Source organism: Gallinula chloropus (assembly GCF_964237585.1).
Source record: "Gallinula chloropus genome assembly, chromosome: 6".
Classification (NCBI taxonomy): domain Eukaryota; kingdom Metazoa; phylum Chordata; class Aves; order Gruiformes; family Rallidae; genus Gallinula; species Gallinula chloropus.
In genome coordinates, this window is record NC_140091.1 from 28974832 (window position 1) to 29046920 (window position 72089).

Sequence of the window (72089 nt, forward strand, 5' to 3'; positions counted from 1 at the left end):
CAAATGACTTGTGGATAAATTTCTACCTTGTCCTCAGTCCTAAAGAACAGGTGTTGTCAGTGGAGAGCAGTTTCCTTCGTGCTGAGTAAGAACAACCCATACTGTGCTTAAATTCAGCAAATATGAAATTCTCTAAAACATGCTCATTTCAACTGTAGTGTGCATTTTAACCAGTGTTGGGTGAAATAACTGAAGCTGGTTGATGAGTCCTTGTGAGACACACGAACAGGACTGCCAGCTTTTTACTTCTACTGTCTGCAGATGAGATGAGGTGTGCTACACAGACCATAGCTGCAAAAGTCTTCATGTTACAAAGCATCCTCCACATATTGGGGTAAATACAATACTGTGCCTGTCTAGTTAATTAGGTGTTTTAAGAGTCTCAGTTGTAGCTTTTATATATGTAAACCAACTGTTCTAGAGAAATGCAGGCCAAGTTGAATCTGTCAGCATATGACTTAAAATCATATCCCCGCATAATGGAAGGAAAGATGACCAATGTTGCTACTGCAGCAGTTTAGTTAATCTTCTTGAGGTAACCCTCTGATGTCTAAAACAAGTCCAGAATCACATATATGTACACATTAGAGAACTCTTTTGGTTTTAATGAGTTATGGGTAGAGTACCTGGAGGATTTATTTATTCCTATCACTTTTTCTTGAGAATTTAAATTACAATGAAACATATATTTTAAAAATTATGTGCAAATTTCTTTACTTGGTCCCTGATGGCAGGGAGTGGTTATTGCCCTCGGTTTCTTGTAAGCTATATACTAGTTCCCTCATCCTCAAATAATGTGTGTGAATGTGCATACTTATGCCATGTATCTCTGTGTGTGTGAGTGGAAGTATATATTTATGATACTTGAGGCTGCCCAGTAAGTAAACGAAAATACTTGGCTTTATTTGTAGTTTCATTATTTCTTCTGCGTTCAACTGTGCTGTCTCAACAGAACTGGCTTTTCCACATCCTCCACACACCTGCAGTCTAGCGTGTCAGTCTGAAGTACAAAATGTGTTTGAGGTAAAGATGTGAACAGCAGTTAGAAATACACATTAGTGTCGCATTTCTGATTTTACTGTCCTACTCTCCTCATCAAATGATTTGGAAATAAGTGTTTCTGCCAGCTGCCCGATATGCTCACTCTCACTCTTAGAAAATTTAGGAATAACAACAGTTTAAGAAGTGTCAACTTACAGTTTAGGTTTACAGTGGAATTCTGCTGAACATCAGGGAGAGAGTTAAAGGAAATGAATGTGAGATCTATAAAGAATTATTTATCCTTCATATTAATAAATCAAGGTTTTGTAATACTTAGAGGCTTTGTAATACTTGGTGTTGAAACACACATAAATTCCTGTGATGTTTGGCCTCCTGAATTTAGCACTTCATACAATCCACCAGTTTGACCATGAGGATTTTGAAGTGATAAAATGGGTAAGTTTTAATATGTAGTAAAATAGTATAGATTTATACCGTTTATAGCTTTTGAATCAGCACAGGATGTATTAAGTTAATGAGAAATCATAGAAGAGTTCAGAAGAAAAGGTCCCACAAAGATTCCAAGGTTTGAGGATCATATTATTCTAAAAGCTAATACAAGTGACAGGTGCATTTGTCTTCCTGCTGGGATTAATGCTGGACTCAAGGGCCTCCTAAGAAGCAGTTTTGCAGTTTTGCACCACCCTGAATAAACAGACAAGTGTTGGGTGTGATAGCTGGTTTAAGTTTCTGTGCTAATATTGGGAAGAGAGCTCTTTGCAATGTGGAAGTGATTCCACTCCAGACATGTCACCAAGTGTGTCGTCATTGCAGGAACATGCCTTAAATGGCTAGGGAAGGACTATTAGCAAACTACAGTTTCTAAAAACCACTCTTCACTGGGCAGTAAAGGCGGTTTAATAACAGAGCGTGTCAAATATGCCATTTTTGGCTGTTCTCTGCAATTCTTAATCTGTTTCTCTTCACAACATAATTGCTGCTCACTGATGTCTCACCTTGGTGATAATGTCAGTGGAAGGTCTGAAAAGGCTTTCAAGCGTCTTGCAGTTTTATATGATCTTTGTGGTTTTTACCGTATGTTGTTCAAGTTTATTTGATTTTATATTAGAATAGGAAAATAGGGTCTTTTTTTTCCTAACCCTACATGGGGTCTTTGAATTCAATGTTCTGCTTTCCCGTTGACCACCCTGAGAAAGCTGTTTGGAGGAGAGACACATCCCCACCCCCATACGCCCCCTAGTTTTGACTGTAAGCTCCAAAACACTTGAGAACTATTGTTTTTCATTTTCAGAAGGCCTCAATGTATTGGTCACTGAGGCAATGTGAAAAACTGGAGTCTGCAGATGCAATTTAAACTTTTCTAAAGCTTTTTCGGAAGCTGCGAATACTGAACACTTGCAGATTCAGGAAGGAGCTGCTCCTGCGTGTATGTGACTGACCTGATGTACACAGTAGAGCTAATGGTCACAGTCACAATCAGGCATTCTTTTTGGGCCAAGTGGTGTACTAATGTAGTATGAAATATGATCCTGCCCTCAAAGGGTTTACAATCTGATTCTGGACAGCATGGACGTTTCTTAAAAAGGAATGGCATAGAGGCACAAGAACAGACAGATAAGGGAGAAAGTAATGGCAGCATATGTACCCACCCAAAGAGCTTACATGATCCTCTGCAATATTTTTTTTTTCCTTTTCTAAGAAAGGCACATACAACACCTTATCAAAGCAGCATGCGATTGAATAAATTATTCTCTGGATCCAAAAACCCTCTCCTTAATAGGTTAATGTATTACAGGTTTCACATTGTGCTTTTATAACTTTATGTGACAACTGATGCACATGTTCTTGGAGGAGAACTCTGAGAAAAGTGCTGCAGGTAAAAATTTACCTCCAAAGTTCCTCTCTTGCTATATAGAAAAAATAAAAAATCATGTCACATAGAAAGGCACTATATTTATTTGCAATGATTATTTTCTCCAGCTGTTTAATCCTTTCATTAACATATTGCATTCTCTCACCAGTGAGTGAAATACAGTAAACAAACAACAGAATGTGTAGATGATGTGTTGCAAACACACACGCGCATTCACTCTCTGACACGAGGAAAGCATATCATTTCATTCCTCTGATTCTCAGTTCCTGTAGCAATACTCTGCCTACAGGAGATGAGCTAACATGAACAGCATCTGCATATAAAAGAGAGGGACCACATTCAGTTCAGAAAATTTTTGTGTTCAGCATTCTCCTAAGTGCTCATAAATAGTAATAACAATCATAAATTAATTTTGACCTGTAATTCACCTTACAGATTTATTTAGATTGAGAAAAAAATCACATTATAATTCTTTTTTCTTGAAAAAAGTAATAGAAAGAAATTCAGACCTTATCTTCAGAGTGGCAGAGGATGACATTGTGTTTCTTGAATATCAGGTGCTCTGGGAATTCCCTGCAATTAATTCAAGTGTGATAAGGATCCTTATTACAGTATAGAATATTTTCTGAAATATTTATTGAGCTCTACAGAGGTGGTTTTACTCTTTTAATTGGATCTGCTTTATTTGCTGAGTTAGAGTTCAGGGTCAGAAGGACTTTTGAGTTCTAGATGGCTGCAAATTTGAGTGGAAAGATTTTGTAGTGAGATGCTAAGGGTTTGGATGGCTGTATTTGCTGTTGCAGTAGTTGATCATACGATACAATTGTGAGTAGAGTCTTGAATGCAGTTGATGTATTAACTGTTTAATAATATCTTTCTGTAAAATCTGAGCTCTGTTTTGTCAGCTTGTCCTTGTGGCAATAAGCAACCATAGGTAGCAGGAAACAGGTATGTAATCCTACACACTTTTTAAAAATTGCTTAGAATCTCTATTGTAGTCTTTGAAAAGCACTGCAGTGATTGATAGAGTGATAAATTTTCACTTTTATGGCTGATATCAGATCTTTAGTTAGTGGATGCCATCAGCATCTGTTTAGTGAAATTTTCTGTAGTTATAAAATTTAACATTCAGAAAGAAATTCTGATCGGATATGAAGCCAAATGAGGGGAGGTAAATGTTGTGGGACAAGGAGTCAGGATGTCATGGTACAGCTGTTGCTACTCCAAAGCATCAGAAGGAGGATGATGAAACTGGTTAAAGAGACTGGCTGCTGGGATGGAGATGGCAGTGGGGAATCTGAAGAGGAGCTGGAGAGAGGGGGAGAGAGATAGGAAAAACTGATAGAAAGCCTCTGCATCATACTGCAAGGCCTGAGATAGCAGCCAAAGTCTCTGAGTTTCACCACTCCCGTGCTATCAGAAAACATCTGCAGAAGTTGTTGTAAGTCGTCTACACACAAGGTGAAAATGTCCTAATGCTATCAGCACTCCCTTAACCACAAGGGGTGGATCTGAGCAAGGAGAAACCCACATCCCAGTCCTGCAGATAAAGCCTGGGGAGAGCAGCGTTGTGCCTGTTCTGTTCACAGAGTTTCTGATTTCTTTTGAGGGTGGAGTATATTTTTAAAAACTAAGTAATCACATGTGCAGTGACATGAAGGTTGTGAAGCTAAGTTTGTAAGTGTCAGGAAAGGAGCTAGGGCTTTGCACTGCTGATACAAATTGAATACCTTTGCTCCCCAGATGATGTTGTTTGGAGCCAATGTATGTGTGTATGATTTTATTATAAAATGGTCATTGTATATTGTGAAAGTCACATGTATCTGTGACTTTCCAGGTGCAATTCTGTGCTGAAGTTCTTCAAACAGTGCTTCCAAATCAAGCTTTTTCATAGCTATTTTTCCAATATTTGGAACAGAATTGAAGAGCTAATACGCTTTATGTGTTTTTCTTTTTGATATTTGGTGGTGTGGTTCATTTGTGCAGTGTTTGTGTTGTGTTTTGGTTTGGTTGGGTATTTTGTTTGTGAAAACACCTAGTGAGGTCTAGTTAAACATTTAGTTTTTGCAATGGTGTAGTGCCAAACCTGCTGCATTCCTGCACCTCTTGACCAAGCACAACCTGGTGGTAGCTGTCTTTCCTATGTGTTTCCAAGTGTTACAATTGTTTCTATTGTATTTATGTTAGTAATGTTGTTATTTTTGTATTATTTTAAATTCCTGGTATCAAAATGGACATTACAGTTATTACTTATTTGACAAAAGACTTTAAATGTTGTTTTATCTTGCAGAAAGGAGTGAAACATTTTTAAGTATATCACATGAGTAATGATAACACATATAAAAAACCTCCCCTAGATCAGTGTGACATCAGGAAATGTGGAATTACTATTTTCAGAATGTGTTAAGTTTCAGTTTGGACAAAGGGCAGTATAATTACCATTTAATGTAGCACAGAATCGAGGAGGAAGTTGGGGGAAGATCCATCACATTACATCTGTTTTGAGCTGTAGCCTTTATTTTCATATTTTCTATTCTTAATCAGCACCAACATTTGTGAAGTGGATGTTGGTAGGAAATGTAAGTGCAAAATATTATATAGAAATATTTGGTATTTTTGCTCAGTTGTAAGAGAGATTTGAAGAGAAAAAAACCCCAACTCATTCGTTTGCTATTTCATCTTTCTAAGTTAAAATGCCAAGCAGACTTTGTGTTATTGCTGTAATGCCAAGATAAGAATTAAGTAATAAAATAAAATATTTTGTTGTCTTTGGGCACATTAGGATCCCTGCAGCACAAACTGATTTCAGTCAAGTTTCTCTGTATTTGGCTAGAGAAGTTGACAGATTACTTTTTCTTTTTTTCCTTTTTTTTTTTTTAATGGGTTTAGTGGTGGTCTTGAAGATTGTTTAGGCTCTTAAATCCCTTTTATGCTTTGGAAATTTTGACCTTAAAAATGGCTTACAAAGAAGGTGCTGACATATTGATAACTCATAATGGTAACTGCAGTCCTGATGCTATATAAGGAGTAAACAAGTACTGCAGGCATAATCACCATTTTAAGCCTGAAGGCTTATCTCCAGCATTTCTTCAGTGGTAGCATAAAGAAAGCCTTTTTCTGATAGGTTGTTTTGCCCTTTTTTCTTTTTTAGAACTAGCACTTGGTGTCCTGTACTCCCTAATTGACCTCATGCTTTCTGATTGCTGCCGGAACTAGTACAGACCTTAGCTCTGCTGACTAGTTTGCCACTACTAATTCATTTTATCCTTAGTCTCTTGTATCCCATCGCCAACTCCAAAGCCAGGGAAGAGCTGGATTGGGGGCCTACAGTTGGAAAAAGCTATGGAATCCAATAAGATTGAAATTTGAATCACATTGACAGTAATGGAAATAATGTCCTTCGTTTTCTTAGTGATTGTAACTGATTCATTTTGAGGGAGAAGCACTAACGCTCTTGAACTGATTCATCAAGATAGGTAGGGTAGCATCTTTGTCTCTAGATGAGAATGGAAAATTACCTGACCTTTGATGGATATTTTGATAAAAGCAGACACACAGCCCTAGGCTGAGTTTCCAGGAAGTGTAGGCAGAATACTATAATTCTTCCACTTATAAAAATGTTTATAGGCAATTCTTAAAGGGGAGGATGGAAGAATTCTGGCTCAGAGTAGTCACTGAGAATGCTTGTCTTCTCTAGAGAGAAAGCAGAATGAATGTAGAGGGGAAGAAGCAATGTCTATTTAACAAAAATATAGTCTTTTTCCAGTCAGGAAGGCATTTATTTCATATATTAATGGCTAGAACTGCAATACTGAAATGCTTATAATGTCCCTTCAGAAAACTATCTGGAGAAGCTTTTAGACTATGTTTGTGAGAGTTTTGCCAGAGTACAAAATAGCTTGTATTTAAAATAAATGTTGCTAAGATTTTACTAATTTTACCTGTTTAAATCATAGAATCAGGGACCTCAGTGATCATCTGGTCCAGCTTTTTTTTGGCAAAAGCTCTGTCTAGACAGAAGCATCATCTAGAACACATGGCCCAGCACCCTGTCCAGCTGAATCGTAGAAATGTCTGATGTTGGGGAATCCACTGCTTCCCTGGGGAGATTATTCCAATGGCTCATTGTGAAAACTTTTCCCTTTATAAATCTGTGCCTTTGAGAAAGCAGAGTTATTCACTAGTGCAAGTTTGGGCCCTCAGTGTGATTATAGTGAAAGTAAAATGCATTTCTGTCAGGCTAGACACACAAGGCTTGATCGCTTAGCCAGCGTAAAGGCACCATTCAGGATTCCCATTAATGGGATGACAGTTCTTTATAGACTGTGGTTTTCTGTATGTAAGTAGAAATACAATAACTCTTCCTAAATGCCAAAGCATTTAGAAATGATTTCTGCATCATATGCCTTCTGGTGTTGTTATATCTGAAGTGCTTTTTGAACTTGATGATTCTTAGATGATTCACTCAGTGGTATCAAGCTCTCAGTATCCCTAACCAAAGGACTCCTTGCATTGTTTGAGGCCTTGGTAGATGTTTACCGTGAAGAGCTCCTGTCTTATAACCAAGTATTTGGAGTTAGACTTATAAAAATCCATGCACACTTGGCATTAGAAAGTGAGAGATATCAGGATGTTATATGTACGTATCGTCTTGCAAACAAATATGCTGTCTTCTAGGTATAATGTAAACAGAGTAAAATCTCTGCAATCCCCAGTGCTATTTCTACAGAACATGAACACTAGTGTTCTCTGAGACAAGCGTTGTTTGGAAATTAGCTCTAAAGACAAAACATTTTAAACTGAAATCCTAGAACCTCTATGGAAATTATAATAATACACTGTGCAAGTGTGTGCCTGAGCCAAAGTGGTGAGAGAGCAGTAAAGCATAACCCAAACAACTTTGGGTTATGAGTGTTCATTTAGGATACCGGAGGTGGTGTTCTGAAGCTTGAGATCCATCTGAAGTCATGCTGACTAAAGTTCATAGAAACTGCCACGGGTAAAATTTAATGTAATTATTACCAGAACAAAGAACCAGAAATATGAATATGAATTTACAATAAAAATAAACCCCAACTCCCTAAGCAAGAGTTGCTATGGAGGTTATCAGTAGACTACTGTAATCATCTTTAAAGGTAGCTCTGTCTACTTTAGATTAATGAACCTTCAATACTTAAAGAATGCTTGAAATAGGAAAAGCAGAACTATGATAGGAAAAAAAAATTAGTCTGAAAGTTTATACTGGGCAACTGAGATCATCCTAATCCAGTACAGTCACTGGATTTTCTATATACAGTGTAACATTCATGGAAGGCAAACTACAAACAATCTTATTTCTTAGATAATAACTGTCTCATACTGTGATGTACCACAGGGCTTGGGACATTGTAGAGGCTGCTCCTGTAGAGCACTGTAGCTACAGAAGCAAGCTAAATGTGAGTGATGCGTCATTACAGCGACGACACTTGCTGGTAGTTTAGTTTTGCAAAATTCTCTGTTTCAAACAGCGTAGGTCGAAGTGCTAATATTTCTGTGCATTGCTACTATCCACCTTACCTCAGTGAGGAAGTTTACTCATTTGTGGGTTGGCAGGCAGCCTTGCCATGGGAACGGGAAGGCACTTACAGAGTAAGCTGAGAGCTGGTTTGGTAAGCACAGACCAGTGCTCTGCAAAATGGAGATAAAATTAAGGCACCCACATCCTGTGACACCATGGTTCCTGCAGGCTGCCATTTACCAGGAAACTGAAAGAAGTCCATTGGTTTCAAACACTGCTAAAGCACCAAACTATTTGAAAAATTATGTCTGATTTCCCTTATACTGTGTACAGTTGAAAACCTGCCTTGTGAGCTACATCTTCTGCTGATGCAACTCAGCCTCATTCTGGTGGTGTCAGAGGAGGAGCAAAAACCAGCTCTGGCTACTTGTCTGTCATGTTTTGGAGTTGAATATGTGTACATTCCCATAGTTTGTAGCTAATGTGACTCTTTGTGCATCTATAATTGTTATTTACTCTTAGTTCCTCTGTCCATATCTTTGTTCAAAAAATGTTGAATATGGAGCCTTAAATTATGAAAAAAAAACCCAACTTGCATTCTGTTTCTGGAGTACATATGTATTTCAGATAAAGTTAGAGACTACTTGGAAATGGACATTTTATTCTTATATTTGGTGAGAATAATGGTAGGAGCTTTTTAATTTATCTTTAGCAATAAACTATTAAATAGGGCCAACTGGGTTTACTTTGGAAAATCCTCTGAAATGAGGTTATAATCTGAAAAGCAACACAAATTTTCATTAAGCTTGATAGTTTGCCTGAAGATAAACAGTATTCCCCCAGTGAAATCTGGTCATGACTTGGAAGATAAACACAATGCCATGGTCACTTGCTGGGCAAGCAGATCTAAATTACTATTTCTGTAGAAGGCTGAATTAATCTCTCTGATCTTGTCAACTCTGAATCTCAGAATTTCTGGTCAAGTTAGCAGAAAGATAGCAAACTGACAAGGGTTCCAGAAATAGGCAATCTAGATGGCAACTCTGAAGCAACTACAAGTTCATAGTAAACTCTGATGTAAGAATGGGTCAGTGTTCAGGCTACTGAGACTGGACACATCTCTTACATGGGGATGTTGGTGCTGCAGAGGCATCATTAGAGTCATGGACCAGTTTCCTGGGGTGTGACATAAGCAGATACGTGATAAGATAATGCACAGAGCCAGGCAGGAAGGGATCAGCCCCTTGAACACAGGAACATAGCAATGTAGAGGTAGGCTGCTGAAACTGCTTCAGAATAAGCAGAGAATCAGGAACTTCTAACCATTTGCGGGTGAGGGGTGTAAGGCTGCGTGTGGGGGAAGCAAGAAGCAGCCGATTACATGTGGCTTTTGCAATTTTAGGCTTCCTGGTAGAGAGTAGCATTGTGTGACATGCAGAACCAGCGGCGCTCTGCAGGACCTGAAGCTAGTCCTGTGTGCCTCTCAGACCATTCATGTATCAGCACTTGCTGTCCTGGGAAGAAACACATGAAGATGTGTTACCAAACATATTTAACAACAGTTTTGTTACTTTTAAGTTTAAAAAAAGTTCTGTTGCCCTTTCCTAGTGAGGTGTTGGATTGCAGCGGGGTTTGTTTGGTTGGTGTGATACCTCTATATCCCTGACAAACTGGCATATAAAGTATAAGCAAAACTTCAAGCTGACTAATGGGTAAACACAAACATTGACCTCTGAGATTTGTCCTGTGACATCCAAAGGCACAAACTTAAGACAATAGGAATCCTCCCATTGTTAAACCACTCAAATCTAAACAGAAGTTGATTTATACTGAAATGGGAGTTTGACCCTGTGGCTGATTAACTTGTATGACTCATAGCCAAAAAGGACATGACTGCAGGGTACTGCAAAGCAAGACAGAGAGGCCCCATGAAAAGCAGTAGCATAACTAGCTGCAGGAGCAGGATTTTTACAGCCACACTTGGTAGTGTAGTGCCAAAGCTCCTTAAGATTGATGAGGTAAAAGATTAGTTTCATTAGCAGCTGCCTGGAACTTTAAACTGAAAGAAAAAACATGCTTGGAGATCAAGCCATTTTAGCATTGTATACCTTTGCACAAGTGAAAGCACCTGCGCTTGTGGCTGGTGTTCAGATGCTCTGCCAAGAGGCACACGTTCCTCATGCAATGCTGACCTCTGCTCACAGGGAAAAAGCCATGGTCAAATAGATCATAATTGGTCTAATTTGAGAAGATACTCATGATACCAAGTACAGTGGGATGCCATGCAGCTATCAGCTGGCCACTCACCTCTGGAGATCCACCTCCTCTGCTATAGGCAGTTTTCCAATTGCCCACGATTGGGTGTTGAGCAGGGAGGATGTCAGCGCAGTAGGAGATGCTGGGGACCTCAGTGCTATTTCTTGCAGCTTTTGTGAAAGTTCTCCTTCCATTCATCAGAGAAACATATTCCTTTGGGACAGCTATCTGTGCTAGACATCTGCCAAACTGAATTGACAGCTTTTAATTCAATTGTGTTATACCATCTGCTGTGGCCCGAGAGGATTGGCTGCTCATCCCCAAACAGAAGCATATTATGTCCCAAGTAGGGAGTTCCATTCCCTGGTCACTGTGCTCCTTATTGTGAGTTTAATAATCTTCATAAAGGTTTTCTTTGACCCCGTCACCCTCAAGAAGGCTGATGGTTTCCTGCCTTATTTTTCAGTACACTATTTCAGTACTTTGTACTGTCATTGCTGCTGTTGGCCTGTCCTTAATTTCTTTTGGTCCTGGTTATATAAGTGTATGTAAAGAATAAAATTTATTTCCAAAATGAAAGACAGACATCACATTGTATTAACAGTGCATAATCAACTAATTTTGCAGCAGATGTTACAATGGGCAGAGCACCATGCTTTCTTGACCATGGAATTTTGTACAAAACAGTTTTGTGCAGCAAAGTGGGAATCCAGAAGCTAGAATTTTACCTTTTTTTATAGATTTTTTTCAAAGTTTGTGGATGTGAGGATAATCTTGAAAAGCCTAACTGAAATGCTGCAGTCTCCCTGGGTCTTTGGGTATGGTGGTCTCAGTTGCCTTGCTAATTTTGGGCACCATTATAAATTGTATTTCATAATCTCAGTATGGATGAAAGTGCCTTGTAATTTTCAGTTTGCAGTATGAAGCATTATAAAAACAGACAAATTGACACAGAGTTTGGTAGTGGGTCCTGTAGGTTATGCAGGTTATTCCACTCTGGAGCTGGTCTGCATGCATCAAGTGGCAGTCAGAGAACAGGCTCACATGCTTCTTAAGTCATCAGAGCTGAATGCTGAATTAAACGCTGTCAGTCCCCGCTTCCTATTTGTATTTGTTCCTGGGATGATATTAGGGATCTGTTCCATCCTTATACACTGGACCCTGTGGCAGTCCTGATTCAGAACATCATCTGAATTCAAACCATGGGCTTAATTCCTACTGAAGCTAATGATGAATTTATGTGCAGAAGTGCTTTCTTGAACACCTACCAGAACTTGTCTCTTTTTGGTTTGTTCATATAAGAAAATGTGTATGTTTTATGTATAAAATGCTGTATAGGGGCTAAATAATATATCCAAATGTCTCAATCTGCACAACTGAAAAAAATCGTGATATATTCCATAGTTTTTTAAATTTTACCAGTTCATGTGGTCATAAATTCATCAGCATTTCAACCAAATGCTGTTAAAGTATAGACCTTTGAAAGAACAAAATCTTACCCACATTCAGTCTTTCTGCTTCAGCTTTTCCATCTGTCCTCACAGAAGCCATTACACATGCTACTTCAAACTGCTCCATCTACATGTACATGTGTTTACAAACTCATACTTGTTTTACAGATCAAATCAGGTTTCTGACCTCCCACTTCCATGTGGGAGTTTTTCTTGCTGTTGCCATAAGATGTGTAATGCCACTATATACATCTTTCTTATTATTAGACATCAGAAATGTTTACAGGTCTGCTGAATTTCCTGGCTTTTGCAGTGCTGTGCCTATGTAAAGAGTGTAATATTATTTGGAGCATGAAATTGGATGTTCTTTTAGCTTTGGCCTGAGGACCTTCCGTGGGTCCCTATACTTTGAAAAGTCCATAAAATTATTTTCCCAAATAAATTCTTATCTAGCATCTTTATGTAGTGTCTTTCATTTTACTTTCCTTTCCCACACTGCTCACTTACTACTTTTAAAATTTTAAAATATTAAAACTGGAGAAAAAGGAAAATAATTATGAAATGCTAACAAAAATTCCATATCACACACAAAAGATGGAAGCACAGACTGCTTATGTTTCTTTTGCCTAAAGTTATATATAAAGGGATACTGAAATTAGTCTTCTGCAGATCCTGAGGAATGTGAGCTTTAGATTTCGCAGGTTCTTTGCTGGAATATGGGGTATCACAGTACCTGTGAGCAGAGTGGAGTCCCTCCGTTCTCAGCTTTACTTTCATCTCATCTCATCTCCTGAAATGTTCAGCATACATTGTCTTTTAGAAATGAATGACCAGCACAGGATTTAAAACAAAATCAGATGAACTGTTTTCCCTTCTTTTTTGCTTATGATTATCAGACAGATTATTAAAGTCGAGGCTTGTATCTCATCTTTGTTATAATTAAAATAGCAAATAGAGGAAAAAAAGGCACATTTAAAATAGAAGTGATTGCTGCACCGACTTGGGCAGCAAAACTGATGATCTGATTTTTAATAGAAAAATCAAGAAGGCAAGGAGATTGAGAAACTACTTTCACTCAAAGTTTTTATTGAATTCTGGAGGAGTTGTGCATGCTCAGCTCTCTTCTGAAATCTGTTCATTGCTGCTTCTGGCCTGACCAGAAGTACAGGTCCCTTCTCAGTAGCACTGGCTCAGCTTCCCTGAAGGGGCAGAGCCCAGGTTTCACAATCCAGATTAAGGCAGCGAGAGGCTTTTGTATGTGCATGCACAGCACTCTGGGCAGCTGAGTACATATAACTGGATGGATGTGAGTGTATGGTTTTTTTAAGGCACCTTCTGATCCCTTCTCTACAAACTTCATAAGTTTTAATGACTTTCCAATTGCAATATGCCAATATAATAGCATAGTGCCATCTCCTCTTTGCACAGGAAGTTACAGAGGCAGGGAGATGAGGAGTTGTCTGACCCCTAAAGTGTGGAATCCCTGGGTAGGACTTGGTCACAGTCCCAGCTTTCCTCATGCTGGCTCAATACAAGATGGATTTAAGGTTATATATCCAACATAAGAATTTGATTAATTTAAATACTGGTAATTTCAATAAAAATGAATAATTCTGTATTAGTTTATGTAGGAAATACATGTAAATAATTTTTAACTGACAGCTTTTCCAAAGTATATTGATATGCTTCACTGAATGATTTACTTTTCAAATTATTTTTGCATGAATTATGGGAATAGAATTTGACCTTTATGTGGTGCTTCCTATCAGCATTTTCTCTGTATATTTTACTGTGTTTTAAAGCACACTCTAAGAAGTATACAGTTGATTTAGCCGTTGATCAGTGAATACTGTTTGTTGCAGTATTTTATGAACAACAAACGTTATTCAGTAGCATATTTAATGAATGATATTCAATTCTGATCATTTCTGGCATGAATGTCTGGAGGAAAAAAAGAAAAAGACAGGATAGCAACCAAGTAATATCACTCTGCCTTGAAACAAAGAGAGTTTGCTGGCTGCAGCTGGCAGCCCCAGGAGGGCGAGGAAGCTGCCCAGCAGGCAGAGTTGGTATAGGAACGGTTCTCCACTGAACTGGCTGATTTCTTTTCCCCTCTGTACTCTGTATCCTTTTAAGAAACAGAAGCTAGATGTCTATCAGCCAGTGCTGGTTAGGATCTTCTCTTAATGCTGGAAGAAATCTAGGTCATAGGAGATGACTGAGACTAGCAGGATAGTTTAGAGCGTTGCTACTTGGAGATGTGAGGCTGGGACTTTGGCTCACAGAGCACCGGGACTGCTGAGGGAACTGTGAAGCCTGGAGCAAGAAGCTGTGGAAATACAAATGACAGATTGCTGGAAAATGAAAATTTTATGCCACATCTTTATTCTGATTTGAGCCTTTCTTCTGCAGTTAAGAATCTTTCAAAGGCTGGGGATGTGCAGAGTAACTGAGAATGGTAAAACCCAGTGCTGTGCACTGGAGATACATTACTCTGCAGTGGAATGAAGCAGCTAGTTTTCTTTAAGCCTGAACTGCAAAATCATCAATGAATTCAATTAAGAAGTCATGTCTTTCTTGTGAGCAGATAAAGTCAGATCCTCACTCTGACACTGATGTGCTCACAGGACCTGTTCTCATTAAAGAGAGCAGCTGACTGCACCCAGCCTCAGCCTTGAACACTGTAACAGGGATACTTCAGCAGCAGCAAGCACCCCTGCAGTCCTCAGATCACCATTCCTGTGAATCACTTGGCATCTCCTGCAAGTGTGAGGAATTCTGTATTCTGGGCACTATGTGAAATGTGTGATTTTTGCAGCAATACTGAATTACTGGGAGCTTCACCAGCTGAGGGGAAGAACTACCCTGTGGGAACAGTGCATTTACCAGTGCCACTAAACCAGAAGGATTCTGTGACTGCACCTTTGGAAAGACTTGTGGGGTTTGTACCACCCTCTCAGTAAAGAACCTTTTCCTAATATCCAAGTGAAACCTCTGCTGTTGCAACTTCATGCCATTCTATCACTGGTCACCAAAGAGAGGAGATCAGTGCCTGTCCCTTCGCTGCCCCTATCAGGAAGCCGCAGACTGCGATGAGATCTCCCCTCAGCCTCCTTGTCTCCAGGCTGAACAAACCAAGGGACTTCAGCCTCTCCTCATAAGACTTCCCCTCCAGACCCTTCACTGTCCTTGTTACCCTTCTCTGGATGCTCTTCATATAGTTTTGTGTCTCTCTTGTACTGTGGTGCTGGCAAAATTACATAAACAATAATTGCAGTCAGGAAGAGATCTACAGACCCAGATTATGCTTCTATCTTGAAGGAACTCAGAGGTAGATAGAGAAGCATGTCAGATATTTAAATAAACCCTGGTCCAATGAGATAGTCTGAGATGGGGAAGTTTGCCTGTACCTCATGCTCTCAACAGTAGCCTGTCAGCTCTAGGCTGCAGCCTCCTTTTCTGCTCAGAACTCTTGAGAACTGAGCTGCAATTGCAAAAACGTGGCAGTAGGTGTTGAGAGGACACTGTAATAGTTGCCTGTTCTTTCCTCCTCCTTCTTGCCATAAACGACATGCATGCGGCAAATCCAGACCCAGCATGTTGGTGCCATTAAGCAGAGCAAAACAGAGCAAGTGCTTTTTTTGTCTCCTTGTGGTAGGTGTAGGGAAGGAAGATAGAGCAGGGTGAGAAAAGTCATAAGTAAAGTTGGGGACAGGCTGTTTAGCATGCTATCAACTTGAGCCTGGCTCTTGATTTTATTTGTGCACAGATAATGAAAATATTAAAAAAAGCAAAACAAATATTAACAGTTTTCCCAGTTTTCCTTTTGTGAGTAACACAGAATTGCCAAGCAAATATCACAGCCAGTCTTCCATGTGCTGTGTGTGTGTTACTCAGTGACTGTGGATCGCAGGCGCCGTGTCACGGGTGAAGTAACTGCAGGATCAGGTTTGATATTCTCCCTTCTTTCAGACAATTCACACAGTGACTGGTACTACCTGCAAAGCAGCCTGGACTGTACAACAAAGATTGCCAACCCCTGCTGTATCACATTAATGAACCTGTACAACTAAAAATAATTACAAATGCAAATTGGGTAAAAGGAGTTTAATAGGGAAATTTCATGACTGCAGTAGAGAAGTTGTGGTTTAGCACTAAGACAGGTCTGATTGCTTGAGCATGTGGGTGCTATGGTAACTCAGTTTCACCATTTGGAAGCACTTAAGCTCTAAACCACAGTATGCTGCACCCTCTTCCTTTTGAGCAGGGTTCTGTAGAAGAAAAACAGAAGTAAACAGCATGAGAGAAACCACAGAGCAGCACAGGCATCGTTAGCTGTAGTCCTACAAGTGGGTTACTGTAGTTAAAGTCCTGAGGATGACTTTAAACTGTAGACTGAGGATGTCATTTAAAGTGTAGTGCAGTTGATAGAAATGCCTTCCTTCTGCCTGCTGAATACACAGTATTCCTGGATATTTATTTTAAGTTTGCAAGAACTGTGTACAGGGCAAAAAGTGTTTCAGTTGCTGCTTTCAGTTTTTATTCCACTTCAGGTATATGGTTTTGAGAAATTCTAGATGTCATTGGTAACAAATGTTGTTTCTATGAAATGAATATCTCTTGAGGGAAATTTATGTTTTGCTTTGAGTTTTTATTTCTCTCTGAAAAATTTATTTTACATAACCAGCATCAGAAAATTCCTTTGTATTTTTTTTACATTTATCAGGAATATTTAATTTGATTACAGGTTAGCTGAGAAATAACTTGTGCTTCTCTTCTTATCCTTTCCTTAGGCCGAGCTCTGTATGTTAGCAGAATTCATGCTTGGTATTAATTTGTTTTAGCTAAGGAATGTTGACAAACTGATGTTTGTACTTCCTCTTCTGAGCATACAACATTGGGTTTGTCTTTGTTTCTGACAGTTAGGAATTCTTCTTAATTGCATTTCTTTCTTCTGGCTGCTGCCCATGTATGTGATTTCTGGTTAATTTGATTTTTGGGTTTTTTTTTTTTTTTCCTTCTCCAATGCTATAAATGCTGCTCAACACTTAAAGCTCACTCTGAAGTTGAGAAGGAGAGACACACAACTCCTGTTCTGGAAGCAGGAGAGCAAAGAGAGGGTTCTAGATGTTGGAGACAAAAAAAATTCATTAATTTCAAAGTTTGATTTTCATTAAAAATTAATAACACACCCTACATATATAGCTGTAAAGCAGGCCTGCACTTACTCCTGTGGTGTGGTTTGCAGGAAGACTATGCCTTCCACAATGCATTTCAGGTGTAAGCACTGGTAAGTGTCTCAGGAACTAGAAGCCTTTGGCTCCCCAGATGTATACTTTAACCAAAGATTAAAGGAGCTATCAAAGAGTGACAGGATCAGGCTTTTAGGAAAGGATTGCCATGTGTTAAGGAGCCACTATGGGGACAATTATTAATTGATTTCTATAAAAGAAATTATTTTTAGAAATTAAATGGAAATTATTTTAACTGTAATTTTGGAGAGTCAGAATGGAAGTCACATTTTGATGCTAAAAGGAACAATTGGCATTTTAAAATCAAAACATTTTAGAATTTCCATTAAATTAAAATTTACTGTTTCAACTTTTTATCCCTATTTTCTGGTGAAAACCAATTGTAAATATTGCCTGTGGGAATAGAAATTCTAATACTTATGTTGTTTTAATTGTTGTCTACAGTAATTATGTAGCATTTATATGATTGCTGTAGGGCTATAAGAGTTTACCAATTAGTTTATGGTTTACTTGGAAGCGATATCGTGGCTGCATCTTCAGTGACCAAAAGTGTAGGCACTTTTTTAGGACCTTTCAAAATGTCCCAGTTACCTGAGAATTTTCTACGTGTTAAGCTCAAATGAGTACTTTTGTATGCTCTGATTAAAGACCAAATTTCATAGGTTTTTAATGTGAACTTTACCCAGCATTCTTTTAATCAATTTCTGAAAAGCAGCAGTTCATCCAGAAACAGTTTTGTTAAGCTTTTTTGCTCCCAGAGTTACTGATAAAGAATAAAGGGTAATTCTGCAGTCTGTGATTATGAAAGCACTTCAGCACACATGATCCTATCTATAAAATTTGAGGGGTCCTCTGTTGTGTAGTATTACTCAGATGTTTCACTGCTTGCTAGCCTATTCATAGCTCTGCCTAGATTTATTTATAAAGTATATTTATAAAGCCATAGATCCCTTTATTTCATGTTTGCACCAAAAAGAAGCAGTAACATCTCTGGCCCTGATGCTCATTTACTTTAAGGTCCCTTTAGCTGATTCTGGCAGCACAAGGGAGCCTTCAAGTAGGTGTGAATTACATCCTATCCCACTTGAAGTTTAAAAATAAATCAAAGAAGGGCGTCTGGCAGCATTTTGTAAGGCTCCTTGCCTTACTCACCCTTCACCTCCCACCAGGAACTGTTCTTTTTTTGCAATTTAGTATCGGCTTGCAGTGGAGCTGACTAATGTCTGTGCTGTTTGCTGGAAGACCCCCTCAAAGAGCTCTACTCCATCTGAAGAAGTAGACCACATCCTGTTGCTTTCTGTGCAGATGTGAAGAGCGCTGACCCTGCTGAAGCAGTGCCATTCCGCTATAAAAAGGGGGAAGGCAGAGACTGGACCTCTCTACACCAGCTGCTTTGTATTCGGTGCTGCTTGCTGCAGGTTGCTGCAGTCTCTCCAATGTGCCAAAGAGTGGAGACATCCTGGGAAAAGGGCAGCAGCTCTGCACAGTCACTGAGCATTTTTTGTGGCGGAAAAACCCAGCTGCCAATGGTTTTGCAGACACGAGGAGGGGAAGGATGACTTCCTCTGGTCCCTCCTCAGCTCTGGCAGAGACGTGCAGAGCGCAGCTGGGTGTGAAGATCAGGCTGGCACGGTATGCTTGGTGAAACACCAAATGAAGTTAAGGCATGTTACCTGTCATCAACTAATGTCCATATAAATATGATAATGTTTTTGGGCTCTTAATACAGATTCAACAGTTTCTCCATCTTATCAACTGGAGTTTTCTTTAGTTAACACATGAGTACAGGAAATACGTGCTGGTGCTTCCTTCTGCTCGAGAAGATCAGACCCTGGACTTACTTGGAACACAGTATCTTTTAACATATCTTAGCTCTGAGTTGTCTTCTGTTGTTTGGTCCTGCCAAATGGAAAGCATTTTCACTTTATTCTGACTTTCCTGAGAGGACAGCAGTGAGAGGTAACTTGTTACATGGATTTGACCACAGTTCACTGCAGCAAGTGCAGAGGGAACTGCAGAGACACTATAGCAGCTCTTGTACCTCCAGATGCGACCTGCTGTTGTTGGGGTCTGACGTGTTTGGCTTTTTTTGTGGCCTAGTTTCTCTCACAGTTTTTCCATTTAGTCTTGTTGAACATTGAAAGGTTTCTTCAGAATACAGAAGTCCCATGTTTCACTCCCAGGGCCTGTATGTCTTTGAGCTTTAAGGAGAAAGGGTGGTCAGATCATCCATTTTACGTGTGTTTTGTTAACAGCCTGTCATCCCATCTAAAACCTTTCTTGCAAGCAGCAGCTGCACCCTGTCTCCCAGCTGCTAGCCAGAGAGGACAGGCAACAGAAACGATTATCCAAGCTCCCATGTTCCCATGGGATGTGCTGGTGTATATTTTTGCAAGGTACCTGACTAAGGTCAGATCCTCTGAAACATTACTGGTGGGTTGCACATCTTTTGGGAAAGTCAGCAGGAGGGGCCATATCAAGAGAAGAGAATGGGAAGCTTAGAAAAGTTCCTTCAGTAGTAGAAGCTTTCTGTATATTTCAATTCTTCCACTTGGGTTATCTGAGCGTATTCCTCACAGACTATCATAAAAATGTCTTACAGCTGGATGCAGTTTAAGATTTGAGAAAAGTTTTAGGATGGTTCCTGTTTAAATCCAGACCAACTTGCTTAGTTTGGTAATCATCAGGCATTCATACTGTACAGCATGTTTTTTGGGTGTTGGACATCCTTATTAAGTTCTAAAGATATTCTTAGATTTCAGCCTTCAAGATTCCAGATGTTTTAGAATATAAACATGAGTACACAGTTTTGACTTTTAGGTTAACTTTGTTAACCTGAGGTTAGCTCAGACATATTTGTTAGCAAAGTATTGTTAGAATAAATTAATTGTAATGACATGCCTGTTACTATTGGAGTAACACAGTCTGGTGTGGTGGGATCCTGGTGTGATTTCCTTCAGTTTACCTGGCATCTCAGGAACATTAAGTGGGGGAATGTATCTGCTCTGATCCGTGAAAGGAGTTTTTTAGTGTTCTGGTGCCACCTATTGAATTCTTCTCAACTGCACCCTATTCTACTGCTATAATAAATCATATTATAGAATAGAATCATAGAAGAGCAGGAGACCTATAAAATACTTAGAAGGACATAAAACCCCATGAAATTCTGTTAAAATTCCAGTTCTTATTTGGGGAGTGGGGGGGAGGAAGGCAATCTAGGAATTTTCCAATGTGTTCTAAGAAGTAAACTGCTCTAGTTGACACTGGCCTGAGCAGGGAGTTGGATTATACAGTCTTTTGAGGTTACTTTTAATGTTTGTGTGTAACAGTTAGTCCTCTGTCACCATGAGTGTGCAATAAGCCATGTGCTACATTTAAGCTAGTAGCCAGTAGCTAGTAGCTAGCTGACTTTACAAGGGAGAGGATGGGGAAAATTACTGCCACAGAAATCTTAAGGACGTGAATGAGGCCACCAGAAATACAACACACTGACACCCTTATGAGCCCTCATTTACTCGTCTTACTTCACTTGGAAGAAGGAATCTTGAAGTATATGTTTTTGTCTCCATTATGTTTGCATTAGAGATTGATAAATACCTTGTAAAGTATTTCTAAATGTTTCACTAATCTCTGAGCAGAGTTTCATTTAGGACTTCTTCTGTTGACTCCTTCTATTCTTTTCTTTGAAACAGGTATTTAGTGAATGTTGGTCTGTGTAGGTGCTCACAGAAGGTTCATTTTGGGCTTGAGCTACATTTATTGTACTCCACCAAAAAAAAAAAAATATTTTGGAAGGAGGGGGAATAACTGACAAGCCAGTTGAAAAAAGAAAAATCATATTATGGAATTTAGAGTGACCAACTGTCTGTTTTCAGACACTGGATTTAAAAAACATGAATATACATTGAAAATTAATTGCTCATGGCTAATATGAATGAATATACATGTTAACTTTTACAAGGTTCCTTGGCAGTTTAAGGTCTACCTTTCCAGTTGATAAATGCTCCAGTCCTTACTAGAGATTTCAGATGCTAAAGATATGTTGAGACTTCAAAAGATGATGTATAGTTTTGTTTCTTATCTGTAATAATGTCTCAGGTTAGGAACCATCTGCTAACATTCTGTAGCTCTGAAAGTTATACCTGGTCCTGTGTTTTGGTGGAGATATATATATAACTATATAGCAGCTTCTAAACTTGTGTCATTCGGTGTGTTATCAGTGTAGTAGAATGTTTTCAGATTAGATTCTTACATTTAAGAACAATTTTATTTTTATAGTTTCATATGATTTCAGACATCTGCTTATAGGCAGGCCCATATCCGCATCTCATGGACCAGATTTTAGGTAACACACCTCTGTAAATCAAGAATAAAGTAGCTAGCTCGGCATTACTGTTTTTAGTTGAGCTTATGTTGACTTCTGCTGATATTTTTTCTTTAAAATACCAGGCTACTGTTTTTTTACAAATTTTAATTTGTAGGAAGAGACCTTGAATAATGTCCAGTCCACAGTGACTTCAGCTGCTCACTACAAAAGTACTTAGAAGGTTTAAGATTTGTTTACATCCACGTTTGTACCGTGGCTTCAACATATCTCCTGTCAGTTCTGAGCATAAAGAAATTGCTCACTCTCCACAGGTGACTTTGTTGTCACTGGCTGTGGGTTTTTAAATGGCTATTACCAGGCTTTCAAACTGTCCGTAAGAAGTGGAGCATCCATGGTGGCTATTGAGCACCCCAGACATGTGCTGCTGTTTGTTGGGTCAATAAGGAGAAAATCTTCTGTGTCAGAGGTGAGAGACATTGTTTTGACCCTGGCACTTGAGCAGGGCAACAGAGTATACCCTTTGTAAGTACTGCAGATTTTCACATAAGCCTGAGTTTTTGTTTTAAAGGTTGAAGAAGTTTCTTTTCAAAAGACTAGAGCCTACAGCAGTTGTGAAGTACCATGCAGGGAAGCTGAAGTAACACAGAGATTATAAACAGGGTGAAGTGCTACCTGAAAAACACACATGCCAGAAAAAAAAAAAATATCAGGAAAGAAACATAGTGGGAAAGAACTAAAAGGGCTAGTAGAAAAAGGGAGAGAAAGGAAGAGCTGAACAGGCTGATGACAGTTTGTGGACAGTCACAGTAAGGACTCTGTGAACAAGTGAAAGTTTGTTCCATGCTGAAAGCATAGCAGGCTGTTAGAGAGAGATGTCTTGAGGGAACACGCATGCTTTCGAGATGGTTTTCAGGATTCTTATGTCAAAGTGGAAGCTCCTAATCCTCAAAATGATTGAAAGAAAGGTTGTGATGAGAACAAACTCATGGTTCCAGCCATTGCTATTTGGTTTTACAGAAATGCAAAATGTTTTGGGTCAAGATTTCAAAGGAAGGAGTAAAAATAAGTCTTGTGTTTGTAGGTGTGAATAGATCATAGCTCCCAGATCAGGTCAGGTCGTAGTTTATAATTTGGAGTTAAGAATTATTTGGAGAGATTCTTAAATAACAGCAGGGTGGTCCAGGAAAGGCATTGCCACGTAGAAATTAATATTAGAGAAAGCAAACAGCTTTCAGGAATGCCAAGGCTTGGCTTTCCAGGTCTTGTATAGTGAGAATTATAGAGAGGTAGGATTGTTTCTTAACAGCACAGTCAGTGATGGTATCTCTTCTTATCTCTGCTTGGCGAAGTCACCCCTATTTGTTGATATTGCCAGTACTTGTATATGCTGCTGTGTGATGCTGTGAAAGATACTGAGGGCTTTAGCTTTTGGTATTGCAAAATACATTGTTAAACTTGAAAATGTTTAAGTATTCCTTAGTCAAATCTGTCCAGAGAACCGTGGGACAGAGAAAGCTGTACAAACCACTGGCCTTTTTCTACTATAGATAAATTTCTCACCTCCATGCATTGCTCACCTCATGGTATTTTTCCCAATGTACAGCAGGAGATGAAAATCCGGAAAATCTCAACTCTTCCTCCTCTGTGTCACCTTCACCTGCACTCTCCACCTCACTCTCACCCACAGGCACTGCAGAAGGTAACAGTGAATTTGGGACCATGGCACAGCTGCTGCTCTTCTGTTTTAGCTGAACTGGCAACGACTTCTATCACACATTGGTTAACTCCATTGCTGTTAAAGCAATCTGGTCATTTGTGCTGTCTGAAGTCAGTCACTTTACGTGATGAGGATATACTTAGTTTGTTAATTTTAATTAAATCAAAGGTGGGGATTTGAGGCATGCTTTTCAAAGAAAGTGATTAGAATTCGAGCTATAACATACTGTTATGAAAGTATGTTTTCCTTATGGACACCCCTTCCCCTTGAACTCTCAGATGAGTTTTGTGCTGAGCTGTCATAGTGGTACTTCCCTGCAGTTCATGTAGAGCTCCTTGGGCACCACAAAAGCATGTGATAACTGGGGAAAAAGGGTTGTTCCTGCATCAACAACACAAAACAAAACACCCCATCAGACTGGGCTTTTTGCAAACTGCACATTAATTCACCCTCTTCAGCTGGTGTTTACAAACACCTGAAGTCAGTGCATCCCCACACCTTGCTAAAGGATGATCAAATCTCTTTGCCACAAAGCCATCCCAGACAAATTAGTGGGAATTTGGAATTAGTGGTCTTGCAGACCTAAGTGGAAAGCCATCCTTGTGAAATAAATCTAAGCAGATGTGTTGCACAGACCTTGCAGGACCTGGAGTGCAATGCAAACTTTTTCTTTTTGCCAGTATTGGAGGGAGAAATGTAATTCAGAGAGCAGCTGGCAGCCTTTCTGCATGCAATGAGCTTCTTACTTTCATGCATTACTCACCTGATGATACCTTTTCCCAATGTACAGCAGGAGATGAAAATCCGGCAAATGCCAGCTCTCCCGCCCCTGTGTCACCCTCCCCTGTGTCACCTCCACCTACACGCTCCACCTCATTCTCACATCCAGGCGCCGCTGAAGGTAACAGTGAATTCAGGATGGCAGCATTGCTGCTATTCTCTGGTTTCAGCTGAACTGGCATCCACCACAACCTTCCTGATACTGTCTCTACCCCTCAAACTGCACAGTGCAGACTCCTGGCTCAAGGAAAATTGATTTTTAATGTGGGCAGTATCAGTCCGTGTGTCAGCGGCTCAGTATATTGGGGGTCTGGTTCTTGCTAAATGCCACTGGATATTAGAAAGAACGTGCAGTTCTCTGGGGAAAGCTGATAGCTGGGAGGAAGGAATGTTTCTTTTTATATTTTTGACATATGATTGTGTTTAATTCCTTGGAAGTTTAATTTGCACTTTCTCTTTCTCTTTTTAAGGAGTTGAGACAACAGTGGCTACAACTGGTAAGAAACTTCTAATCTAATGATAGGACTGCGTTGATATTTTTTTTTTTTTTTTGGTTGTTGTTGTGTGATCATTTCTTCTTTCCTTTTCCTGAGCACAGTTAGCTCACAGAATGTGTAATGCCTTTTCGTTCAGCCCAATGAAATGAAGTACACTGTCTTAAGAGGCAGGAATATCAGACAAATCTGGTTTTGAGTCATGTATTCGAGTATGTTTTAAAACACCACATTTATCGTGGAAGTGGTTCAGTAAGCACTTGAAGAGGCTTATACTCACTGGATGTTCAGCTGACATCTGTTGGACCCCTAACACCTTGAGCATTTGGTGTGTCTTTGCTTGCTAACAAATTTACAGTGCCACAGTATGGCACAGGAGTCCTGTGTTGTATGCAGCTTTGTGTCCCTCCTTGACTGGGCATTAATGAAACTGCTGTACTTCTCACCACAGGTGTCCCTCCTGCAGACAGCACACACCTCTCCACGCACACAGGCTCTGTCCCTACCACGGGACTGAGCAACCCACCAGGCAACAGCACTGCCGCCCTCACCACACGCACTCCCACTGCCTTCAAGAATGCTTCATCAGGTTTGCTGTCTTCCTTTAGATGCCACTCACCGCTCTCAGCTGCAGGGGAAAACTAAGTAATTCAGCCACAAGGGTACCCTTTTCTAGTTTGTGGTTTGTCACTTAGAAAGGTAATCTTCAGTTTGGTGAGTCAATACCAGTACTTTTTCAGGGATCTGGCATCTGATGGCCAAGTTCTGTAGTCATCATGGTAGTATCAAAATGCCAGCTGCTGTCAACAAGGCTGTTGCCAAAGCAGGAGCAATGCAAAGGACCTAAAACAGAATATAGAAACCTGTCACTGGTTTATAAGCAGTGAGATGACTGCTGAGATATGGTAAGTACTACAGCAAGCAAGGCATGGATCTGGCAAATGACCACTACTGGAGTGCTTATTTCTGAAGGGGCACCAGCACTATTCATAATAGTGTTTTACTGTATAGAACGTAGCAAAGTGTTTCAGGTTTTTTGTTTTTTTTTTTAATTAATGCCATTCTTATGCTGACTTCATTCTGGATTATACCTAAATAATGACAATTTTAAAATTTGTCCTTCTATATTGCAAGATTCATTAGTAAATGGTATATTCCTAAAAGCTTGCTTTCTATTTAAAAGCTCATATTCTGTTTTATTATATATACAAACATGATACTTTCTTTTCAGCATTCTTCTCTAAATTGCAAAAATCCCAGAAGAACAAAAAAAAGGCAGAGAAGGGCTGTAGAACGAGACGTTTCTGATGACATAGCCATATGAAATGTTTTACTTTTTAATGCTGATATGTTGTTTATTTCCTTACAGATGATTACAATTCAACATCCTTGCACAGCACCACCTCACCAGTCAGCATGCCAGCAAACACTGGGATCACCCCCACTCACATAATAGGTGACAAACTTGCACACAGTTAGCACAATTATGATACTGCAAGTACAGAAAATTTGTTGGAACAAGGGAATCAATTCTGAATTTCTTTACTCAAATTTAAGCATATATATTAGGCATACAACTGTATTAAATTCAAGGTTGTTTTTAGGAATCTTAATACTAGTTTATGAGTAATATTAAAGATACCAGATTTGCTACTTGTCAAGCAAGTGAAAAATAGAACTTATTTCCACACAGTGGCATTATAGAAGAGTAAATCTGTCAATCACTCCTCTTGATATTAACAGTAATTTGCTGAAGCAGCAAAAAAGTATGAATACATCCACGGATCTGTTTGCAGCTTGCCTTTTGTTTCACTCAGCATTACCATGTCCATGGGATCTAATATTGCAAGCACTTTCAGATATTGTTAATGCAATTGGGTTGGAAGGAGCTACTCAGGTCGGTAAAATGTATGTGTGCTTGAGCAAATACATCCTGGAGTCGGACTCTTACCATCTTTGTAACTGCCCTTCAAGTATCTGTAGGCTGCTGTCAGTTATTGGACAGACAGCTTAGCTTGTGGGTCTTCTGCCCCTAACCATCTTGGTAACTCTCCACTGCACCCTCTCAGTTTACTCTCTCATTAGGGGCACTACTCAGCGATTTGACTCCCAGCCTGGAGGGATCGAACTCTAGGCCCTGTCTTCTATGAAAAACATTAGATATGGGTCTCATTGAGTAATACTTATACTGTAGCATATTTTAAGTAATTGTATTCAGAATTAAGTTCTTTGCTTAGACTTCCACACAGGTTTTCTAAATACCAGCTTGTAATTTCTTTTGGGTCTTTTGGTATAAAAATATCTGTATAACAACCTGCACTGTTGCATAAATCTCTTTCCAACAGTAAGAGTAGCTGTGCAAACAGTAGGTACATTTTGTTTCTTTAGTGACACTGGATACCTTTCAGTTACCTGTACCACAGCACAGGTATCCTGGGAAACTGCTACAGCTTATCATACTGCTATGAGAATGTGATATTTTTGAATATTCTTGTGTAGCTTTGTATGTAGAAATAATATTAATAGTCATTTTGATTTGTAGTCATCGATGTCACTAGAAAATGATGACAGACTAGTGATCCCTAAAGTGACTATTTTGCAAATGAGTTTGCATGTAGCTGATGATGTTTTTCCCTTTTTTCAAATGTGAGTGGAGTGCTAAATACAGTTACTTGTGTTACATGTCTTGAGTTTTGGGCAGTACCAGTCATTCTTCCCCAATGCTCTGTGAAAAAAAGACTAACTTGCCAAGCTACACCGTTATTTTGTTTTTTTTTTTCTTACAGCAAGTTCCACAGTGACAACTGAAGAACCTTGTGGTAAGAACCAAACCCCTTATTTTAACTCGGTCCTGAAATCTGACCAAACCAGTAAACTCAAATACAAAAAACTGATCACTAAAATTGGTCAGTTAGCATCTCAGGTTATTTTATAAACTGTCTTCCAGTTCTGGGAGTCAGATTAAAGTTGTTAACATTTCTGGTCTTCTCCAGTTATGGTACTTTTAAATTGCCCTGCACTAGGCTGTTGATATCATGGCTGCAGAAAAGATCTGCCTTCATTCCATTGATGCTGTCGCTAATTTTTCCCTACCCTGCTGATAATCTGATTGTGTAAACTGCAATTCATAACAAAAGTAAAACTGAAGTTTGGACATTAGTTTATGTCTCTTCAGAATTAGAATGCTCTCCTCTCTAATTTTCAGGAACAGACAATAACCGTTATTTACTGGATGATTATGAATTTATTTTTAAAAGAAAATTTTAAAATTTTGTTCAAACAAATGATTAATTATATAATTATATAAACTAACATTTCCTAAGGATACTTTCGATTTTGACTAAGCTTTTTTTTTAAAGGTAAAAATATAAAAAAATAAAATAAATAATAAGGAGCAGATAATTTTGCTGTATTTCTGATTCTTAAAAGAAATATAGTGCTGGAAGAGCCATAAAGCATTTAATGGTTCTTAAAAACTGTCATAAAATCATTGTTTGACATTTTATGTTTCTCTTTTAGATGATATTAACTGCATCATAACTAATGTATACTATGAGAATGACACAGCTGAAGTTCAGCTGACAAATCTCAGAAAAAACAGAACGTATGAAATTTGGGACGGTAACATCACGAAATATTCAATTAACGATTCCGACAGTTATAAAATATTGCTTAACGGATGCAAAAGATATGAAGTTAAAGTTAAAAACTGCCCAGTCAAATACCTTACTATTCTGAATGGTAGGTATAAAAGGGTTTTAGTTGGGTTGGTTGGTTAGTTTGTTGGTGGGAGGGGAGGGGGGTTGTTTGTTGGTTTTTTTTGATATGCAGCCATGGATTTTTTAGTCTAGTCTTGTCTTGTGTTTGGCTTGCAAGATGCTTTGCATTTTGAATTTGCACCTTAAAACCTCTCAGTATTTTCTTGAAGTAGGATGTACAAATTGTAGTTTTCTTATTGTAAAGGGAACTTTAACTATATTGGCCATATGCTGCATGCTTAGCAATAGCATGAGCAGCCAGCATTTGAAAACTACTGTTTATGTGGCTGTTTTGTTTGCTAAAGAGAGTGATGGATTAAAAATTTCATTTATTATTTGAACGCCAGCATCATCTTTATCTCATGTAGGCTTTCTCAGTTTTTACTTTACATTTCTTGTTACATTCTTAGCATATTATTCTGTGCAAACTGTATCTTTGTATTGCAGAATGAGCCAACAAATATAAAAGAACAAATTGCTGTTTAAAGAATCAATATAGCCAATGTCACAGTAACATTTAATATTAATCCTTTTCAGCTAATAAGAATCCTTTCAAAGTTCAGGATCAAGCCAACACATCTGCAAGGGTATCTTGGAATGAGTCATTAGCCTGTGCTAATGTGACTATTAACTGTAGCGGTAAGACACATCTAAGATATTTTGAAGTTGATCATTTATGCATTTACTTTTAAAAGAAACTTTGATTATGTCTTTTGATGAGAGACTGGCAGGTTTAAATGATTTGTGCCAGTTCGAGATTCTGTTCAGAATTTCTGGGTTCACCAGGCTGGGGACTACCATCTCTATGTACTGCAGATCTGGGGAGAGTTCAAACCCAGAGAGCTCATTTCCTGAGTTTAACAGCTTCACAAATAACAGAACTATGAAGGTTTTGAGCTCCTGCTTGATAGTCTTGAAGGTGAGCTGAGAGTTTGAAAATCCTGCAATCTGTGGGTCTGCTGTGAGCAGATCCCTGTGTGAGATCCCTTGCAGACTACCCAGGCAGCTGGCTCTGCAGGCTCCTGCATGGTAAGTCTACTTGGAGCTGGCCAGCCTGAGGAGATGCTGGCTCAATGAAGCTAGTGTGCTAGCAAGGGTTTGAATTATGTCCTTACGTATCTCAGAAAATGCATGTGGAATGTCCAAGGCTGGGGATTTCATTTTTCAGGGAGCTGAAGAGCTGAGGAGCCACTCAAAGGTTCTGCCAAATTCCCATTAAATGTTATGATTTCTGTGGGAAAACTGTTTTCGTAGAAAAATCTAATAGTGAGTTTTACTGATGAAAAGTAAAGTTCTATGCAAACTAAGTTAGTATAAAAGAACATAAAACCCAGTCATTGGATGAGGTTGTATGCTTTTCTGTTTGGAATATTATGATAGTTTATTACAAATTATATTGAATAAATATGGTAGACAAATTCCCAGTGAGAAAGGTACCATGTACTTCGTGAGTTGTGAAAAATATCAATAAATATATTTTTTTGTGCCTACAGGTTCAAACGTCTATGAAGAATCGAATAAAACTTTTGTGGACCTGACTAATTTGTCACCCAACCAACAGTACAATTGCACTGGTACCATGCAGTTTTTTGAAAAGATTGTCAATGCAGGCTTTGTCATAGAAACAGATTATGGTGGTAAGTGTAATGCTCATTTTTGCTTTATTTTCCATGTATTTCTGGAAAACCCTGCTAAGAATCCCACTATCTGTGTTTCCTGGGGTTGAAGATATATTTTAAGCAGCATGTTCAGCCACTAGGAGGTTCTCCTCCAGCTCCACCCAACTGGTCTCCTGCCCTCGCAGTTCTTTGACTGCAGACATAGTCTTCCTTTTCCTTCCCAGCTCCAACCTATGTCTTTCACTCAGATGCCTTCCTCTCCTTCTCTCAGAGACTGTGACCTTATAATTATTTTTATTTTGAGGGTGAGAACATGGCCAGATGTAAGGAAGTTTAAAGGGGGGAAAATAAAGTGCAGACCTAGTCAAAACCAAGTGTTAAATTCTTGATTTGAAGAAAGATGTGATAGAATAATTGCAAAGAATGTCTCCATATAAAATAATGTGCCTTTCCAAAACATTGTCCTTGGAGACAGCTTAGGGGTTTTAGTTTTGGTTTGTTTTGGGGTTTTTTTTCCTATTTTTTTTCTGAATTAAAAAGGAAATTAACCTCAGTCAAATAACTGGCAAACAAAAATTCAGACCAAATGTTTTAAGTTTTTTAATGTTATAAGGAAATCAAACCAATATATAATACTTAGAAATGTTGGATAATTTTAGTACTATGTGATCTTGCTGTATTCACTTTGTCCTGAATGAAATAAATATATGAAATTGCCCAATATGATGCTTTTACATATACTCAGTTTATACTTATACATAATTTATTGGAATGAAACAGACTACAAAAAGCATTACATGTTGTTGGTATCTTGCTTTAGTATCCAGTGAAATTTTGTTTAATCAAAGTAGGCAAAAGAGAAATATTTTTTATGTTCATTAAAAAATTTCCTTCCCTCCCTGTTGCTTTTCTTTTACAACAGTACCAGATACACCAGAAAATCTTAGAGCTGTAGAAATTACTGCCAGAACTGTAAGAGTTACATGGGAGCAACCTAAGAGCATTTCAAAGAGTCCTATACATTACTATATAGTGAATTGCAATGACAAAAGTAAGTGTCTGCCCCTTCGGTATTGAATGAATCACTGTACGTTTCAATATTTACCGAAGCATGGTGCTTTGTCAAACCGTATTGGCATCTGTCGTGGTTTTGCCCCAGCCGAGTTGGGCACCACGCAGCCGCCTGCACTTCAAGGGCGGGAAGGGGAGGGGGGAGGGAGGGAAGAGGGAGGGTAGGAATTGAGGGAGGGGGAAAGGGAAGGGAAAGAAAACACGAGAAACCAAAACCTCGCGGGTTAAGGGTAGTTTGTTGGCATAGCAGAAAAAATAGGTATAATAATAATAGCAGGACTTTAGGGCACAAAATACATGAAACTGGTGATGCAGGATGCAGTTTCTCTCCGAACCCACAGCTCGGGCCGTGCAGCCCAGAGCTGTCCTGGAACCCGAGCAATCCCAACACCGCGTGTCCTGGAGCCGCCTGCTCCTCCCCACACCAGTCGTGTTCCCCCCACCCCCCGCCTTGTTATGCAGAGCATGACGTAATTCACACGTAATACCCTCTTTGGCCAGTTCGGGTCACCTGTCCTGGCTGTGTCCCCTCCCTTCTTATTAACAGGGAAATATGAACAACTGAAAAGTCCTTGACTGCTTGGCTACAACTAGAAACATCAGGGTGCTCTCAGCGCTGCTCCCATCCCGACTCCCAAACACAGCATTGCCTCCACTGCTAGGAAGAAATTAACTCCATCCTAACTAAAACCAGCACAGAATCTCTTCAAACTGTGCAGAAAAACAAAAAAAAATTAGTTTGGTTTATTTTATTTTTTAGATAGGTAAAGCCAGGTGGTTGTCTGCCACTAAATGGTCCTTCCTTTCAGATATGCTATTTATGTCACTTTACACATAGGTGGGTAAGTCTGTATCAGGTATACTGGGATCATGGTTTCCAGGTGTGAGCTTGTCTTCAAAGCAAGGACTGGAAAATGATGTTTTGGAAATGAAGAGCCTGGTACATGATTCTAGGAAATATATGCCAGTTCTAAACTAGCCTTGGGTTAATTCATTCTTGTTCTGTTCACATGCTGCATGCTTTGTAAACCTGGGCTGCGGGAATCAACTAATGTCTCCCATTCATGATGCCCCAAGTTTGGCCACTACCCAAAAAGATGGAAGGCCCATGTACCCACCCGTTTTTGTGTTTGTTCTGGCTTGGTCTGTGCAGGATGCCAAGACAGTATGCTGGGGGGGGTGGGGAGGTCACATGTGGAGCAGCCAGAAGGAACACACAGAAAGGCTACTGCCTCCAGTTCCTTCCACAAGCCACCAAAGCCCCAACTGCAGCGTGGGTAGTAGCTTTTTGCTCATGTTGCTTCACATGTAATTCCTTTCTGTCCTGCTTGTCACTATGACACTCTCATGTCATATCAAGGCAGGCTTGCCCAGCATGCAGAGTGATTTTTCCTATCTACGGTCTAATAAACCCTTCCCAAGCTGAACACAGAAGAAATTATCAGCCTCTCTTTATCAATGTGCTTTATGTTATTTTTTAATTACACCTATTTAAATGACATGTAAGTAAAATACTGAAGAGAACAAACCCTCACATTTCTACCTTTTTGTTTTGGAAATATATTTCTTCCTCTCACTGGGCCTTCACTTAGCATTAGTAAGCAAGAGAAATCAACCAAGTACACAGTATTAAAATAGAAGTACACATGACAGTGGCTTCAGGTAGCTCTGATGAAATGTAAAAGTTCCCATTCTCCTAACAAATTTGATTAATTTTGGTTATTGATTTCATTTTTCATTTTGTCCTAGGGGAACAAAACATCACAAAGACTGAGGCTGAATGCTCTGAATTAACACCGTTTACTAATGTCAGTATATTCGTGACTGCATATACACAGAGCAGAAGTAATAATAGTGTAAAATTACAAGGAACACCTGCAGGTGGTGTCTTTCAAACAAATTCAACAAGTAAGTCTCTTGTTTGCTAACTGCTATGAACAGGGCTGACACTATGACAGGGGATGTGTACGTTCTTCTTATATATATATATATGTAACATATATTTTGTATATATTAATGCTATTAACCAAGACACTAATTAACATTGAAAGAATGTTATTGACGTTCATATCATTAGGGTTTCTTTTTTAATTCCTTAGCATTATTAAATTTTTAACTATGCATTTATTATTAGTATTCTTATGTATACTAGATTAAAAAGTATTTCTGCATTCATTTGAAATTATTCATAAGATTTTTAGAAATCTTTCTGTCCCAATCAAAATATTAAAATGAAAAAGAAAGGGGTTTTTTATAAACTTTAAAGATTTAGGGTTTCTTTTTGTGGCATGAAAACTACGAAGATGTGCAGAATGTATCTCCTATTCTTGCCTGTTTGCTCAAAGCAGACCTGCATTGCCCAGGCTACACCAAGGCCGATGTTTTCACCAGGTTTCAGTTAGGTTGGATGTACACGTACACAGTTTGCTTCCCAGTCTCCATCTTAGGTTAAAGCAAAGTATGTGCTAACCTTTGTGCTGTCCAAAAGGTCTGTGGACCTTTTTGGGTGGTCCTGATTTTTCATTTGTCATACATGTTCAATTGATAGAACTACAAGAAAAGCTACACCCTGCCCCCTGCCAAGAAACCAACAGACTGCAGATAGTTTCCTGATGCAGACAAGGTGTAATAGAGATACAGTCCTTTCTAGTTGGTTGGTTGGTTGCATTTTTTTCCCCTTCTAATCTTCAGATGTAGAGCTGGTTTATTTCCTTCTTAAAGAAAAGATAACCAACCCAAACCAAAAACCAACTAAAACCAAACCCACCCCAAAAAACAGTTTACCTAATTTCTTCCAGTACTTTTTAAATTCTAGTTCCACCTTCAGACTCAGCTAATATAGAGATAAAGCTATAGGGTAACTATAATGTTTTATACCTGGTAAAATACTAAATTAATATTTCCATTAATTTAACTCAATAAGCGAAACTTTTTTTAGTGACAAAAATAAATGCTCTATTTGTGCTAATGATGTAATGATAAAGCGGTGACTTTCCTCCCCCAACAGCAGAAGTATTTAAAACTTCTGTTGCTTTTATCACTCATGGAAAGTACGTAGAAATAGATCTATACAAGAACACTAAATCTGTTTCTGAAGAGCTTTGGAAAGTACAGAGGCTCCTGGCAGACAGTGTTTTGAATTTGAATCATGTCCTTGCTGTGGAATATAGAGAACTTTTGTAACCAGTCCAAGAAAACATTCAAATCTCCCTATCACTCCAGGTCATTAAGCTAACAAATTTTAGTTTATAATGGAAGCATAGAGGGATCACAATTATCATCTGAAGCCTCGTGGAAATAAAAAGATATTAAATGGATTGATTAGTAATGTAAACGGTTTTGATCTCAGACATAATTGCAAGATGTCTTTAAGTTTTAGACAGCCCTAATTTAAGCATGACCATGATTTTTCTCTCTCTGGTAATCTAGTTTAAGTATATTATATTTTAGAGCTCCCACTTTCTGGAGCTCCACTTGTTAATAATGTGAAGAAGAAGATTATGGTCCACAACATAAGTTCATGCACCCGGAAAAAAAAATCAGTTCCCTTATTTTTTGAGAAAATATCAAGTCAAGTTGCTTGCCTTGAATTAATGGTATTCATTAAACCTTCACAACTGTTACAACAGTTGATAACTTTGATCAAGCATATAGTGGAAGAGGTTTATGGCTTCCTTAAACAAGAGGCTATATCAGTAGAGAACAATGTATTGGAAAAAAAATCACAGAATCTCCTGAGTTGGAAGGGACCCATAAGGTTCCATAATATCTCTGATATTTTATAAATTTTTTTTTATCAAACAAACACATTGCCTCTGGAAATACTCACTTTCTCTTTTCACAGCTAATTCAGTAGTATGCTGAATAGGAATGAAAAAATCTGCCCCATGGATAAAAATGAGCAGATACGTTGTAGCTGCACACTCAGCCAACTAAAATATCCTGCCACTCTCGACACAGGATATTTAATCTCCTCATAAAACCTCACACATCTTTGCTCTTCATATGAAGAAAGAAGGAACTGCTGAATTTATTTTTAAAAATATGCTAGTTTGCAAATTAAAGTTATTTTGAAGAAAATTTCTATGGTGGTGTCCGAGTGAAATGTACCTAATGGAGCTGCCTTATGCAAAAGGTTATTAACTTTCTGAGAGGTTTTATAAGCTCTCAGTGAAAGATCTCTCATATGGTGACCCAGTCTGAAACCCATTTGCTCCAAATAAAAATTTAGAATTAGAAAACACAGATTAGACTTAAAAGATTCTTGATCATTGAAAAGTAAAATGTTTTTGTGGTTTTAGGCCACCATTGAGACAATTTACTGCTTTAAGGAAAAGGAAGCTATTCCAAATATTAAGATAAACTAGTAACTCCTGGTAGGAAATTTCATTTACAGAAGTTTTGAAACAAACAATCACACAGAAAACTGTTTGTTCCCTTGTCTTCTCTTTTCCATGTTCCTCAGTTGAGAAAGTGATGTCAGGTGCAAGAGTGTGTTACCACCTTTGCAGTCTGACTGTCCGTGTAGCTCTGATCTCAGCCTTTTCAGTCCCACTTCACAGTGTTTCCAGCTCAGATAAGCCTACAGTTAACTAAAAATTTATTTCATTGTTCTTGTTAAATTTGGATTGAAATTTTAAAGGAAGACAATGTGTGAAATTATTGTGAGAAAATAAGAAACAGACATGAATGCATACAGCTGTTTAAATGTTTGGTTTGAAAAAATAAGACTAGAACCAGTAACAATTCTTTTGTGACCAGATCCAGACAAAGTGGAGGGACTTCATGCAAAATTGGAAGATGATAATGTTGTCCGCGTTATGTGTCAAAAAAGAAATGTGTATGGAGAAGACCCCAAAATTGAACTGACTTGCGAAAATGATGGAAAAAAAATCAAGAAGGAAGTTTGTGATTTTGAAATAAGAGATCTCTCATACTTGACAGAATACACATTTACAGTAAGTAAATTAAATATATAAATTAGTGAAATTAATGAAATTAAATATATAAATTAGTGCTGAATTTTCATTAAGCAAATTGGTTTTAGGAAAAAAGGCTAATGTGGTGGCAGAGGAGTTAATCTATGGATCATGTAGGCCACAGGTGTAAAGAAGTAGCTATTACTTGGAAAGAAAATACATATGTGCCTAGCCTATCAATCAATCCATTGCAGGCTATTCCACGTAGGTTCTGACAGCATGAAAAATACAAGCTAAATAGATTGCAATTGGGCAAGAGACAAATTTGGGGTTTCCATAAGTTTTAAAATAGTTTAAATAGTTTAACTGATATTTTAGTGTATCATACACATTTCTATTAATGAATGTGTGACTGTAATTTCAATCAGACGAGAAATACAGGATTGAAGTCTTGAGATAATTGCTCAAAAATTTTTCACTATGAAGGTTTATGAAGCTATATGAAGTAAGTGTTAAGCAGGTCAGATCCTGTTATATGTCCTTACATCAGTCTTTTGCAAGCCAGTTCTTATTTCCATAAAAAATACATCATCCTCTCCTTACAAGCTTCACTTTCCTGAAAGCCTCCTGCTATTTTATCTTCTTTAGGCATTTTACGCTTTTGGCATTAGTTGCTTGCAAATCCAACGGTCTTGTGTGATCCCCTTAATGTGGTTAGGGAGCATATAAATAGGAAAGGAATCAACTTTTTAAAAGGGCAGACGATGGCAGGACAAGGGGGAATGGATCAGAGCTAAAGGAGAGAAGGTTTGAATTAGATATTAGGGTGAAGTTTTTTTTACAGAGAGAGTGGTGAGGTGCTGGAACAGGCTGCCCAGAGTGGTGGTGGATGCCCCACCCTTGGGGGTGTTCAGGGCCAGGTTGGATGAGGCCCTGGGCATCCCAGGAGCCTGGAGGTTGGTGGTCCTTTCTGTGGCAGAGGGGTTGTAACTCTGTGATCCTTGGGGTCCCTTCCAACCCAGACCATTCTATGATTCTATGGCCAGTAGGAATATATCCTGATAGCTTCTCTCAGTTAAGTTGAGGTAAGAAAGTGACCGGTAGGAAAAACAGAGTTTTATTACTTTTAGGAACCAGTTTCACTCATTTTCTGCAATCTTGCTCTCTTTTCTCTGTGTCTTCCTGAGGAAATGGATAGAGAGCTTGAGTAGTCTAGGTCTTATTCCAAGACTTTGCAAGTGTTTTTCTGACAGTTTCTGCTCAGAAAACTTTGTATTCAGAAAATAAAGATAGGGTCCAGTAGTAGCAAAAGATGCTTGCACCCATTTGCTCTTGTAAGGTCTTTGTATGCCATTTGCAGGGAGCAGTTTACCTTGTAGAAGAAATGCGCTTCTGCTTCAGATTTATTTTGCCTGGTTCTTACTGTAAACACAGAGAAAGCCCTATGGCCTTAACTAGTAATGAAAGGATCCTGGATCAATTTGTGGAAGGCTCAAGTAAAGAAAGATAATCCAATGTGAGCATTGGTGATTGTTATGATTGCCTTCTATCTACATACTGACTTGTTCAGAGAATAAACAGGAGTCTAAACAGCACACTTTTTGTTTTAGGGATGTTTTCACCTGATTGTTGAACTAGGTTTCTGGGTTTTGATTTTTGAGAAACTTCTTGCTTACTAATCCCCTGAATACATCAGCCTTTTAGAGGAGAGGGTGGGAGCTGGGGCACAGTCCTCAGAGTCTTCAGGAGAGCTTTCTCTTAAGGGATCATGCAGGCTCAGTAAGAACTCAGCCTGCAGTCAGCAATGATGCTAAAAGCCCTTCTCCTCCACTTTTGGATAATTTGCAGCAGGATAATATTTCTATTCAAATCACTGTTATTCAATCCTGTTAGTGATCTCCACTATTTAGTATTAAATCTTTAATTGTAAGATTATTTTTTCTTCAGAAGAAGAGTGTGAATTGTTTGATATACAAACTTCAAGCTGCTTATTAGATCTGATAGGAATTTCTCTTGTGGGAATTTAAAAGATTGAATAAATGTAAAATATATATAAAACATATAAACAAATTTAGACAAAGTTAGTATTTTGACACCAGTTAAAGCACACAAAAGATAATGTTGTAAGAAAACAACTTACTTAAAACTTCATTTTGTCTTCTATAATTTAACCTTTAATGTATTACTTCCTATATAGGCACTTGTATTAAAAATACACAATTCAGTTGACTATTTGTGTATTTAATGTTAAAGCAAACAAAATAATGTTGTTTTATTACATATTGCTTAGTTATTTTTAAGATTTGAGGGATTTGATAAGAAATATTCTTTTTTCCTTGAGATGCATCTGATTTTGATTTTGCAAAATGTGCCTATTTCATTGTTATTTTCCCAGTCATCTGGATATTTTTGGACTTAGATCTTGTGTTACTTATGTGTAAACTTGAGCTGTACTAGAAATGGCTACACTAAGATTGACAGCAGATCTTACTGTCAATCAGGTTGATTCATTGAAAATAGATGTGTGTATTTTGAATAACCATTGTGCTTTGCTTTTAAAAGAAAAGTATGCAAAATTGTTACTTGCAGTCTCTTAACACCTCTGTTATTCTCACCCACTGCATGCAGGTCTTAGTGACTAATAAATACTATAGAGGGCCATCAGACAAAGTAACCATAAAAACCAGATGTAAGTAATAATATTCAACATTTTTACTTTTAGACCTAAACACAGTATAAAGTGTAAACTGTGAATTCTATTACTTTTTTCCTAATCAAAAATCCAAACTGCTTGTTTTTGTAGTTAATAATTGATCTGAGCTTCATAATATCCTCATTCACCATTAATTATAACTCAGAAATTTTGCATAGGTTTGGTATCTCCAGGAAACTTTCAAATGTGACTAGAAATTAATTTCTCTGCCTTATTCACTATTGTTTTCCTGTGTTCAGATCCTGAACATCTGTGTCTTGTCAGGGTTTCCGAGCTCCCAGATCAGGAGCAGCTGAGAGCTCCACTGCTCAGGTGTACAGGTCACACAGAGCAGGAGACCGTGGTTATGCCAAACAAGGGAGTGAGCTGTAGCATTTTGACAGATGGACATCGCGAGTTTAAGTGAAAGTTTTCTTAATGAAGAAAATAATTTAACGTTGAATAGCAAAGTTAAACTAAAGACTTAAAAAGAATTCTTTACTTCTTAAAAAAAAAAAAGAAAAACAAAGAGCTGCGGTTCTAGGTAGTTTAAGAAAAGAAAAAGGGAAAGAAATTGGAATTTTTAATATTATTAGCTATGTATTCAATAAATAATAATTGTATTCTTTTCTGTTGCTAGATAATTCTAGAGCCCTAGTTATATTCTTGGCATTCCTGATCGTTGTGACAACAATTGCTTTGCTACTGGTTCTGTACAAAATCTATGATCTTCACAAAAAAAAGCTTAGGTAAGCTTCATGTTCCACTACATCTCATAGAAATGGCGAGGAATGAGTTCTGTTTTTTCACAGGATTTCCCAACGGATAATGTAAAAATATTACAAGTTTGTTATTTCATTAATACTGGGAAAAATGTCCTTTAACCTTTAAATCCTTTCAAAAGAAACTAAATTTTGGTGGTTTGTCTGGCAATGTAAATACAATGAAATAGATTTAAAAATCTCTCAGCGCTTTCTCAGGACACAGAAAAACTGATCTGCTAGAACTAAATGTTTTGTCACTAGTTTTGTGAAAAAATATTCACAAATGTCTGGAAAAACCTTTCCCTCATGATTTAAGTTAAAAGTAATGAAAGTAACACACGCTTTCTTGGAACCCTTTCAAATGCTTATTCACCCAAAACAGTATCTTAAGGAGGCTTTGGTTATTGCAGTCATCTCTAGGTGACTTGGCAGTTCTGTAGGACAGTGGATGGCAATAGAAAAACAGTCATTGCCTTCCCTGACAGCTCTGCCAGAACCATGGAAAGCCAGGCTGACTGCTGCTATTGCTGCAAAGGGACGTGGTGCCATGTGTGAGGGGACATTTGCTGGTAGAGATGGAGGAGATAGAAACCTCTCCAGAAACCTCTCAGCACTGGCAATGCAGAACTTGGGGACTCATCTTTCCCAACCTCTTTCCCCTGCTGCCCTTCCCCATAGGGTGACAGGGAGTTGCCCTTGCTCAGGAGCAAACTTCAGCAGTAAAGCTAAAGCAAAACTAATTTCTGCTTGTACTGCTCCAGAGAGTCTGGCTTATTCTTGGCTACTTAGCATTTAAAATTAATTTCATTGTATTTGAAGTACATGTTAGTTTTTTGTCACGTAGCAAGAGAAACAAAGGTGGTGTGAGCAATGACTCCTGTGAAGAATTTAAAGACATTTGTTGCAGGTGATATGGACAAAATTATGAAAGCAATAAAGTAATTTGATGTTGTTCCCTTGTTTCTCCCCATCAATAGTACTCAGAGTAGGAAATGATTCTCAACCATGTCTGCATAGGGCCTCTAAGTCTCGCTGGTAGCACCCTTTTTTCACAGAGGGCTTGTGATGCAGTAGGCTGGTTATCAACAGTCCTGGTGTTTGCAGACAAAACTGCTTTTATTTAACTCATTACTGCATATATCAGCTTTTACAGATGCTTTTCCTTCTTGCAGCAATTCTTCTGAAGGCGTGAACCTTGTTGCAGGTGAGTATCTCATATATATATTAAGGAATGGGAAATGAGAAGTTACATCTTGTCACCACCTTTGGATTGTTTACATTCTAGATTGTATACATGGATTACAGATACCAACATGATAACCACTTATTTATTGTTTAAATACAAACCGAATTTAGTTATCCCAGACAATGGATGTGATATATTTAACCCCAAGAGTAAGTCCAGAATCAAATTCCGCTTCATTCAGAATTTCCTGTTTCCATGACCTTCTTCAAAGCAAGAATTTAAACATTAGCCAGTTGTTTTTTACTGCAAAATTTTGAAGGCTTTCAAATCCCAAAGGCCAAAATTGAATATTACATGTAACCTTTGCATAAGATTTCAAAGTCTGTGAAGAAATAATCAGTCAAAAAGCTTGAAATAAACACTAATTTAAAGCATTCAAGCCCACAGAAGTGAACTACGTAAAATGAACAGAAATAGTGTGGTGACGTTCATACCCGTTTTCTTAGATACATGGTTCTTAAAAAAAGTATAAAAATTTCAATGTAAGTGCAAAATTAATAAATGTCTAGTTAGAGATGTTAAAGCTTGTTCAACCATTGCTTTATAACTAAAATGATATTACAGATTATTGCTACTGAGAGAATAGTTGGAGAAAATTTGGGAAAGTAGCCCATACATGTTGTTTCATTTGTAAGTGGTTTGTGCAGTGATCCAGTTTACCACTGATGATAAATGATCAGAACTGTAGTAGAAGGACAAGGCCATGTAATAATTGCAGTGCTGGGGCTGTTGCCAATCACCCCTTTATACAAAAGCGTTGTTGGTGCGATGTCCCTGCATGTGGCCTCCTCCTGCAGCGTCTCCAGTCAGAGCTGAACAGGTTCTGTGATTCCCAGGGCCTGTTTGCTCACAGCTGGCTCAGGCACCACAGCTTTTAAAAAAAATATAAAGTTGTTCCTTCTGTTAATTTATCTCACAACTTGAGAATCACGTTTACTGCAATGTAATTTACATTTTCAAAGTCAGTAATGATAAATGTTTGACATATTCACACAGTTAAAGATGATGATAGGCAGCTTCTGAACATAGAGCCAATACCTTCTGAGCAATTGCTGGACACGTACAAGAGGAAGATTGCTGATGAAGGAAGACTTTTCTTGGATGAATTTCAGGTTTGTCATTGGCTCAAAATATATATATCACAGATTTGTAGACAGGTGGCTGGAATAATTCTGTTCAAGAGCATGTTTGATGTGTATGCACTGGTTAAAATAAAATTAAAAAAATCTAGAAAATTGAGTGAATTCTCATCTAAGGTCAAATGGGCTTCAGTTCATTTTGCTACCAAGCTCTCATTATATGACAATGGTACTTTTTTTGTTTTCTGAAGGTGTTTCTCAGCAAAAGTATAAAATACACCATCCAAATGCTTCTCATTCTAAAGTATCTGTTAATGTACATTTTTAACACTCTCTCTTCCTGCATAGCCATGGGTATATAAAAATGTGTATATAAATGTGGAGATAGGTATTATTTATATTAAGGGGAAATACATTTGTTTATTTTAGATATAAGAAAGATATGACAGTATTGTATGAAGCAAAATGTTATCTTCCAGACTCAGTAGTACCAAATTCCTTCCTTATGCCTTTGATTGTAAATAGAAGTTATTTTAAATGTATTCTTATCTAATAATCAAAACATTATATTTTACAGAGCATTCCTAGAGTTTTCTCAAAATTTTCAATAAAGGAGGCCAAAAAAAGCCATAATCAGAACAAAAACCGTTACATTGATATCCTTCCATGTGAGTATTTGTTACAATTTTCGCAGGATTTATAAATATTTGTTTTGTCAGTGCCTTGAGATAGCATAATTATTTTGTTTTAAATGATTTAAACAGATGATCATAACCGTGTTGAGCTCTTGGAGATCCAAGGAGACCCAGGATCAGATTATATCAATGCAAGTTATATTGATGTGAGTGACTTCTACTTAAAAAAGAACTATGGAAGAAATTCTGCAGTCTGTACATTTCCCATATCAAACACCTTTGAGGATTTTAATTTCTGTCCTCTCCATCTTTGTAATGTATTTGGTATTACTGGACTGTTGCATACTGAATCTCTTTTTAAAGTTGCAAATCTTTTAAATTGTTCATGCTTCCTTTCTAAAAGTTGATAACATTGTGCATTTTTGCAGGGCTTCAAAGAACCGAGAAAATACATCGCTGCACAAGGTAATCTTTAACCTCAAAAGAACAGACTTTCTTTTTTCACCCATTTTTCATTCGACAGTATTTAAAAATATTTGTAAATGTAAAGAAAAATTGAAAATCTGAAAAATTGAAATTTAACATGAAAAAGTTGCCAATGAATTTTAGCTTAGGGAATGATAAAAAAGTCAAGAAGGCATGTGGGTATGGGGTTTTTTTTTTTTTGTAGCTGCACCCTTTGAAAAACTCCCTTAAAATATCTCGTTAGGCCCCAAGGATGAAACCACAGATGATTTCTGGAGAATGATCTGGGAACAGAAGGCAACAATTATTGTCATGGTGACTCGCTGTGAGGAAGGAAAAAAGGTGAGAAGTATCAGTCTTTCCATCCATCCGTCCGTCCTTCCATCCTTTCAAACATCTTTCCATCCTTCTTTTCTCTGAAAACAGAATGGGCTGGTGTTGGTGAATTACATTATCATCTTAGTACTTTGGTTTTGTTCTTTGCTTGTGGCAGAACCTATGTTGGAAAGCATGCCAAATCAGTGTTGCCTTATGGAATACCAGCCTAATCAGAAAAAGTCACTTTAGTCACAGCTGTAAATAGCTGAGGGTGACCTTCCAAATTATAGCTGATAAATCCAGAAAAGGGCTCAAGGTAGAACTTTAGCTCCTCGCTCCTCATTAAAGGTCATAAAATGTATTTTCACTAGTTATCTTCTGATATCTTGTCAATGCCCTCAGTAAATCTGAGACAAAATAGGGTCTTTTCTAAGTTGTCTTTGTCATTCCTTTCACGGGGAGGTTGAGAGCTTCTGACTTGCTTTGTTCCTTATACTAGGTAGAGCAGGAAGAAAGGGAACTGCAGTTTTAACTGCTTTTAAAGATGGAAATGTTGGCAGAATGCTGATTCACAGTATCCCCAAGTTGGTGTTACAGGCAGGCAGGAGTAACATCCTCAGTGAGGACTGAGAAAAGAAGTCAGAGAAGTAGCTGCAAAGTTTTCTATGGCCTCCAGGCACCAGCAACAGTGGCTGTTCACTTTTTCAACTAGCGTACAGAATTTTTTCCCCCACTTTGTTCCAAGTTAAATTCCAAGGTTATAAACTTCAGTTCATAGACCTGAATTGTTAGATATTTGGAATTATTTAGCACTGACATCCTGAGTTGTGACAATACCCATGAGAAGTTGGAAAAACTGTACTGAGTTGCCATCTATTTTAAATCAGACTTTCTTCTAGCTCTCAGCTCTCTGCTGCTTTGCTGTCGTGCTGCTCACCTAACTTCATATCTTGACAGAACAAATGTGCCCAGTACTGGCCATCAATGGAGAATGGGTCTGCCACATACGGGGACATCACTGTGAAGATCAATGAAAGTAAAACATGTCCAGACTATGTCATTCAGAAACTGCACATCACCAATGTAAGTTCATTCAAAAGTACAAGTCTGGCTGGCATCGGAGTGTCTATCTACAATATGTTGATATTTTTTAAGGGATCCTTTGAAGAGAAGAGTTAGCTATCAGTGGAAGATGCTCTGCTGTTTTCCCCTAAGAGAAAACTTCTTAGATGTAGGTCTCATTCCTTACAAGAAATACAAGCTAGACATGTATTTCCCAACTTAAAGATATATTTTTTCCCTAGTACTCTGGAATCTACATTTAAGAGGAAACTTTTTATGCTGTTAAGTATGGAAAGCTTAATGTGCTGTGGTTTCCTTAGCTATTTAGATTGTTCTTTAACACAGAAATTTTAGCAGTTTACATGTATCTCAGCATAACTTTCTGCAAGTAAAATAAATGTGATTAATAGAGCATCATTATCTACCCTCATGATAATTGTACAGTAGGGAAGTTACAAATTTTGGTAATCTCAAGGGAATTTATAAATGTGTTTTAAAATGATCGTTGAGGCTGGTTAATTGCTCTCCTTAATACATCTGAAATCGGATTAGTTGCTCTGTGCATAACTGAGAATGAAATTTGCTATCTAAGGCTAAATGCTCCTCTCAGGCCTTTTGCAAAAATATTTCAGTGAGGGTAAATGGTGTGTTAAGTCATAGCTAAAAGCAATTCAGACTCAAAGAGTAAATATGCTGACAGATCTTAAAAAAATAGTCAAGCAACACTCTACACATCTTGATCCAGGTTTACAGCTGGAAATTCCTACTCTGCTATCTCATGTTGCATTAAAATTTACTCAAGAAGTGGTCTGACTAAAAGATAGCTGTAACAGTGTGAAGACAGTGAGACTATCAGGATGCTTAAGTATTAACAAGGACAATGCTGTGTGGCTAGGACAATCTGATATTAGAAATGAGACATTGCTGTGGTTGAGGACATAGAGTTTGAGAGCTGTCTGCTCTCTCTTCGTCTGACAGCATATTAATATAGATAAACATGAGATTGGTTGTGGAATTTAAGAGTGATCCTTGGCAAGAGACAGTTTTGCAGTTCTGGTGGGAAAGTGATGTATAATTACTGAAACAATGGCAAATACTTATGCATAACTCTGTCATAACTGGATAATTCAACTTCAGGCAAGTCTGTGGGGGTTAATTACTGGGGAAATAACCAGATAGCCGTACTAAATCTTGGCCAGTAAAAGACTGCCACTGAGATGTCTTTCTCATTTTGTTTTATGATCATGGTTATCAAAATGCATCTTCTCTTTTAATCTCACAGCATCATAGGAAAGTAGGACTGAAGACTTGACATGCTTTAGGCTTTAATCAAGTGATTTAAGAGAGTCTCATTGAAAATCATAAGTTTTCTTGTGTCTGCTTCTAAATGGTCAAAGTCTGAGTTACAGCTTAAATTTATTTAAAAACCTGTTGTATCCTCAGCAGGCTGCTCCTAGGGCACATAAGAGAATTACCAACCTCTACCCCTTGAAGCAGCCAGAGCTATACACCGGCCAAATTGTGCATAGAATGGGGAAACATAATAATCTGGATGATTGGCTAACCCGAGGAAAAACGTGTTCTCAGAAACACTGAATGTCCTGCTTGCCCTCTCTTGAAGTCATTGTGTATTCCTGATTCATGGATATTTTTAAATTAAAATTAAATATGAAAAATGTCATACCTTGACATTGGGATGACATTACAGCATGCTGTATGTTATAATCCCAATGGTCTAACATTCTGTGATTCTGTGTGGTTCTGTTTGAAACTCCTGTTTCAACATTTGATGATTGTTCCCTAATTTTCCTTCTGCTTTGTGCATCTGTACTTGATTTTGTCTTTATGTGTGCATATATATTAAAAAAAACCTCACACTTCACTTGTTCTAGGGAAGAGAAAGGACAGCTGGAAGAGATGTCACTCATATTCAGTTCACAAGCTGGCCAGACCATGGAGTTCCTGAGGATCCACATCTCCTTCTCAAACTCCGACGCAGAGTTAATGCTCTCAGCAACTTTTTTAGTGGCCCAATAGTGGTTCATTGCAGGTACATATATATTTTAAAAAAAAAGTTACTGTTAAATGAATATGAAGTGAAGGTATTCAGAAATGGGAGCTGGCAAAGGTATTTGGCTGATCACAGATTTTGTGATTGGAGAAGTACTTGGGGGTGTTGGTTGACAGCAAGTTAAACACGAGCCAGCAGTGTGCCCAGGCAGCCAGGAGAGCCAACCGTGTCCTGGGGTGCATCAAGCACGGCATTGCCAGCCAGTCCAGGGAGGGGATTGATTTACACTGCACTAGTGTGGCCTCAAATAGTGGGTGCAGATTTGGGCACAAGAGGGTCACAAAACTATTGGATAGTGTCCAGAGGAGGGCAACAAGGACAGTGAAGGGTCTGGAGGGGAAGTCTTATGAGGAGAGGCTGAAGTCCCTTGGTTTGTTCAGCCTGGAGAAAAGGAGGCTGGGGGGAGATCTCATTGTGGTCTGTGGCTTCCTGATGAGAGGGAGTGAAGGGACAGGCACCGATCTCTCTTTGGTGACCAGTGATAGAACCCGAGGGAACAGTATGAAGCTGTGACGGGAGATTTAGGCTGGATGTTAGGACAAGGTTCTTTGCTGAGAGGGTGGTCGGGCAATAGAACAGGCTCCCCAGGGAAGTGGTCACAGCAGCCAGCTCGACTGAGTTCAAGAGGCATCTGGGCACATGCTCTGAATTTACTGGCCCTGTGTGGAGCCAGGAGTTGGACTTGATGGTCCTTATGGGTATTCAAGGTATGACGGGTATTCAGGATATTCTGTGATTATTTGAGAGTAGGGCAGCCAAATATGCATAAAAAGGCCTGATTTCTGAAAGAAAGAGAGCTCTGTAAAAACTGAGGATACAGATTTTGATTTTTGGAGAGCAGCCAGGTAAATGTCACGCTGCTCTGGCTAGAAGTAACGTGGTTGTCAGTATTTGTTTTATTTTCATTAAAAGATATTTGAAATAGAGACTCATTATTGTTTGTATTGCAAATTAATTTACAAGAAGAACTGTTTGCAGTCGCTTCATGTCCTGCTGTTACACACTTTCACTTTTTCTTTCTCACTGATTGATCCCCTCTCACAATCTGATTGGGAGCTGTCATTTCCTCTCGATAACCAAATTCCTTTGTGCTTTGCAGTGCTGGTGTTGGGCGGACTGGGACCTATATAGGAATTGATGCTATGCTGGAGGGGCTGGATGCCGAAGGCAGAGTGGATGTTTATGGCTACATTGTGAAACTGCGTCGGCAGCGGTGCCTCATGGTTCAAGTAGAGGTATCTTGCTAATACCCCTGCCACTTAGAACTCTCCCTTGCCTGGCTTTCATCTGTGTTTCTCAGAAGGGTGCTGCTCAGTCTTGGGTACTGCTACAGTTCAGTTGAGGTTATTCATAGGAAATACAGCTCTGAAAAATATTGAGAAAAACATGCAATACAGATTTTTCAGTTTTAGAAACTTCAAATTTTTAAGTTTAGGCTTTAAGAAAAGAATCCAAGGGGAGCATTTTAGATTTGATAACCCAGCTGTTTGCATAAAATCCACAAATGCAAACCTGAGCTTGTATAATTTTAGATTCGAAAAGCTGTCTGCCTAGGTGGGATTTTCAGTTGAGTTGGGTGTACAACAAAAGTTACAGACTGATGCAATGTCTGTTTTTAGCTTCAGTGTTTGGTAAATCTTCCAGATCTCAATTGTGTATTTCTTGAATGATATCACACTTATTTGCAGAACACTAGATGTGCTCCAAAATGTCTAATTTGGAAGTCTCTCTGACTTTTAATACTTGTACTTAATGATTAATATTATTAACAGTAACAACATCATGGAAGCAATACTTTCTAATAATGGCTTTAAAAAGTGGTATGACTGATCCTGCATTTGTTTTTTTCTTTTTACTCTTTTATTAACCCTTCAAATGGGAAACACCAGTCACAGTACATCCTTATCCATCAAGCACTAGTGGAATACAATCAGTATGGAGAAACAGAGGTCAGTCTCTCCGAGCTGCATTCCTATCTTAACAGTCTGAAAAGAAAAGATACCCCGAGTGATTCTTCTCTGCTGGAGGCAGAGTTTCAGGTAAATAAGCATTACATTCTCTCTCTTACATGAGGAAGTACCTTGCTCAATAAGAATGAGATAGAGATACCACAAAGAATACATCACTTCTGTGCTATTTTATTTCCCTGGCACAGAAACAGTTTCTTTACCTTCGTGAAAGCAAGCAGTAAATAAATGAAATTGTATTCCTGCTTTTGATATTAACATTTTTAACAGAGATGGGGAGGTTATGCATCTCTGTGCACAATTTCCTCTGCTATTGTACAGGGTATAGCAGGCATTTAAAAACTATTATCTAGATGTGACCAAAGTTTTAAGAATTAGAGTAAGAAGCAAGGCACTAGGAGATGAAGACTGGGTGTGGGTGTCAAGAGGGGACAATGATTCCAGGATTTTAATAAAGCAAAATGCCAAACATCTTCTTTCTTCAGAGATTACCTTCCTATAAGGGGTGGCGGACACAGAACACTGGGAATCGTGAGGAAAACAAAAGCAAAAATAGGAATGCCAACATAATTCCATGTAAGTATTTTCCATGAACCTCCCCTTATTTTTTCTGTTATCTTCTGTAAGGAAATCTACTAAATTTGGAAGTAGCAAGGACAGTAAATTACCTTAGTGAGATGTATTTGATTGGTTAATTTTCTCAACACCGTAAAATTAGAAACTTCTCATAGTGCGTTAAAAAAGAAGAGATGAGTTCTTAAAAATGGCTTGTTGTTTAGGCTTGTTTCAAGTTAAGTGGCTTTTGTTCTGCAGTCTGTTGTGAAAGGACTTGCTGTTTTCTGTCTACTCTTCCCCCTGCACGTGCAGGGACAGCCCCCTCTAAAGCTGCACCTGAGCAGCAGTGTGGCAGGACGGTGACACTTTGTCTCATGCAGATGACTTTAACCGCGTGCCCATCAGGCACGACAGTGAATGCAGTAAGGAGGGTGAACATGATTCGGATGATTCCTCAGATGAGGACAGCGACTGTGAGGATTCAAGCAAATACATCAATGCTTCCTTCATAACTGTACGTATTTAAAGGATCCACTGTAAGCATTTCACAGTGTTTCAGTTTAAATATATTCTAGCTTGAGCTCTTATTCTCTTATATGCTAGTTTTGGCTGGGATACAGTTGGTTTTCTTCACAGTAGTTACTAAGGGGCTGTGGTTTGGATCTGTGCTGAAAATGCTGTTGATAACACAGGGATGTTTTTGTTACTGCTGAGCAGTGCTGAAACAGAGCCAAGGCCAAAACCCGCACAGCTTCACACACAGAATAGGATTTACCTCTGACAGTCGATTGGCAAATCCAGTTATAGTTTTAATCATCAATTTTTTCTACATTTTGCTGCAGTAGTAAGATGAATCTTTTTCCCTTAAGTGGTCTTAGATTGTGCAATCACAAGTAGTGAGACGCAACAGAGAAACACGTTTTCCTTGTGCGTGCATGTGTGTGTGTGTCTAAAACCACTTTCAGACTGGCCTCATGACAACACGGGTTTCTGTTTTGTGGGCATCTGCCTATGTATATATCTCCAAAAGGAAAAGAAGAGCAGTTGGTCACTGATGAAATAACTGATTCAATGGAATTATTGGCTAAATTTGATTTATCTGAATGCAGCATTTTAGAGTAAGTGTATTTTTACTTTTGGGTGGCTCTGAAGCAAGTGGTGCATCAACATTGTGTGGTATAAATTCAGTTTGTCAGTGGTCAAATTAAACAGCTGTGTAGAACAAAACATTTCAGCCTTTAAAAATGTGCTTTGCAGGAAATGGGAGGGTGAGGTCTCACCACTCAGTGTGAGCATACCTTATGGTCAATCTGGAAGTGATATTGTTTTTAGGAGGATTGAGTTTGATGTCATTTGACTCATAGAATTCCTCTGAGACCGTTGCACGTTTTCTCTATAAATGAAGGGGTTAATTAGTTCATTTCACTGTGTACTCTTTGAGTGGCAATGAATTCTGTTGCTTGACGATCACGTGTTCAATGAATTTATGAAAAAATATTAAAACTTTGTTTTTATAGGGTTACTGGGGTCCGAAAGCCATGATTGCAACACAGGGACCACTGCAGGAAACTGTCTCTGACTTCTGGCAAATGGTCTTCCAAAGAAAAGTCAAAGTCATTGTTATGCTGACAGAGCTGAAAGAAGGAGATCATGTGAGGGCATCATCTTCACACTGTTTTAATAAGGGTCCTTATTGCATTGCACTGCACTCTCTCCTTCTCTTCCTCCAGTTAAGCAAGTTTCATAGGATGAGGAATTTGGGGTTCCAGTATAATTTGTTCTATTATTTACCTTCTTCATTAATTTTCTAACAAATTTTATGAGGGGAAGAGTGTATGATGCTATGTTTTAAAATAATACAATGACACTCCTTCTACCTCAAAGTCAACACATTCTGTGAATACATGTGGAAGATAGAACAAAGGCAGTATGAATGGTAAGCACTGACTTGGACTTTTATCCATTTTAGGAACTCTGTGCACCATACTGGGAAGATGGAAAACAAACATATGATGGAATAGAAGTTCAAGTGACAGATGTCAACTTCTGCCCCAGCTATACCATACGTGCATTTGATGTTACGAGTCTGAAGGTAAAACTTCATTTGCAAATTCCAAAAGGAAGTTTTAAATTTGTTTCCCTGTTACAAATTTAGCCTAAAGAAAGACCAAGGACAGTTCCTGCTGCTCAAAGAAATGGAAATATTTTTCTCTTCCAGACCAGCAGCCAATCATGGTAAAATAGCTCAAATTAGTGAATCGCTGAGAAGGGGATAGTGGAGTCTTGGGAGGCCAACTGTTTTCTGTATTTTGAGCAAAGCTTGGATGTCCACCTACCTCATATTCATGAGGCAGAAATCCCATCACCATGCAGTTCCTCTTTTGTAAATCAGCTTTATTTAAAGCTGAACATTGACTATTTCACCACTGCTGTTTTTCAGACAAAAGAAACACAGAAGGTGTATCAGTACCAGTACCACAAGTGGAGTAGCTTGGATGTTCCAGAAAACCCCAGAGATTTAGTCAGCATGATTGTCAACCTTAAACAAAAAATCCCAGCCAGACCAATCACTGAGGACTACAGGAATGCCCGCAGTGTCCCACTTGTTGTCCACTGCTGGTGAGTCTGAATTCAGTACATATCTTAACCTAGCTCTAAGCTCTGGATATATGCAGTGACCACAGTTCTGGGGTGCTGGCCTTTTCCTGCAAACCTTTCCAGCTGTCTGGACTCAGCTGTGCTGAGAAGATTCCTTAAATTGCTCAAGCTTGAACTTTTTGACTGTAGCACTGAAAAGTGAGCACACTTGTCTTTGGCAAGCATGGGCATAGAGTAGCTGGTCAGAGCAAGGTGCTCTTGCCTGGTACACACATTCTGAGAAGAAATGATACATCAGAGTGTTCTTATAGCTCACTAGTAATGAGAATCCAGCAGAGCTTTTAGGTTCATGTCTTGTTCCAGTACCTAAGCCCACTATTTTGGGACCATTTCCAGGAATAGCTGCTCATACTCTCTAATAGGATAACCCTGCTAACAATTGTTTAGACTGGAAGTCTGAAGCTTCTCATTTCTCTCCTAACCCTTGAAGTGGCCACATGAGACCCAGGTAGTGTCTAGATAAACTGTGTCTTGTGTGTGTACTGCAGGTATTCTTACTAACAATGTCACTACCATAAATAATGTTTTAGAAATGTAATTTGCTACGTGGGTTTTGAAATAGATCTAACGTTTTGTCAGAGGACTTGCTGATTTTACATTTTAAATTTACATGTACATTTTACATTACTTTCTAGTGATGGATCCCAGCAGACTGGTGTATTTTGTGCTTTAATGATCCTTTTGGAAAGTGCAGAAATTGAAGAAGTAATAGATGTTTTCCAAGTAGTGAAAGCTCTTCGTCGCACCAGGCTGGGAGTGGTCTCCACCTTTGTAAGTAAATTTTATGAATTACCAGAAAAAGTCAGGTGTCATTGATATGGGGCAGGTTATTAGATGACTTTCCTAGACTCCTCACAATTCATGTTGTTTACAACTTAAGCACTCTAAAAACATGCTTTTGGGACTTTGCCAACCAAGAGGGTACCGAGTGACTCAACTTGGAACATCTGACACAGGCAGCTGTAGAGACATTACACACACATGAAATCAGAATAAACCACAGGAACAAGGCTGTATGCCAAAAACTGTGAACACTGCTTCACATGATGGGGCTCTGAGCAACCTGCTCTAGTGAAGAGGTCCCTGCTTACTGCAGGGGCTTGCACTAGATGAGCTTTAAAGGTGCCTTCCAACCTAATGCATTCTATGATTCTCTATGTTCAATAACATGTTAGATTTCTAAAATTTAAGAAAAATAGAGAAAGAATGGGTTTATTCTTGGGCTCTGAGGGTCCTAACTACTTCTCTTTGTGTTTAAGGAACAATACCAATTCCTGTATGACACCATTGCCACTGTCTACCCTGCACAGAATGGACAAATAAAGAAGAACAGCCAGCCGGAAGATAAAGTTGAATTTTGCAGTGAAGTAGAAAAAACAGATCAGGAAACTGATTTGATTAATATTGACCTTACTGCATCAACGCCAGTAGAAAAGGAGCTTCCTGAAGTATGTGATGAGGCTGCAGACAGCGCTAAGGGACCAGAAAGCTCTTCAAACGGCCCCACAACTCCAGCTGCAACTTAGAGGCTATACTATAAAGAGTGCTTTTTCATGTGCAAAGAACTCGTAAACCAAATAAGAACTATAAGATTTATTCCTTTATTGTTTTTCTTAAACCTTTATTGTTTTATAATTTTTCAGAGGTACAAATTTTAAGGAATACTTGAAACTTCTAGAGTGCCAAAGAACTGTGAAATCTTAATTTTTGTGTAGGTTTGCATTTAATGCTTCTTGAGAAACCTTTTCACTATCTTCATACTACTTCTTTAAAAAAATCTGTACAGTGTAAGACTATGCTGAGCAGTGGAAAGGAAATATTTTGACTTCTGCAACAAGGAGAAAAGCAACTCAGAACAACGAGGTAAACAGGTCTGTCTTCGAACCTGCTAGCAAGTAAATTAACTTAATGGATAAGTAAATATTCTATCATTGCAGGAATGCTGACCAGCACTGTTTTAATAATGCTCTGTGGAACTGGTGTAAGAGTTTATCAATTACATCATGTGGCGATTCCAAGGAATTCAAGTGCATCGAGAATCTGTAAATTATCTGCAATATTCCAATTTGCCTCAAGGTGTCCTTGTTGCTCCACATTTAGTAATCTGAGATTTCCGAGTTAGACTCAAAGAAGCGTTTGGAGATTGGCATGTGAATGAATGATTGCAACGATTCAGAGAGAAAACATGTTCCGTGTACTCTTAGAGGTTAAAATACCGTGTGCTTGCACAGCTATTCCTTATGCTTACTGTTATTTAAGGGGACATCTGACCTTGTAGATTTTAATTGGTACTGGATATATTTTCATTATGGGTTTTTTTGTATGTTACAGTTGTGATATTTTTACTACTCCTTGGATTTTAGCCTACTGATTTTAGACCAAATAAAAAAGGTAATTAATAGTTGACAAAGTGGAAATTATTTTCTTCTGTTGGACTCGGCAAACTGATGATTTTCTTCTAAATTCACAAAATCTTGTGCTATCCTGTTTCTCTCATTACAGAGGATGGAAACTTCATTTTCCTTTTGCTTGAAGTCATTAAAGGAACAGTTACTCAACAGATTCAGTCCTCCTGACTTATCACTGCATGTTCCTAATCTCCCTTTACAAAACCTAATTGAAGATACTCAGAGAGCCGTGTAAACAACATGTATGGTCACACTTGGTTAAAACATTAATTTAGTCTTGCTGTTGCTCTAGATCAAATCTTCCCTGCACAATTATCAGCTCAGACAAGTGTTTCCTGGCAGTCTGGCTAGAAGAAGCAGCACCAGCCAGCCACAGCGGCTGCGGGATTCCCCTTGACTGTCCACTGAGCTGCCTTTTCAGCGGGGCTCTGCTAGGTGGTAAGCCAACAAAGTGGAGGGGGTCACCTCTGGAGGAAAAGCTCTGGAGACTGAACGTGAAGATAACCTAAAAAAATTGTAAGCCCAAAGCTCCTTGGCACTTTTTAGAGGAGCACTTCAAGCCTGCAAATTTAGCATATCTCTGGAGATGGAAAAGATGAAGAGCTTTGGGTGCACATTGAGCACCGGTGCTCACAGGGTGACAGACAACAATTCATTTATTGTTCTTCTTCTAAGATTTGGCCTCTGTAAAGCCTCTCTAGGTAGTCCAGGCAGTAAAATAGAGGTCAGAGCAGTTACTTATATCATGAGACCGTGGGGACAGGGACTAATCATAATTTAGGAATAACTGAAAAATTTTCCCAAATCAAAAATTAGGCCCAAATTTTCATTGTGTGTAATCAGAGGGCACTCATACACTTGGAAAATGCTTGTGTAGCTTTTTAAGCTCCTATGACACCTGGGCTGTAAAAATTCTGGAGGATTGTGTTAAATTGTTGACTAGAATGATTTCAAAGTTCTTTTGGCTGCATGTTTTTTGAAAAAAATACATGCCAGGTTAACACTTCATTTATGGAATTATTTTGAAAGAAAGGTCCTAACCTAAGTTATCTGTGGCCTCGTGCATGTCTGTGTTAGCCTCATCAGAGAAACAGAGCCTTACATTAATACTGCCCTCATGTGCCTAGTGCAAATCACTTTTGGAGTCTAGCTCCTTGTAGTCACAAGGGGCTGAACTGAGCTTCTTGGCTTTTAATTATTTTCAAATTAAATAACACTTTGCACAATTAAATCTCATTAAATCCCAGCGTGACAATTGAGGGAGCCTGTCTTAACACAGCTTAGAGCTTCTCACTGCTTCTAGGAACATTATGTGTGTACCAGAGATGAGTTTTTTCCTTCACTAATGTTATTTGAATGTTGAAAATCCATCAGGTGGTGACACAGAGCTTGTAGAAGGTCGTTATGCCGGATGCTCCATAGTCACTGGGCTTATTCACTTGTAGGCTTCATTTTATGTCTCCCGGGAACACAGTCTATTCCAGGTGGGGCCCGAAGCCCAAGGCAGAAAGCTCTGCTAGGAAACTGCTCTGGCTTTCTTAGGGTGGGAACAACATCATAGCAGGCTGGAGGCTTGGCACAGCCTAAAAGCTGAGAAGAGTAAGAAATGTTAATGTTTATTTTCTCAAGTAGAGCTGAGCCACACAAAGACTCCTGGCCACTGCCTCGAATGAAGTGGGAGCTGTTGTCTGAAAGTTTTATAACTTGAAGTCTTGGATGGAAACACCTAAGTGGCGGGTTAGCAGAGAGAGGACTTGGAGCAATGAGTGAGAGTAGTCAGGGACTTACGTGGCCAAGGGACTGGATTTCTCCTGCAGTCTGCTGGGTAGACACTGGTATGAGAAGCTTTGGCACAAGGAAGGACCTGAGTCTAGACAAGATTCTGCACGGCCAGGTAACTGCAGTGGAGATGAACTGTGTGTTTGCTATTCTTTAGATTTTTATATGCTTGTTGTGCTCTGTAAGAAACAATTACAATAGTTACGTTAAAATCTTTTTCAGAGACTGTGCATTATGAGTGTCAGTCACATGATTCTTGAGATAAAGGTGTCTACAACACAAGAAAGGGCCAGCACACTGAGCCGTGGAGGTGAGGAATGCCATTCAAGGAGCTGACAGGAGCCCTACTGCTTCCCTGCACCCCAGCTTCTCCTGCTACATTTGGGCCCTGGTGGGCTGCACTTGTGGCCACTCATGCATTCAGCTGGCATCCACCCATGCATTCACCTGGCATCCACAGACTCACTGGCGGCTCTCTGCCTCTGAGTGAGTGGTACGATCAGGGCATGCAGCCCTGGCAGTGGTGAGCTGGTTCCCCACTGGGGAAGGGGGTACTTTGTTCCCACTGCTCCAAATTGATGTGCTGGGAAGCAGCTGGTGGACATACACAGGAGCCCAAGGGGCCGGACAGGACCAGGGAGGTCCCCACCTGCCCCTGCACAAGACAGGTGTCTCCGTAAACTGGAAACGATCTCTTGATTTAACAGTCCTCAGACAAGCTCTCCAGTAGCAGTGCTTATCTCTTGGACAGGCATCTTGCTTTTGTAAAGCCCGATTTTTTTGACGCTGTACATTCTCCAGATTGCCTCTAAAAGAGTATCAGAACTTCCCCGAGGGCTCCACACAGCTGTACCACAGCTATTTTCCATACGTAGAGCAACTGTTTGCCAAGAAACAGCGTGCTGTGTTTTAGACCAGGGAAAACCAAAATAGAAGAAAAGGAGAGTCTCAGTTACAGAGCACTTTGCTATGTGTCCTTCCTACTTCAGAAAAACGTGAGGCTTCTGAAGAGCAGAATCTGATAGTTTTAAAGGTACAGCAACACAGAAATAAAGTTTTCCATGAAAGCTTTGTAAGTCAATCTTTTCATTTGCACTGAAAAGAAGATGATGACTCTAAAGTACTAAGTATGAAAGATATGCTCTCTAGGGACAAAGCAATAATTATTTAGGAAAAATACTCAGTACAAAATATAGTAAAATATTAGTATCCTTGCTAAAACCTTAGTGAAAAATGGGGTTTTATTAAATAGTATTGTCCTCAGACTCAGGGTTGCCAGCATCACCAATGTTACTGAAGATTTGAAAGTCACATAACAGCCCTTTTTCAAAGGAGCAGGCACGTAACTATTTACAGCTGGGCTGTCTCTCAAACCCCACAGCTGCACACCACCGTGCCTCTCAGTACTAATGTTGTCATAAATATGCCGGTCTAATGTACAGAGGCGAAAATAAAAAGGACATTTACTTTGGATCAATCTCAGCACTCTGCATCCCGTTTTTGGTTTTGGAGCTGACACCTGGAGAGAGCCTGACCTTGGCTGGTCGTTAGCTGCCCACCCCAGTGTGCCCAGCATCCTTGGTGCAGGCTGGGGTGCGGCCAGTGCTCTCCCGCCAGGCCGCGTGGTGACTCCGCAGAACCTTTGCTCCGGCCCAAGGGCCTGCAAGGCCTCTGCACGCCATGCTGCAGTAACCTGTGGCCAGCCCGGGGAGCGAAGGTGGCATTTGCTTACAGGCACTGCAGGGATTGTGTCTAGCCAAGAGTAGTTCAGAGAGCGTGCGTGTGCCTTTTAGCCAAACTCTATGTATTTCGCCTCAATAGGTTGGGGGTGTGCGTCACTCGTAGCCCTACATGTGAGATCACATTCCTGACCAGACATTGATGAGTTGTTGACTCAGCAGCTGCTCAGCTTAAGAAAGGAAAACGGGAGAAACGGGGGTGGTACGGTGGGCCTGTGCTAACTTTTTTGTGGGGCAATGCAGCACTGAGCCAATGTTGGGCTGTGTGGCTGATGGGCGTCGGAAGAGTGGTTTTCAGAAATTAATTCACAAGAAATAAACTCCTCTGAGGTCCAGGGGACTGCAGAGCGCTCGGGATGTCACAGGATAAGTCAGTACTGGCATCGGGGGCTACTAAAAAATATTTCTCAGCTCTCCTGATGCTGTAATATGTGTCAATGTGTTTGTTCTCCGACTCCAGAGAGAAATGGTAAAGAAATGACAATAGAAAGTTCCCACTGGAAGATGGAGATCTTGCCAAATGCAGACATTTGGCAAGAAGTATACATTTTTTTTTAATTTAAAAGAAAAGGAAATAATTATTTTCATCCTATTTTACTAACGTTAATATGCCATTTTGAGCATAACAATTCTTGTTCTAAGTTTAGCACTGTACTTCCTTTTATTCCTGCTCTTTTCTGAGATATTTAAATATATCATTTTTCATATATCATTATGTCAGTGAAACCACTTCAAAACTAGAACAGTTCAGTATCATTAAGTGTTTCCTTTTCCTATGCTGCTTTCCTAATATAATTTCTATTCAGCAATAAAATGAAATTCTGACTTCATGTATTGATTTAGCATAAATAAAATTCTCACAGAACAGGAATTCAATTTCTTTAATAGCATTAATAAATTATACCAGGTCTGGTGACAGTAACCAGCAGCGGAGAGTCTGCAGCTCACCTGGCAAGTGCAAAGCGATGCAGCAGGTCTGAGACCAAGGAGTCATGGTGGTGAGTCAGGCTCAGCCTCGAGCATGGCCAGGTGCAGGTAGGCCTATGGCACAGCAAGTCTCGGCAGGGCTCCTTACCTTAATGCCTTCTGTCACACCCGCTTTTCTCACAGCCTTCACTGTGGTGTTGCTGGCTGTGTGAGTGCCCATCCTGCTTGGATAGATGCTGTGGAGTTACTTGTCGCCACTTGGCATTTGTTGGAGCCTGTGACATACTGACTCATGAAGACCTCGTACCAGGTTGGTAAGGTAGGAGGTGTCCACGTGGCACCTCAGCAGCTGAGCTGGTGTATCATGGTGCAGGGTTCCACGGGCTCTGCTTTATCGTTTCTGAAGACTGATGATATTACACGTTTAGATGTCTTATGTGTTTAGATGACAGGAAAACCATTGACCTTTGTAAAATCAATGTCACAGGCTGAGTGCCGACTGAATATTTGCACAAAAACTTGAAAATTTATCGCTAAAAATCTGTGCAGAATTTAGAGATTACTCAAATACATAGAGGCTAGAGAAAAGCAGGTTAGCTGAGTTCATTGACTTACAGATAGGATGCTTATGTATATTTTCATTTAAGGCCTGTTTCTAATCTGTGAGCTACATCTGCATCTTCTGCTTCCAAAGTGAATCCTCCTGTCAGATAGTCATCTGAATTTTTAATTTGAAAGTTCATCTCAGACAAGCTAGGAAAAAACCAGCCACAAAACAGATTTCTTGTTCTCAGCATTTCCATCTTGCAGGAACAGCTCTCTGACAGTATTTTGTGAGAGTCACAGTTTCAAGCTTGCTAATTTTGAATTCCTAATTCAGCACTCCCTGAAGTCAGGAGAGATGCACTGCTGCACAGAGTATGTTAACAAGCACCGCATCTCGTTTTCTGGTCTCTTGTTGAAGGTATATATCGTGCTGTATAATTGCCATTGCTTTCTGAGGGAGTTGTGTCTCTGTTTGTAACAAATGAGTGAGGTCACATACCAGTTACTCCTCCTTTTTTCTCACCTATGCCCAACCGAGGAGGAAAAGGTTCCTTGTCCCAATAGGTGTATGTATGCAGACATCACAGCCTGTGACAGGCTACAGTACAAACAAGTGGTTAACTCCTGGCTACAGTAATATTTGTCTTAGCCCTTCTGAGTTTTAAAGACCTCGAAGGCTAGGCCACTGTTCCGCTCTGATTTGTAGGTGACAGACAAGATTACAGGCAGACGTTGTGTGTGAAATGCTGGTCTCAGTCCCATTCACATGGGAAAGCTGTTTCACTGTTAGTGCGACAGCAGCGCTCTGCAAGTTAAACTGCTTCCCAGACGTACAGATGGACAAAATGAATGCAGCTTGTAGGTACCTACAAAATGGACAAGATGAATGTAGATATCGGGGCCCATTGACCAAGCTTTGTGTACTTGTAAATGTCGCCTTCAATGTGTACACTCCCTAGCCTCCCCGTAGGGTCCTCTTTGTCGTGAGGAGATCCATCAAGCCAAAACAGAGCTGGCATGAGGCCAGCAGTGGTAGTAACTGCTTCACAGGATTCTTCTAGGAGGAGGCACTGTTGGGGAAGGAGTGAGGCAGCTTGAACTGAGGTGTCCCTACACACACACACATGCTCTTTTTACAAAGACATGTTCAGGAGTCATCAGACAAATGCTGTCCAACAGCCCTTTCAGTGTCTTCTCCCTTTTCTCCTCCAGCGTGTTTGGATGGAGCAGGTGGGTATGTTTTCTTTCTATTTATGGAATTTTCTTTTGCTTTGATTCCTTTCTGCTTTGCATTTTTCAAAAATTGCATCTAGCACTCTATTACTTAACTTCAAGCTTTTGCATGTAGCTAAAAATATAAATAAATCAGGAGTTTGTTTAGTTTAATTCCTGGTGCTGCAGTTTTTTCATCCAACTGTCATTATGAATTAGTCATTTCTTTGCTCAAAACCATCAAGTACAACAGCATCCAAGGTAAATACTTCAATAAATCAAGTGTGATAAATTAAATAGCTATAACTTCAAAAATCTAAGATAAATAGGAAGGAGAGAATATATTTATAAGGTTTATTCAGGTTTCCTTGGCAAGAGCTTGATCTACAGTAGACATCCCAGCCAGTACTTTCCCCTGCAACCTGACACTCTTGGCTGAGAGACATCACAAACACAACCGAGTGACCGCGTGATGGTAACTGCTCTGAACAGCTACAGCTGTGTGCCGATGGCTCCTCTGAAGTGGTTCACAGGCAGAGATCACATACAAAGGGATGTTAGGAGGTAGCACGAGTAACCCAGCCCAGAAGCTAGAATGGAACATGTCCCCATGGCAGGGACATGGGCTGTTTGCAGGGAATAAATGCAGGTGTCTGGCTGTTCTGCTGGACTTCTAAACTGGAGAAGGGCACACTGGATTTAGTGATGAAGATTATTTTAGCCAATTGTATAATTTTCTAGCAGCATCTAATGGAAGAAATGCAGCATGCACTAATAGTTTCTATGGCAAATTAATGAAATCATGATAGGAAGGAAAATGTTCACCCCCTTTGCTCCCTCATACTGGTTCCCTTCTTCTTGTCCTCTAAAGCCAGGGCGTACATTTTCTGAAAGGTTGACCCTTGATCCTGCAGCTTCCTTGTAGACGACTGAGCAGGGCCAGCAGTGCATGTTATACCAAATACCTGAGCATCCTTTGTTCATTGAGGACTAGGAGAGCAGAGGGTATATTACAGAAGAAAAGAGCAATTTTTCCTGCTGTGGTTACTCTGAGGTAAAGGATGAGCCCAGTGTGCCAGTGTTCAGCACTGGAAAGGAGAGCTCTGGAAACTGAGGATGTCTTTTTCTGTCCAAAGAGGGGATGCAGTGACAGTAAGTGTGTCGTCTTAGTCATCTGTTAAAGAGCATTTTTGATGACGTTAACCAGACTTTGGAGGGCAGCTGCTATGAAGCGCAGCTCAAGAAACTGCCTCAAGGCCTCAGAGCAGCCTTTTTACTTTTATGTCTTGGCTAATGAATACACTGCCCTTTGGCATCTGTTATATAAACCAAGAGCTTTTTAAGCCCAGTGCATTTCACATTCTCTTGAAAAGCAAAGTTTTTGACCCAGTAGGATAATGCATAAGCAATTCCTTGAGTTATAGCCTTCCAGTGTGGGTTTTCACTCCACAAAGCATATTATGAGCATGGGAAAAGCAGTTCCATGGACAAAATGCTTTTGCAATGTTGCTTAAAAGTGTTCAGTGATGTCAGTATGATCACACCATCCTTCTGAGCTCTGTCCTGTATCAACTGAAATTAATGGGATCATTTCCAGTAGTTTGGCTGTGCAGTAAGTTCAGGCTTAAATAAGAGAAGCAAGTCTGAATAGATTACATTCAATATCTGCAGTTTGCCCTTCAGTACCAGAGATACTGACGTTCACAAATACTGCCCCTATGCAGAAAGTTTTCCTCCTGCAACAAACTCTTTCTTCACCCCAAAACATGGGGAAAGTACAGGTCTACATAAGAATGTGCATTTGGCACACTGCTGTGCCTTGAAGCACTTCAGTTCTTGCATTCTGCTGCTCTGTAAGTGGAGTACAGCACAGGGAACATTTGTGGTGGACTCAGTATTAACTTTCAGATTCTCCTCTTTAAGGCAAAAAAAGGTACAAATAATGATCTGTTTTAAGTTTTACCTGGAGCCCACTGTTAAATTGGTCCTCAGCCAATGGCAATCTAAGATATGCTTTCCTGTTAATTTGGTGCAGTGATAAGATCCCTGCCAGCAATATGTAGTGGGCTCACTGTCTGTGGTTGGCCTCGATTCCTTGGCAAGCAGGCACACAGTTTGAACAGCAAGTGGGAAATTCCTGTTGACCTGGTTATACTGTTTTTTGGAGTCTCACACCCGTTCCTTTTTCCTCACTCTCTTCCTCTGCAGCCACTCTTCCTTGGGGTTTGGGTTTGTGCATGTAAAAAATCAAAGCAAGAGGCAACACGAGTTTGCTCTTAGAAGCGGTTTCTGTTATATCAAGATTCGGTCCAGTAGATTAAAAATTGGCATGTAATAAAAAAAAAAATAATCTCCCAAACCATTACCACAGATATAACTCCTGCTACCTTGTGTTTTATTTTTGGATAGGGCCAATTACACGAGCAGAGTTGGAGGACACACAAGTAACCTGTTACAGTGTCAGAATTAAGCAACAGGGAGGTGTAATTAAATGTGCTGTTCTGGTGGGCTTGAAACCTATTTGCAATCAAGCAAACCATTGAGCTTTTCAGCAGATTTGGCACTCTCCCCTCAGAAGAGGTCCAATACTGGGACAGCAGCCATGTCTCACTGCCACTCCTGACTGAGGTGCATTGACAGAGACATGTGTGGGAGTTTACACAGGGTCTGCTCACACCAAATCTTGCTCTGGCCAGGATTAATCTCTCATTTTTATGAGCACTAAATTTCACCAACATTTACCCCCAAATTAAAAACCTAACAGGAACGTATTACTAAAGCAAATAGACTTTGCTTTTTCTGCATAAATAATGCAGACTCTTATTTAATCTTTGTTGTCTTGGGTGAGGAGAACATGGTATTATGTGCCAAACCTTCCATGGCCTCCTGGATGTACCTGAAATTAACCCTTTGAGAGGAACATGGAAGTGATGAGTCACATGTTGGTTTGCAGATACTTTTTAACCCCTGTATAACTGGGACAAAACTGTCCTAAGCTTGAATGCTACGGAGAGTATGTGTATAATGTATGGTCACTGAAATGCAGGTATCTAGAGGTGTCCCACAGCAAAGCACAACATAGGAGCTCCTCCAGTACGGCTGAACCAGTGAGCTTGGAGCCACGAATCAGACGGAGCGTAGCAATGTTATTCCAGCAGACTCATCAGAATTAATTAGCCTGGCTGAGAGGCAGGATGGATTTGCCTAGGCAGGCTGAGAAGACAGAGCAGCTATAGTGGTGAGTACCTGAGCGAGTGTATTTGGAGCAGTACAAAGTGCTGTCAGTGCTGAGAAAATTGGACTGACTTAGATGGGTGCCAGATCACACCGTTTGTAAGACAGTTGTCTCAAAGACACACACACAATGCTGTGTCTAAAGCAAACAGTTTTGCTCCTATGCTTTTCCTCTTTGGTGTAGCTTCAAGAGAAGCAAGATTCTGAGTTTGATTATCTATAAATTCAGCAAAAAAGAGTTAAATTGTAGTAAAGTAGTTCCCTTTCCCACCTCATACGCAAATACAAATGTTAAGAACAGGAACAGAAGTAGGAACATGTAGCTATGTATCAAAGTAGAGACCTCCTCTAAGATCGATCCATATACTCATTAATCTGTAATAATTAGATTTTACTTCAGTAGAATCCTTTAAATGGATTTTTGGCTAACAGTATGCCTGTATTTTATTTCTGAAGTCTAAATAGCTAAGTAGTAGTTCAGCATATAAACCCACATGCATTAGCTTCCAGGAGAAAGAAACTGGGAACATAATCTGCTGTTAAGGCCTTTCCGGGTAATATGAGCCTGTCAGCTAATGGGGTTCTCTTGGATCAGTCCCATTATTGCCAGGCACTGTAACACCAGCTTTGAGGAAAGAAGGCTTACCTGGAGAGGTGTATGCTCACCAGGGAACCCTGACAGAGGCTTACCTCCTGCCTGGGTGATTGTGGGAAGTCACGCTGGGAAAGGAGACACAAAGGCTCTTAGGAAAGTGAGGAATATCCTACTTTGAAACAGCATTATGCTACTGTGAGGTAAAAAAGCATTCTCAGACTGTGATGTTACCTTCAGGAATGGGGAACAAACATTTTAGGAAAAAACCCAACTGTTCTGTGGCTTGTTTTCATGGGACTCAAAGAGAAGCTGGACATAAATGTGCTTAAGAGAAAGTGCTTTGTATACACAGACCTAGAACTGGTGGGATCAGTGAAGAGGATTTGCTCCTGCAGGCTAATCCTTGCCCATATCCTTCATATTGTTAGGTTATGTCCTGATCCCACAACAAAGTCAGGTGAGACTTCTGTACAGCTGTACACGCCACGGAGGTGCTGCTGTATTACAGAGTACTCAGGGCTGGATGCTGCAGGAATCAGAACTTTCAGTGCTATCCATTAAATTTACATGTCTGTTTCAGTTCAGTTAATAGAGTAGAAATCCAAGTCTGAAGATCTCATCCAGGAACCTCTGGAGAAATACAAGGTGAGATGTAGCTAGATCAGAAAGCAGCAGAAAATACCGACACTCTTCTGTGCAAAAATGTGATGTACAAATCCCATGTGTAAAAAAAGTAAACAGGTAAAAAATACCCAGTGATTTTTATGAGAAAGCAGCACTAATGGGGAGGTATGTTAAGAGGAGTGCTCGTTCCTATCACGAATGTGGGCAGGCAGGAACTGTGGGGAGAGAGCGCTGTTGGAACATGCTTTTTTTGAGAGCACACCTAAATTAAGAGGCTGTCAGAGACATGAGCTTCACAGTGTTTGCAGCAAATTTTCAAGATGACTATTAGGGAGTACTAACATCTAAAAAAGCATTTCTGATTTCCTGCTGAATGTGGAGACTTAAGTGTCAAAAGAAACAGGGCACTGTAAGTAGAAGTGAAGGCAGTAGGGCTACACGTCCAAAGTAATGCCCATTAGCAGGGAGAACACCAGTGTCCTCCAGACATGATGGCGTTCTGATCAAGTGATGTGATCCAAGAAAAGGATCCAGGAATGGAGAGAGTGGAAAGATCATCTCATACTTTCCTAGTCCAGCATTTTTTTTCTTTCCATGTCAAGTTTTTTCTCTTGGACAGTGGATCTTGGATCTGGTTTGGTATGGCAATTCCTATCTTCCTGTATTTGCTTTTCTTTTGATAGGTTTTAGAATAATGTCTATTGCACTGCCAAAGACCACACACACTCACCTATTCTTTTTCTTTTCTGAGTGCTACACTGAGTGAATCAGTTTCTGACTGTAATAGAACCAAAGAGCTGATGGGAATTCATTTCCTGAATGTTATTGATCAATGCCTGAGAAAATGACGTGGAGTTTGGGGTTTTTTTTTTCCCCCTGTTTCACAGGGGCTGCTTTGCAGAGAGAACTGGGAATTAAGCATGACTTTCAAGAATTTTGTCAGCATCACTACTCTGTTCCTTTCAGTTGGCAGCCAGTGATCTGCAGCATTAGAGCATTTAGGCACATGCCATAAGGGAAACTAGAGCTTTGTGCATTTAAAAACTTTAGATATCTTGCTATTAAAACATTGATGTGTTTCACGTCTGACTCTTCCCCCTCTTTTTCTCATTTTTTTTTCACCTGGAACTTCTCTCTAAATTTTAATTAATGGTTGAAGGTAGAACTTCTGATGCCAAACATTGGCAGCTGTCAAGGATGTGTATTTTACATGTTGATTTACTATTGGCAATGTTTACTGCGAGAAGGTTGAAATGGCACTCAGTTTGGCCACTCCCCACTGCACCTGTAGCATCTAAAGATGTGAGCTTCGTGCTACTGATTTTTGAAACAGATTTTCATGCACTTTAAAGAATTATTTTTGCTGATAATTATAAAGTGCTGAGGCATTCACCAAGCAGGGAATCGAGGCCAATGAAAGTGGTGACACTCAGACCTTGGAAATGGAGGGTCCCCGGATCACATCTGAAATACCAGGAGTGTTGTTCTCAGAAGATGCTCTGTAACCCACTGTTGCTGGTACCAGAAGTCTGACCTGCCAGGCTGATCAGGTAATGTAGCTCTGTATTAATCAGGCTCGAATGCTGGTGGTTTCTTTGTGGTTATTATTTTCTTTTAAATGATCATTCTGTACTCCACACTTCTGCAAGTTTTATTTATTTCTGAAACTGATTTATGGGGTTAATTAAAATTGTATCTGGGAACAGTTTGGAAAAGCATGTTGTTTAGGACCTGTGTGAAAAATGTCTGAAGGACAAGGGAGTGTTCGTTCCCATGAGTTTGCCATCTGTCTTTCACACGATGGTTTGCTATGTGCAAGAAGTTTCAGTAGGTATTTGAGCAATGCTTGGAATCTGCATCTGTGATGTTTTCTGGGGAAGAGATGGCATCAGAAATGAAATTACAATCTACTATGTTTTATTGGGTTTGCATGGCAAGGGAGCAAGGAGCTACAGGGCTGGCTTCTGTGAGAAGCTACCAGAAGCTTCCCCCATGTTGGACAGACCCAATGCCAGCCAGCTCCAAGATAGACCTGCTGCTGGCCAAGGCTGAACCTGTCAGCAATGATGGTAGCACCTCTGGCATAACACAGTTAAGAAGGGGACAAAAACCTGTGCAACAGCAACAGAGCCAGAGAGATGAGTGAGAACGTGTGGGAGGAACAACTCTGCAGACACTCAGGTCAGTGAAGGAGGAGGGGGAGGAGGTGCTCCAGGTGCTGGAGGAGAGATTCCTCTGAAGACCACGGTGAGGCAGACTATCCCCCTTGCAGCCCATGGAGGTTGCTGGTGGAGCAGATATCCACCTGCAGCCTGTGAGGACCCCACAGTGGAGCAGGTGGATGCACCTGAAGAAGGCTGTGACCTGGTGGGAAGCCTATGCTAGAGCAAACTCCTGGTAGGACCTCTGGTCCTGTGGAGAGAGGAGCCTATGCTGGAGTAGGTTTGCTGCCAGGGCTTGTGACCCCATGGGGGCCCCATGTTAGAACAGTCTAGTCTTGAAGGTCTGCATCCGGTGGAAGGGATCCACACTGGAGAAGCTCGTGGAGGACTCTCCCATGGGAGGGATCCATTCTGGAGCAGGGGAGGAGGTGAGAAGATCTCCCCTGGAGGAAGAAGGAACAGCAGAGACAACGTGTAATGAACTGACCGCAACCTCCCCTCCCCATCCCCCTGTGCCACTCAGGGTGGGAGGTAGAGAAATCAGGATTGAAGTTGAGTCCAGAAGGGAGGGAGGGGTGGGGGGAAGGTTTTTTTTTTTAAGATTGGGTTTTATTTCTCATTACCCTACTCTGATTTGATTGGTAATAATTTACACTAATTTCCCCAAGTCGAGTCTGTTTTGCCCATCTCCCTGTCCTTATCTCAACCCAGGAGCCTTTCATTATATTCTCTCTCCCCTGCCCAGGGAGTGGGAGAGCACTGGCCTCCAGCCAGGGTCAACCCATCACCTGTGTCTCTGACCACTTAAGTAAAAATAATTTGCTAATGTTGTCTTAGCTAAATAGACAACAGCAAACTTCTGGGTACTAATCTTCCCTCTAATATACTTTCTAGATAACATTTGTCATGTTTGACTATTTCTGGTGTCTGTGTCAGGTTTCCAGAACCTCTTGAACCCCCTGGCTGCTCCTTTAGATGTACACACAAATCATGGTGTGACAGAGTAACCTTATTTTGTGCCCTAGGATACAGCTTTATGCTGTGTCTGTCCTGCCCATCTCACAGAAGCTTTCTCCAAATCAAATGCCTTTGCTATTCATGGTATTTTGAGCTTGAACTGTTGTTTGGCATAGCAAGAATACCCAGCTGGAAAAGGAGGCAAAAGCAGACAGAGGTTGTAGTGGCACTGAATGCCCCCTCAAGCAGCCTGGGCAGCCCCAAACATAGGAGAGCCCTCACCTTCCTGTGGGTAAGGACATGGCTCTAGACAAAAGTAAAAGCTTTTGGCTACTGCCAGGAAGTTTCTAGCAGTTGCTGATCAGTATTATGTCAGTTGACTGTTTGCCCTAGGACCTTAGCTGCAGGATTTATCCCTCACAAAGAGATGACAGATCCCGGGAAGGTAGTTCAGGAGAGGGCTGACAGGACACCCAGCTCTGGTTCCTGGGGAAACATGGGTCAGCAGGCAACATTTATGTCAGGCAGGGGTCAGGAGATGAGTCAGGATCATGTCAAAGACTACAAAAGCTTATGCAGGCTGACTGAGGAGCAAACACCATGCCTGACGTTCCCAATGCGGATGTGTTTAGGATGCCTTAAGGCTCTGGACTCAGAACTGTTTTAGAGGGATTGTGTGATATATCCCTTCCAGTATTATGGATCTATTTCTACTAGTTGAATGTCAGGAGTTTAGTATTTTTTAAAAAACAAAGCAATTATAGAAACAACCTTTCTTTTCTTCAGTCCTGTGCTTTTATGGCAGACAAAGAACATGGAGTAGTCATATTACAATTTCTAATTGGCATGTTCTATTAAAAACGAGACAGGAGCTACCCTGTAATGTCTCCTGAATCCAACAGAGCTAATGCAGATTTACACTAACATTACTGAGAGGAGAAAATGGCCATTTTTGGACATCAACATTTTCTAAGCAATGGGATATGTTATATCTCCAACAGAGCTTCATAACCACTCATTAATGGGATTTATGGAACTTGCAGAGAAAATGGACTGCTGGGGAACAACTTTATTCTTTGCAATCTGTGCAAGCTAGTGATAATACCTTTTATATTTAATAACAAAATACCTTCCTGGAGCACTTCTTACACTTTTGCTTGTATGTGCATTATGTCAGAGTACTTTATTTCTATTTATATCAGATAACTGTACTCTCTGTAATATAGTATGTTATACATGAAGAGTTTTTACAGTGCTTGGTAAATTTCTGTCTCCCTAAGATTGGATTTTTGAGTTCTCAAGTAGGGCATTCTCTGCAATAACTTTCCATCATCCCTTCCAACATTCTTTGTCTCTTTTGAAAATCAGGGCTGATTAAAAAGTCTAATGCAACAGATGTTTGTGATCATATGATTGATATGTTTTCTAGACAGATGCCCAGTATTAGGAGCAGAAACATTCTGAATTCTTTGCAGTGCTCAAAAATTTTTGAATTGATTCTTTTAAAAGTCACAGTAGGACAGAGCTGCCAGGCAAAGCAGATTCTTTGCATACTTAATTAGAAATTGGTGCAACTCGAAAGATTGATCAGAGCACACAAAAACCCTCCCAAAACAATGCAGGCATGACTCTGGGAGGTGAAATTCTTTGCACAAATCAAGAAGTACTCTGAAAACTTTTAACAACTCACTATACCCACAGACTACTGTGTAATGAATTTTTTTGCTGTTTCATATCAGAAGTGAAGTCCCCTTGTGAAAAGGTGTGCTCATTAGCTGGCATTAGCTGGCAGCTACATAAGAGCTAGCTGAAGGGTGATGAAACCAGCAGAAGTTACAGGAGGAGCACAGGTAGTGATACACCACTTCAACGATTTGCAGTATGGAAGACATTAGGCTTTGCAATTACCTTTAAAAAAAATAATAATCAACCCCCTTGCTGTCCCTCAGGGGCAGAAACATCCCCAATGTGTTTTACTGGGTCTCTGAAGATTAAGCCAGCCTGCAGAGGCAGCACCTAGCTCTCATGCCTTCAGTGAGTTGTGCATGGTAAAGTAACATGTAGGGATCCATCCGGAAAGCTGGCAGACCAAGCAGCTTCTTCCAAGGGCCATTCAGAGCATTTTCCCTCCCAGCTGGCTGGACATTTAGGAGCCCACTGGGCTGGTCCCTGCAGACAGTTCATGTTTGGGCACTTCAGGCAAATGGTCCAATTCCAGTCTGCACTTCCCCCTCAAAACTGCCCTCTACCTAGGTGCCATCTCCCTGCAGCTGCTGTGGGGAGGGAAGACCTTGTGTGCTCTGTCTGCTGCCCCAGTTGCACAGCAGCTCTGCAGACACCCCTCGGGCTGATGAATGGCACCTGGGCCTGGCCTAATGGGCAGCACCTGGGCTTGGCCTGAGGGGCCCCGCCAGAGCCACGCAGCCCAGCACCTTTCCTTTGCAGAAGCTATATAAGGCAGGTCTCCACCCAGCAGCCAGTTTTCTGAGGAAGGTGTTTAGGAAGCATCTCAGCGAAGAGCAGTGCCCTTAGGTGAGTGGTTTCTGCTATCGTACCTTACGGTTCTGACCTGCTGTTGAAGCAGCTGTATGGGTGGTGGGAGCAAGGGGAATGGAAAGTTTCCTTTCTGTCAGGAGGTGCTTGGGATCTGAGATGTTAAAGGAATTTGCTTCACGGTTACTGTAAGGTTGGTCTTTCTGCAGTCATACTTGCTTCTGAAAACCTCCTTGTGTAAGTGTAGTCTCTGCTCTGCTGTGTCTAGGCTCTTTGTTTTGTCACTGTAGTTTGAGGACCCTGCGTGGCCATGCTTGTGTGCCATGGCACAGGGAGGAGCCTCAGGCCACTGAAGGGTACGTACAGGGAAAGGTCCTGGTGAAGCTGTGCTTGAACAGCAGGCTTATGCCATTCCTCACAAACATTCACAAGATATGTTTGAATGGTGTCCTTATCTCTTGTACGTGCTCTATGTTTTTTCTGATGTTGTCATAGATAGTCAACATCTTGGGAAGTTAGTCTTCCTCTATCAAAGTGACCTATGAAAAGTAGGTGTAGGTATTTAATGCCTTTTAGGTAGGAAAAATCTTCAGTGGTTGTGGCTTTCCTTCTGGGAGATGTGTAATGCTCATAGTACCACTGTGTATGCAATGTGTCTTTCTTGAGACAAGGAAGGTTATACTTTTTGTTTGTTTATTAGTAGGACTAGATTGGGTTTTAAAACTTTTATCGTTTACCTCTGCAGCATAGACAAAGAAATGTAAAGTAAATGTATAACTTGTGTTTGTGTTCTGTAATAGCTGCACCTGAAATCGTTACTGGCAATTACTTGGATTAAGAGGGGGAGGGGGGAAGCAAGTTTACTCCATTTGGTGGAGTTAAATTCTTTCTCTGGCATTCTATTTGCAAAGACTAAGGTCAGTGTAAAGTGAAGTTTGAGAATGCAGTCTTACAAATAATCACAAAATTAAAGAAGGTGGTATTTATCCACTCTTTTTTATTTTTCCAGAAAGATCACTTTAAATTGATAGAAGAATTCAGTCATAAAATAATTGTTATATAAATTAGGGAAGCAAACCCGAAATATTAGTTATCAGAGCTAGATAGTGAACTTGTTGCAGCATTCTCTCAGAACACAATTTATGCTCTTGGCTATCAATTATTGTGTGTGTGCTGTGGGAATAAATAATAAACAACATATGAAATGAGCATAACAGAAAATCTTTGTTTCCTGTTATATGCAAGACAAATAGCCTGTGTGTGTTAAATCTGTGGCTCTTTAACATAGAGCTTGAAAAATTTCTGTTCATGGGAATCTACTTGTAGTTGGTGTTGAGCCCAGTTTGATGGTGATGGCTTTAAAAGTCTGACTCAAATGTAAACCCAAATAAATTTGCTTCTTACTTACGAGAAATTAAAGGAAAATAACAAAACTATGTACTTGAAGAGGGACAAAAAAGGGTTCTGGAAAAAAGAGAGTGCAGTAATAGAAAAAGGACTATAGCTTGAGTATTCTTGTATGTATGAAAATATGATTTGGGGACAGTCCATGACCATTGTAAGTTTCTATTCAACTAGAAACTAGTTATAAACAGAACCATGCAAAAATCTGTGTAAAGTGATATGCATTCAGTTTGTCTTAGTGTTCTAGTCCCTTGTACTAATGGGTGGTCAAAGTAATTTAGTCAGGAAGTCAGACATCAGCACATATAGAAATATCCAAACCTAAGCACCAGTTAGATATTTCATATTGTTGTCTGCTACAAAGGAAAGCAATAGATTTGGATCAGTTCAGGTGGTCTCAAATACAAGCTAGCAAATGTCTATGAACTGCAAGTACCTATATATATACTGGCTCTTGATATATAATGAAGTAGGAAAAATA

At 39.7% G+C, this 72089-nt stretch overlaps 1 protein-coding gene across 1 annotated transcript; it reads left to right on the plus strand.

Annotated features, from left to right (window-relative positions):
• Nucleotides 1-24125: 24125 nt before the first annotated feature.
• Nucleotides 24126-53945, plus strand: PTPRC (protein tyrosine phosphatase receptor type C; the record flags this gene model as incomplete). Its single annotated transcript, XM_084266312.1, has 24 exons — nt 24126-24276; nt 24626-24652; nt 26019-26123; nt 28169-28390; nt 28945-29046; nt 29901-30044; nt 39349-39457; nt 40645-40676; nt 41715-41830; nt 42375-42465; nt 42562-42638; nt 42861-42897; nt 43142-43239; nt 44173-44298; nt 46170-46327; nt 47448-47583; nt 48238-48387; nt 48801-48891; nt 49251-49384; nt 50388-50522; nt 50840-50962; nt 51311-51489; nt 52164-52299; nt 52788-53945. 24 exons carry the CDS (start codon nt 24126-24128, stop codon nt 53052-53054), a joined length of 2946 nt encoding a protein of 981 aa, XP_084122438.1. The 3' UTR covers nt 53055-53945.
• Nucleotides 53946-72089: the final 18144 nt, after the last annotated feature.